Genomic DNA, 72,089 nt, shown 5'->3' with positions numbered 1-72,089 from the left:
TAGCTCATATAAATCTAGCACTCAAGAATCTCTCTACATCCACTTTGATAAGAGAGCTACATTGGATGTATCTTCCTTAATTTTATCTTTACTAATTTAACACCAAGAGCTATGGATAGATGATTCATATTTAGATTAAGGTCAGTACATGGCATGTCTACATAAGTCCAAGAAAAAATGATTTTCTTTTCTCTGAAAATCTCAATGAATTTTTGTTTTTCTTCTACTAACAGAGACTAAGCCAAATGTATGATCTTAGATGCTTCTTCTATTCCAACATTTATAGGTTGTGTTGTCTCTATCATTACAAAAGATCTCTCCTAAAATTAACTAGGTAGGCTACAAAGTACCTCATCCTCAAGTGCCTCAAAAAGGTTTTCACCCTTAGATACATATTTTATTTTGACTTGTTTTTGCTCTGACATTGCCACAAAGTGCTTTTTTATATTTTGATAAGAGTGTAATTCAAGCTATTGATTTTATTGTGGCTAATTAATGAGGTTGGGGTACATGAGAGAAAGGAAAGTGGAAGGTTCCAAAGTATTGATATAGAGGACATCATCTCTAGTGATAAGATATTTAGAGTCTATAAGGTTCCCATCAAAGGCATCTAAATCCATTTGAGTAGGATAAATCTGTTTCAATCATTGTTTTGTCACTGATATCAAACCTACTATTTTGCTAGTAAGATAACTGCTTATATGATTTAAGTAGTATCAGTTGTTTGATTGATGAAGAGGATTTGATCAAAAAGATGTAACAAAAATACTTAGAGGAAAGGTTGAGTTATGATATAAAAAGGAGTACAAGAATTAGCTAAGAAAGTGATATCATAGTGTATTAATAATCTACTTGAGGTTGCAAAGGTTGGTTACACTAAGCAAGTTTAGAAAAAAAAGTTAAACAAAGTTTTTCTACAAAGCTTGACTAAATTGATAGTAGGTGCCAAGAAAATTTAGTGCAAGCCAAGTAGAAAATTAGTTGGAGCTGAGTAAAAATCTATTTTAGTCTATGCTAAGCAAATCAGTGGATGCTGAGTAAAGTTTAGTTGATGTTGAGTACTAGTAAAGTTTAGTTCATGCTAAGTGATTTTATAGAGGATGCCAAGCAACATACTATGTGCCAAGCATAAGAAGCAAGTTAATGTTGAGTGCCAACATTTTTAGAAATATCATGAATTTGATGGATTTGAGCTAACAAGTTTTTTTTCTTGGATTGTATGAACCAAATGGAAGATAAGATTGATGAGTTGGTGGCACGCAACTTATGGTAAACCATTTTGATGTGAATTCAAAAGAGGATTGAAGGAGAAGTTTATAGAGGTGATATGGAAAAATGGCTAGATTCAATAAATCCTACCTAATCTATCCTAACCCTAAATTGGATGATGGAGAATGAATGAAAAAAGATCTTAATTCTCTATTTATAGGGATGGCTACTCAAAAGCAAGGGTTTTCATGTGCAAGAACCTAAGGAAGACAAGGAGTCAAGGCTATTTCTTCATTCAGTGACCTAATTGGGAATTTGCATCAACATGTTAAGAAAGAAGGCTTAAAGGGTATGGATGTTTGAAGGATGAACAAGCTATCAGAGCTGAAATGTGTGAAACCCAAGTAGAATGGAGGATTGAAATATAAATCTATAAGCTAAAAATGAAGTTGTAAGTTGTAATTAGATCAAGCCTTATTGTTAATCTCTAATAATTGTATCAGTCTAGGGTAAATCCTTTGGATTAACGTTGACCTAACAATCATTTGTAAATCCTTTAACCTAGTGACATTCCAAGTGAATAGTCTAAAGTCCTCTAACAAGGCTCACTCCTAACAGGGTGATTGAAATCCTTCAATAGGGTCACATTTAATAGTATATATTATAACCTTTAATAGGGTTGGCCTTTCACAGGGCATCACTTCAAAAGAGTGAAAAAGAGTAGCATGTTACTAGTGATTTCTCCCAAATTGGATTTCCATGTAAATCATTGTGTCAAATGTGTTGTTGAATTTGTTATGTTTCATGTTTATATTTCTATAAATTGATTTGATAGCAACCTACAAGTTTTAAGTGATTGCATAATATAATGGATGCATGGATAATGATAAATATTTTATGGGTTCACTAAGATGTGAAAATTTTTATTTATACATACGGACCTTGGATAATTGATTCACCTCTTGTCTCAATTATTCTAAAGAATTCCAATAATTGGTATTAGACCCATCTACTTAAGAAGACTAGTTTGAAGGTATTAGAATAACAAAGATCAAGATGTAAAAAAGGGATGTATCCAAGCTTAATAGAGACAGCTTTCCTGGATGAAATTTTTTGATGAAGCTACACCTTGGAGGACTTGAAGATCATGTACAATAAACCATTATTATTGAGTATGTTGATCCTGTTGAAACCCTAACTGCTAAGGATCTAAAAAAGAAAAAAGAGTACAACCAGGAAATGATAAAGATTGCCTTTGCCCTAAGCTATACTGAATTTGATGATATGTTTAAAGAAAATGTGGGATGCTTTAAACACCATCTATGGAGGAAGCACAAATGTTCTAAGAGCCAAAGCTGAAAGTCTCATAGGTAAGTTTGATGATAAGGATGCAAGAAGGTGAAAATGTTGCTCAATATTGCTTAAGGATAAAATTGTTTGTTAACACAATAAGAGGAGATACTAGTACAATATATGTTGATACTATACTAAGAAAAGTTTCAAGAATACTGCTACCTATATATGTTATTAGAGCTTCTACAATACAAGAACTGAGATGCATATTAGGTAATACTCTATCTCTTGAAGTTTTAGTAGGTAGACTCACTACTTTTGAGCTATCTAACTTTGATAATTACAAACCTAAAAATATTGAATCTATTTTCAAAGCTAAGCTATCATTGAAGGAACCTAATGAGAAGGAGAAGAAGAAAAATAAAAAGTATGTGTCCAGTGACAGTGACACAGATGAGGAGGATGCAGATCAACTTGAAGTGCTATTGGCTAGGAGATTTTATAGAGGTAAATGAAAGTTTAAAGGTAAATTACCTATAACTTGTTTCAATTGAAATGAGGTTGCTCCTATCATTGCTAAATGTCTAGAGAAGAAGAACTATAGAGGTTGTGACAAGTACAAAAGTAGAAGAGATGAAGACAACAAAGATTATAAAGACAAAGGCAAGAAAATGGTTGGAGATGTACAAAAGTTGTGACCATTCTTCATTCACTGTGTGCTTACTTTTAGATTTGGTAAACACTTGTTTCTAGAAGATCTTAAATGTTTGAGTCTAATATAATGATTTAAGAAAAACCTAGATGGATATGAAAATTAATTGAATTGCAATGACATTGTAACCATAAGCATGTTTGTGCCTGAAGAGAAAAAAAAAAGATGAATCTGATGAACATGATGATGAAGTGGTGTATGTTGCAATAAAGAACAAATCTAACAAAGATGAGGCAACTACACTTGTTTCTTGTGTGAACAAGAATGATAGATTGTTCATCATTGAAAGTGGGTGTTCACATCACATGGCTAGAGATAAAAGTAAGTTCATTACCTTGAATTGTTATGATGGAAATAGTGTAAGATTTGGTAATGATGCACCATGCTTGATAATTGAAAAGGTTCTATCAAACTCATAGAAAAGGTTTTATGTGAAAATTCTTATTATGTTGAAGGACTTAACTATAATCTATTGAGTGTGTCACAATTGAAAAATATAGTATGTAGGGTTGAGTTTGAAAACAAGATTGCTAAGATATATGATACTGATGGAAAATTGATTGGAAAGGGTGATCAAACTAGGAGCAATCTATTCTATCTTGATATAGAGGATGCTACTTTTCTAATTATAAAATTTGATGATGTGTGGCCATGGAATAAGAGGTTATGTCATGCTAATTTTGATAACTTGGTTAGTATCAATAACATGAGAAAAGTTAGAGGTTTTCCTAAGTTAAAGAAGCCTGATAATATAATGTGCAAAGAATGTCAATTAGGAAAAATGACAAAGTCAAGTTTTAAGAGTAAAACTCATACCTCTAAAGGAATACTAGAGATTGTTCATACTGACTTGTGTGGACCAATTGAAATGTAAATCTACAAAGGAGATAAGTACATTATGTTGCTACTTGACTATTATTCTAGAATGATCACAATTATGCTTTTGAAATAGAAATTTGATTCTTTCCAAATGTTTAAGTGGTACTTAGCAAGAGTTTCGAAGGAAATAGGTAAAAGTCTAAAATGTTTAAGATCTAATAGAGGAGGAGAATTTACATGAAATGAGTTTGAGATGTTCTGTAATGATAGAGGTATCAAAAGAAAAACATCTACTCCTAGAACCTGTCCACAAAATGGAATTGTTGAAAGGAGGAACATGTCTATAATGGACTGTGCTAGGACACTCATGATGGAGAAAAATGTTGCTTTGAAATACTAGAGAGAAGCTATAAGTAAAACTTCCTATACCTTGAACCGTGTACAAGTCAAGAAAGGTATTCATTCAACACCTTTTGAACTATGGTATGGATACTCACTCAATGTAAAATATTTTAAGGTATTTGGAAGCAAATGCTTTATTCTCAAAGATTTGAGGAATGTTAAATTAAATGCAAAAAGTGAAGAAATATATTCCTAGGTTATTCCACAAGAAGTAAAGCTTATAAGTGTTTAAATACTAACACTAACAAAGTTGTGGAAAGTGCAAATGTGAAATTTGATGAATATATAGAAGTACATGAGGTTGAACCTATGAAAGAACCTTGAGAATACAAATCATTTGTATACTTTTATGAAGGTACGCCTACTAAAGAAGATGTTGCAAATCAAGCTACAAACCAATATCAAGTCTCAATGATTGCCAAGTCACATACTATGAATGTGGAGTTGCATTTAGGAACTAAGCTACATTCAAATGCTGAGTTATAGAATGAAGTTGAGGTACATTCTAATTCTAAGATTAGTGTACATGAGAGAGATGCTAAAATAGTTGATAGAGATGTGCATAGTGACTTTGAAGTAGATAGACAGAATGAAGAAACCAGAGCTGAACCAAGATTGTTTGAATATGTCAAGAGACATCATCCTGCTACACAAATCACTGGAGATAAAGATGCTAGACCAATGACAAGGAACAAATTGAGAAATGATACATGTTTTCTAAGCATGAAAGAACTCAAATAAGTAAAAGATAACTTAGAAGATGTAGAGTAAATCCATGGAAGAAGAGGTTGAATAAATTGAGAAAAATGAGACATGGACTCTAGTTCCTAGAGCAGAAGATAAAAATGTGATTGGCACTAGTGAGTATACAAAAATAAGCTTAATGAAAATGGTGAAGTCATAAGGAAAAAGGAAAGATTATTCTACAAAGCATATGCACAAAAAGAAGGAACTGACTATGGATAAATATTTTCTCCTATTGCTACAGTTGAAAAGAGTAAGAACTCTGCTTGCTTATTCTGCATACAAAGGTTTCAAAGTTTATGAAATGGATGTTAAATTTGCATTTTTGAATGGCATATTAGAGGAAGTAGTTTACAGAGAATTGCCAAAAGAATTTATTCTTTTCATCATCGAGCCTTAGAAGATCTCTTGATTTTATCATAAATCCTTAATAAAAATATTCCTTCTAGAATGAATAGAAAACTCTGATAACCCTAGTTGTTTAACCATGTTGAAAGAACAAAAATTTGACCCAATGTTGTTAGCCCCAATTGATGATGTAATTGAGAATTCTATGAATGCATATAAAAGAGTCACATCAGTTGTTACATTGTCATTGACATCAAGTTTTAGTTGATTACACATTATGCTAATTCAGTAGAGCACCATATCAATTTGATTGATCAAGAGGATTTGGAGAAAGTATGTTGATGATAGAGTTGATAAGTATGGTATTCAATGGGAACTTGAATTATTTGGACAATGATAATGTAATTTTGGGTCAATTTCTTTACAATCATGAAATATTGTAATGTAATGAGATATAAAAGATACACTGAGTGAAAAAGTTAAAGAAGGAAGACAATGTTCACTGAGCATTTGGCTAAGCAAGAGAAAGTTTAGTGTTACCCAAGAGAGTTTAGTATTGGCTAAGTGATGTTTTAGCTAAGTGGAATGCTATGTTCACCGAGGAATGGCAAGAAGAACAAGTTTGTAAAGATGGAATTTGAAGATGACTTTTGGTAAAATAAAGAATGTTTAAAATTTTCAAAGTGTGAGTCAAAGTTTGTTACAAGATCTATGATTGGAAAAATACATTGAAGATCTGATGATTGAGAGTGAAAAAATATAAGGATGAGCACAAAGTTCTATGAAATTTCTATTTCCTAAGTGGTTACATGCAATGAATCTAAGATCAACAATTATGATTAAGTGACAATAATTGGAAGAATTTGAAAGCACAAAGACTACTATTTAAGGAGTAGTTGGACAAGTTTTTTAGTTTTTGATGTTGCTTCTTTAGTGTTGATCAAATGATAAGAAAAGAGATCAAGGTGAAAAGTTGTTGAGGAAAACAAGAGCTAGGTGAATCAAACTATGAAGGAAAAGGTCAAGTAGAGTTTAGTGAAAGAGTGAAGGTCTGAATCAACTAGTTAGAGAATAGAGGAAAGAGATCAGAAAGAGACCAAACAAACTTGAGATATGAATAAGAAAGGTAGTGCTAAACCTAATAGATCATTTTGTATTATTACTTTCTTATCATTTTTTTCCCCCAAATCTTAATTTAATCTTGAGAAAATGGTATTGTCTTCCCACCAAATTGCTTCTTCTAGAAACTTCATGATAAATTCATTAGCATTCACCTTGAATTGGTTTGCATGGTTTACATAAAATTTTGTGACATCTACTCATCATCCTTATCATCCAACTAATTCACAAAATTTGATGTAACAAACTTATCACTGTTGATCTGGAAAATCTTTGACTTAACAAATAATGCAGTAACTCAGCATCATTGGATTACTGATGCTCGACTCCTTCTGTGTTACTTAGCTTCTATTATTATTTTACTGGTGCTTGAGACTTATAGAATTTCTACTTTTCTCGGCACTTGAAGACTTACTCAACATCCATTATCTTTTTTTGCTACTCGACATCTGAAGGATTCTATGTTACTCGAAATTTGAATAATTACTCAGCTTACACTAAAGTTGAACTTGCTCGGCTTCAACTAAGAATTTTCTCGGCACTAACTAGCTTACTCAGCTCACTCTAATAAACTTAGGCTTTACAAATGACTTAGTTAAATCTTACATCTTTGATATTTCTTAGTGTTTCCATCCTCTTAGAGTATGTCATCAATACACTATTTCATTAATGGCTTAGCTGATCCTTATACTTTATTACAACATCATAAATTCAACCTTTCTCTAGGTACTCTAGTTACATCTTATTGATTGCCACCTCCTTGAAAATCAACCAATTGATAGTATTTGAATCACTTAAGCAATTTTCATTCCTACAAGTAGCAAGTTTGACATCAATGACAAAACAATGATTGAAAACATTCTTTACCAGTTCCATTATTCTTCATTCATGATCTTTTCAATCATTTCCAACAATCTCCCTCTTTGGCATTAATGGAAAACCAAACTAATCAATTGATCAACTTAGTTACCACCAAAATTACATACATTTTATATTTGGTATATAACTCCTTTTTCTGATACAAACTGAATCATTTGTTCTACTTCTCCCTCTAAATTGTTGCATCCTTACTACTGATCTCATACATCTCCATATCTTTACCTTTCATTGATCAGTTTCTCATATCTCCCTCTTTGACATAAATGCCAAAGATGTAGCATCTTCAACATGCTAAATATAAGCTTTCCATCTTCATGTTTTCTCCCCCTATCACCATGCTTGTGACTGATCTGGAATTTATGTTCCTATTATCATCCTCTGCATCACTCTTCTGATATTTCAATGTTCTACTCCCTGCTGATGCATGGAAGCTTCTTTGTTCCTTTAGACTGCTTGAGTTAGGGGAATTACCCCCAACTTCCCTCTAAGATATTCATAAGAATCCTTGGGCAATGGTTTGGTGAAGATATCTGTAGTTTGTTCCTTTGTGTGAATCTACTCCATCTTCACTTGTTTGTCTTCCACCAATTCTCTGACATAGTGATACTTGATTGCAATATGCTTGGTTTTTGCATGCATTACTGGATTCTTGGATATGGTTATAGCACTTTTATTATCACAATACAGTATCACAGGTTTGGTTACCTCTTCTTTCATTCCTTTCAATAGATGTTTAAGCCACACAATGTTTGTGCAATTGACTGTTGCTGCCACATATTCTACTTCTGCAGTGGACTGAGATGTGCATGTTTGTTTCTTGCTAGTCCAAGTAACTAGCCTTTTACCTAAGAATAATGCTCCTCCACTTGTGCTTTTCCTGTCATCAATGTTGCCTCCCCAATCTGCGTCTGTGTATGCATTGAGCTCAAACTTCTCATTCATTTTGTACTATAGGCCAAAATCATCAGTTCCTTTGAGATACCTCATTATCCTTTCTACGACCATGAGATGATTTTCTCTAGGATTAGTAGAGAGTCTAGCCACTATTCCAACTACTGATGCTATGTTTGGTCTACTATGTACAACATATTGTAGTTTTCCAATCATGGATCTGTACATTATTTGATTGACTTTAGTTGATTCGTCATTTTTAGATAGCTTATGTCCTATTGCCATTGGTGTGCTGACAGGTTTGGAGTCTTCCAATCCAAATTTGTTGAGTATCTCCTTGATGTATTTTGATTGTGTCAAAAATATGCCATGTTTTAGTTGATGTATTTGCAATCCTACAAAGAACTTGATTTCTCCAAACATAGACATCTCAAACTCATGTTTCATTTTGTCAGCAAAAATTTTGCAAAGTACTTCCTTTCCTCCAAAGACTATGTCATCCACAAATATTTTAGATACAAGAATATCCTTACCTTCTTCTAATTTGATGTACATGTTGTTGTTGTCATCAGTTCTTTCAAATCCTATTTGCACTAAATACTTGTGTAGTCTCTCATACCAAGCTCTAGGGGCTTGCTTTAATCCATATAGAGCCTTGTGTAATTTGCATACAATATTTTTTCTCTTTTCATTAACAAAACCTTCTAGTTGTTCTATATAGACTTATTCTTCAAGTATACCATTCATAAATGTGGACTTAACATCCATTTGATAGACTTTAAATCCTTTGAAGACTGCATATGAAAGTAGGGTCCTTACTCCTTCCATTCTGGCAACTAGAGAAAAAATTTCTCCATAGTCTAGTCCTTCTTGTGCACAACCTTTACAAACTAGTCTTTCCTTTTTCCTTGTGATTTCACTATTCTCATCTAACTTTTTTCTAAACACCCACTTGGTTCATATTACATTCTTGTCAGTTGGTCTTGAGACTAAGGTCCATGTCTTGTTCTTCTCATTTGTTCTATTTCTTCTTTCATAGCATTGTACCAGTCATCATCTGTTATGGTATCTCTTAGTATTTTTGGTTTCATTTTGTTGAGTAGACATGTTTCACTTCTGAGTCTATTCCTTTTCATTGTTCTTGCTTCTTTGTTTCCAATAATTTGATCTGTAGGATGATTTCTTCTTACATTGCCAATACTGGTTCTTTCCTTGTTTACATGTTGTCTCTTTCTGAATCTTCATGTATATTTTCATCAAGTATTTATTCATTTTCTTCTTGTTGGCTATTCTCAAAATCTAAATGAACATTTTTTGTATCCTATAGCTCAGCTTCTGAATGTGTCTGCTATTTGGCATTCACTGTCTGTGACTCAACAGATGCTAGATTTTGTTGCTGATTGTCATTCTGAGTTACAACTTCACCATTATTAGGTATACCTTCATAAAATTATACGAAGGTCTTGTATTCTTCTTATTTATTTGTATCCTCAACACTTTGAACTTCTGCAAGCTCATCAAACTTCACATTTTTTCTTTCCACTACTTTGTTAGTGTTAACATTCAAGCACTTATAAGCTTTGCTTATAGTAGAATAACCAATAAATATGCCTTCCTCACTTTTTCCATCAAACTTTCCATTTCTAGAATTTTTATATATATAGCATTTGCATCCAAATATTTTGAAATGTTTTACATTAGGAGAATTCCCATACCATAATTCAAAAGGTGTTGCATTTGTACCTTTCATGAATTCAACTCTCTTGAGTGTGTAGCCTATAGTACTTAGAGCTTCTCTCCAGTACTTGAGTGCAACATTTTTCTCCATCATTAAGGTCTTGGCACAGTCAATAACTGATCTATTCCTTCTCTCTGCTATACCATTTTGAGGTGGAGTCCTAGGTGCTAATGTTTGTGTTTTGATTCCTCTTTCAATGTAGAATTCTTCAAATTCTCTTGATGTGAATTCACCTCCTCTATCAGATCTGAGACATTTTAGGCTCTTTCCAATCTCTTTCTCTACTCTAGCCAAGTACCATTTGAACATTTGAAATGCATCTAATTTTAGTTTCAAGAACATGACTATCATCATCTACAAATAGAAATAATGTATCTGTCCCCTTTGTAGCTTTGTACTTCAATAGGACCACACAAGTTAGTATGAACTAGCTCTAAAAATTCATTAGAAGTATAAGTCTTGCTTTTGAAAGTTGAATTGATCATCTTCCCTAGTTGGCATTGTTTGCACATGGTGTTATCAGGCTTCTTCAACTTTGGTAGACCTTTGACTTTCTTCGTCTTGCTGATGCTTATCAGATTGTCAAAAGTTACATGACATAGCCTCTTGTGCCATAACCATACATCATTAGTTTGAACAATGAGACAAGAACTGTCTTCCATGTCTAGGTAAAACAAATTACTCCTAGTCTGGTCACCCTTTCCTATTAGACTCCCTTGAGAATCATAGATCTTAACAATTCCATTTTCAAATTCAACCTTGTATCCTGTGTTGCCTAACTATGAGACACTTAACAAGTTATAATTTAGGCCTTCAACATAGTATGCATTATCACATGATATCCTTTTAGTAGGCTTGATACTACCTTTCCCTTTGATGTGACATGGTGCATTGTTACCAAATCCAACACTATTTCCTTCATATTGAGTAAAGGTAATGAACTTACTTTTGTCTCAAGTCATGTGATGAGAGCATCCACTGTCTATGATCCATCTATCATTCCTATTCATGCAGGTTACCAGGGCAGTTGCTTCATCTTTCATAGCCACATAGACTACTTCATCATCATTCTCGTTAGAGTCTTCTTCAACAATGTAGCATCTTTTGCTTTTACCTTTGTAGTTCTTGTTGTCCTCTTTCTTGTTCTTGAAGTTGCCTCCATCCTTGTAATTTTTCTTTTGTGTGCATCTAGCTACAATGTGACCAAATTCATTACAATTAAAATAAATGATTGGTAGCTTACCTTTGAATTTGCCTCTTCCTCTATGAAATCTTCTTGCTAGTAATGCCTCTAATTGGTCTACATCATCTTCATCAGTGTTGTTGTCAATGGATACATACTTTCCTTTTCCATTCTTTTTCTTTGTTTGCACCTCATTATTGTCTTTTATTGTCATCTTGGCTTTGAATGCAGATTCAAAGTTTTCTGGCTTGTAGTTGTCAAACTTGGATAGCTCAAAGGCAGCGAGCCTTCCAATTATTCCTTCAAATGAAAATGTGTTCACTGGTACACAGCTTAACTCTTGGATGGCTAACACTCTTATAGCATAGACGAGAAGCAAAGTTCTGAAGTATTTGCTACATATTATTTCTTCTGCTAACTATCCTCCTAGGATTCTTATGTTACTTACTACTTCCTTCATCCTTGCACCATATTGAGCAACATTTTCTCCTTCTTCCATTTTCATGTCATCAAACTTTCCTCTTAGGCTCTCTCTTTTGGCTCTGTTGAAATTATCATCTCCTCCATAGATTCTTGATAATGTTTCCCACATTTGATGTGCAGTATCACATCCTTTGATGTCATCATAGTCGACATAGCTTAGAGTTGAAGAAATATCTAACATCGCTTGATTGTGCTCCTTCTTCTTGCTCATGTCATCTGCAGTGAGGGGTCCTGCAGGGTCTACATGATCAACTATGATTGAGGTCTATGCATAGTCACCTCTTGATCTAAGGTGTAGCTTCATCAGACTTTGCCATGCAACAAAGTTGTCTTTGTTTAACTTGGGAACTTTTCTCTTGGACATCTTGATCTTCTTGTTGCTAGTACCTTGAAACAAATCAATAGTGAGCTCTAATACCAATTGTTATAATTCTTTAGAATAACTGAGAGGGGAGGTGAATTAGTTATTCAAGGTCCAATGATGTCTAATTCAAACTTTCTAATTAAATAGGAGTGAATCAAAAGTGCTATCCTTCTTCTTTCTTATCATGCATGCAATTAAACATTAAGCAATCATGAAAAGTAAACATGCATCACACCATAACACAAAGAATTTTGATGACCTAGAAACCCTCCATGAATAAGAAGGTAAAACTAGTGTGGGGATGATACCCATAGAATAACTACGCAATTGATTTCAACCACTTCTGATGGTCTGCCCTATTAAAGGCTACAACACACTATTAAATGTGACCCTGTTAAAGGATTTCTATACCCTGTTAGGAGTGTGCCTTGTTAGAGGACTTAAAAACATTCAACTTGGAATGTCACCCTGTTAAAGGATTTACATAGATTTTTTAGGCTCACCCAAGTCCATGGGATTTACAGTCACCTTTTCAAAAGAATCTTTCATCCCTCTCTAAGGACCTCCTATCCTCCTCTTAAGGATCTCTTATCCTTCTCCTAAGGATCTCTTTATCCTTCTACTAAGGATCTCTTTATCCTTCTCCTGGGGATCTCTTTATACTTTTCCTGAGGCTTACCCACCTAGCTATTAAGCTAACCTAGCAATGTAGGATTTCAATATCTAATACAATGGTAAGAGAGTATTAGAAGGGTTTTGACTTGATAAAGATTGCAACCCTAGCTGTGTAGATTTTAGATCACTCTTCAGTTCTTTTCTTTGCTTGGCTTTCCTCCCTTGCAATGTTGATAGCTTGTTCACCCTTCAAGATCTGTCTCCTTGAGTTTTTCCCTCGTTATGCCCATGCATTCTATGGTTACTTGATCAACTCAGAGTCTTGATGCTCTATTCTTACTCCTCTTGGCTTCTTCGCATGACCACACTTTATGACCAACTCCTTCTCATACATGTGCATTTGATCTCTGACCTGTAACTCCTTATAAAGAAGTTCTGTTCTTCATTTGCCACTCAAATCTTAATTTGATCTTGAGAAAATGGTATTGTTTTCCCTCCTAATTTCTTCTTCTAAAAACTTCATGATAAATTCAATAGAATTTTCCTTGAATTAGTTTGCATGGTTTACATAAAATTCTATGAGATCTAATAATCATCCTTATCATCCAACTAATTCACAAAATTTGATGTAAAAAACTTATCACTACTGATCTACAAATCTTTGACTTAACAAATAATGCAACAACTCGGCATTATAGGATTACTGATGCTAGGCTCCTTCTGTGTTACTTGGCTTCTATTGTTATTTTACTGGCGCTCGTCACCTATAGCATTTCTACTTTGCTTGACACTTGAAGACTTACTCAACATCCATTATCTTTTTTTGCTACTCAACATCTGAAGGATTCTGTGTTACTTGGCATTTGAATAATTACTTGGCTTACACTAAAGTTAAACTTGCTCAGCTTCAACTAAGAATTTGTTCAGCACTAACTAGCTTTCTCGACTCACTCTAATGAACTTAGTTAGGCTTTACAAATGACTTAGTTAAATCTTACATCTTTGATATGTCTTAGTGTGTCCATCCTCTTAGAGTATGTCATCAATACACTATTTCATTAATGGCTTAGCTGATCCTTATACTTTATTACAACATCATAACTTCAACCTTCCTCTAGGTACTCTAGTTACATCTTATTGATTGCCACCTCCTTAAAAATCAACCAATTGATAGTATTTGAATCACTTAAGCAATTATCATTCCTGCAAGTAGCAAGTTTGACATCAATGACAAAACAATGATTGAAAACATTCTTTACTAGTTACATTGTTCTTCATTCATGATCTTTTCAATCATTTCCAACATCAACCATATAGGGATGACATTGGCGACTTCCAATGATATAATTCCTGCTCACTAAAACACATGATCAATTAAAATTGCATTTAGTATCATAGCCAAAGTAATAAATGCATTTGATTACTAATTTAACCATTTATTCAATTATATTGAAATAATCCATATACAACACTCACGTTCGCATAATGCATAACAAAACAAGAATGAAGTAAATATCCATCACATAACAAGATAAAAGATATATTCAAATACTAGATAACTAGATATCATTATAGACTTACTGTCATCTCAAAATGGCATCAACATGAAAATATGATAAACTAAACAACATAGTAGTAAAGCATCTATGGTACTGAAGTCAAAGTATAACATCTGACCTTTAGGTTATCTCAAAGTATTTATAGTAAGAGTATCAAGTATCTCTCAAATCAAAATAAACAAGGTACAAACTGAAAACATGAGAGGAACTACACAACATACATTGATATATAGTATACAAAAGAGTAGATACTAAAACCTCTTTACAACTATTGATATCTTCAATATTTGATATAACCTTTGTAGCTCATTGTATCAACTTTGCATACTGTAGCTTTTACTAATTTACCATCAAAGTTTTCATCACAAAACAATAACATAGATATCACAATTATATTATATCATATTCACACAATTTCACATTTCCAAAATTGTACTTTATACCATAATATTTCATAATAACATACATTGTTGACCTTCATGCCTTTGCAAATTTTCCAAAATGAAAATTTATACCTTGCCCAATTAGGGTTAAAATATAGGATGTCATCCATAATTATTCAAGTAGTTATTTTGGTAAAAAAAAACATTTCTTAACATAAAATATTTACTTCATTAATTATGTCATGTTCAGTCAACTCTTTACAACAATTGGAAAAATTGCAATATCTATGTGTGTACTATCTTTACTACCTCTTGTGCTTAGGTATGGTATTATGACATAATTTACTATCACTAGGTAAGAGCACATGTGCTAATAATACCTATGTGACATGCACTAATCAAAACTCTAACTGCATTGCTAGATAAATCACATGATACTTAGACAATTTTCTAAGTCAAATTTCCAAATCTTCATCTCTATAGTTTTCTCACTAAACATTGATTGTATGTTTCCATAAATGACAATTCCAACTTATATAACTAGCCAAATTTCCAATAATCTTCACATGGCCATTACGAAAATTCAAATTGTCAAAATGTGGATCATTTTTATTTATACCATCTTACATCCTTATATCTCCTTATTATAGTATTAATCCCCCTTACATATACATACAATTTTCCTTACCACACTCCCCCTTTGACATTAATGACAAAAGTGTGTCAAAACTCTATATACAAATCAAAATCTAAATGTCTACCTTTATGATTGCTAACTAGATATCTGTGAGATGCAATTAACAAAATTTCTCCTCAAAATAGAGAACTTTGTGTCCCGTTTATCATTTACTTAATCTTATATGCTTATTAGTGCACACAATCCATATGATGCAATCTCTATTGCATTCAAATCTATATATACAAGTGATTCATATGATGCCTTTGCTGAAAGGAATTCATACAATTGTCTCTGTACATAATCAATCTTCACAGTAAGGTGATCTTTCAAATATGAAAGCCTTTTCGATGTAATTTCTTTCTTCAACTCTAATATTCTAGTATAATCATAGACATTTCTAATTCTTCTTTCCAAATCTATAATATGTATGTTAGGACTTTGTAGCTCATTTACAAGGGTCTTCAATTCTTTTAGTTTGATCTTTAGTTCATTTGAGATGTCCTTGATGAAAGCATGTGATAAGGAACATTTTCCATATAGTGTTTTTCCTTCTGTTAAGAATCTTGTTAATTCATTAACACTTTTATAAAGAATTTTCAAGTCTTCACTAATGTTTCCAAAAAATTTATAGAAAAACTCCACATCATGAAGAGTTGTTCCTTTATAGTTGCAACTTTTGATAACTAAGTGAACTCATTATCAAATTCTTTAATCGCTTATATTTCCTTCATTTGTGGGTCTAATTCAGTGATTGTTGCTGATATAATACTTTCCAACTTTTTTGTCACTTCCACTAATGTTTCTTGTAGACTTTTCACTCTTTTTATTCTTTCCAATAATTTTCCCCAAAGATGGTATCAAGCCAACATGATCATCCTCATTATCTCTAGATAATGTTGCTAAAACTGATTCCAATGATGATCTTTAAGAACTTGGTGTTTCTACACTTCTGATAGCAGTGACCTAATAATTTTCATCCTCATATTGGAAAACAAATTTGTCAATCTCAATCTTAGTGTGTTTCAACTAGGGTACAATTAAAGATGTTTCATGCATAATCACCTTCAAATTTCCTTGAGAATTCTTATCAATTTTTAAAGTTCATCTGCTAAAGTATGCAGATTGTCATTATTTTTCTCTTCTTCCTTATTTTCTTATTCCTTTTTCTTCTCTTCATCTTCATCTTCTAAGCTCACATAACCTACCAAATCATCAATATTGGGGCCATAATCCTCAAAATTATCTTCTTCTATATCCACTGTAATGCTTGTGTTGTCAACATTCATGGTATTTGTACCAATTATAATCTAAGGGGCCTCTGACGATGCTTCTTTTTCTACTCTTCTCTCTTCTTCCTCCTTCATTTATATCTCCATTCTTACTTTTGTAGTTTTTTGGTGCTGATGTGTTTGATATTGATATTGTTACATAAGTGGGAAATGCTCCCCCTAACTTCATACTTTCCTTTGTAGCTGATGGCTTAAGTTATGTCATCACCTATACTATGCCTACCTTAGTTTCTCTATTTACTTCCTCATAGTTTTCTCCCATAATCAAAATAGCTCTAGTCTTTTTCCTCAAGTAAGGTTCAAATTTTTTTATCAAGCTTTCTAGATGTTCTTCATTGTTTAGTTCACACAACTTCCTTATCATCTTTTCTCTAATTTTCTTTTCTTCTTCTTGCACTCTCATCTTCCCATTCATGAGTCTTTCATACAAGTCTCGAGGAATAACTCATTATATGTCATTGAACTTCTTGTTGTTCAAGACCATATTCCTTATTACTACATTTTCTAAGTCAGATTTCTCAAAATTGTTTTATGAATCATAATACTTGTTTAATTGCAAAAAAAATTTCATCATCAATGATTGTGAAATTTAATTTCTCAACTTTAGGCTTCCATTTCCTTCTTCCCTTACTCAAACTCTCTATTTAATCTTTTCTTACTCCTATTGTCTAATGAACTTAGGGATATCACTATGTCCTCTAATTTTCTTTTTCCCTTCATAAGACATTAAGATAACATTTGATCATGTTTTGATTATAATTTGTAAAAGTTGCATAAAATGCAAAAATTGCTTAAAATACAAAAATTGCTAAAAAGTTGCCAAGCAAATTTTAATAAAAAGTTGCATAATCTTGTAGTTTGATCCCCAATAGCCAAATTTGGTTTGAAAATTTATTTTGGCCATTGGTGATGCCTACATAAGCCCTTTTAGGCAGGTGGTAGGTCAACAAGATGTACTTTGGCATTCTAATCAATAAAATAACTTAAATTTCCTATCATTTTGATGTTGTAGCAATGTGTACAGACATGTACAAAAATTCCAAGGAGATCAATCTACATTTCCATATAGGTTGATAAAGCAGCTTTCATATGCACTTGGTTTAAAGTCCTGATCAATCTCCTAACTCTAGATATTGCAATTTTTGCAAAAGTTGTTCTAGAAGTTGTCATACCTAGGGTATTAGTTTGAATTTTCCATAACTTGGGGTTTCACCATGGGAATCTAATGACCTCTGGTGAAATCCAAGTATTAATCATGTATATTAATATTCTTTTGGTTTCAAGTTTGTACATGTAGGTGGCAAAGAGAAATTTGATGCCCTAGGAATGCAAGACCCATGTGCATGCTTATAGCGTTGGTCAACATATCCCATAAATTTTGTGCATGCCCCTTCATGATCCAATTTTTATCTTGAAGTTTGGGCCTTTGGAAACTTTACCTCCTTTGTATTTGAAGACCTAATAGGGCTGATTGCCTAGATAAGAAATTAGGTATAACCTAATTTTTTTACACCTTCTAGTCCAGGTTCTTTGGTATGTTTAGTAAATCCCAAAATGGTATCTAAATAAATTATTTTTTCATAGGGTTATGTGTATATTTCTAAAGTTAAATCTAATTTTTAATGAAAAAGGGCTACAAACCTAAAGACTGGATTTGTGAAGCAACTAGTGTATATATGTTGTTTAGCTTGGTTTTGACCATAAATCAACCTTGTAATGGACCTAAATAGACCAAAAGTTCACCATTGAGTCTCCCCTAGTCCTATTGTGTGCTTTTGGGGTCTTGCATCAAATTTGTCATTGTGTTCCCAAGAGCAACTTGTGATAAGTTGTCTTGTGTGTAAGGGTCTTCCTTGTAATTTGGATTTCCTTGGTTGGGGATAGGTTGTGATAACCTTAAACTCCTATTGAAAACTTTTTATTGATGTTTTAACACTTTGATGGAGTTAAAGATGTTGTTATTGGGAATTCCTTCACCAAAGAAGATCTTAAGGGCTAGTTAGTCTCGAAAGGCTTACTATACCAGGCTCCCTTGCATCAAATAGCTAGTGTGACATGTGGTTGCATTGGTGAAACTACTACATATGGGATGCTAGATGCTTTAGCTATTGTATTCTCTTCGAAAAAGGATGGAGTTGATGGAAAGGGACCTCTTGTTTAGTGGTGGCACAAACATAGTGGTTTGTTGACCAATCTATTTCATACATGAAATACTTTTTTACACTACAAAAACCTCTTGTAGGGTCATCTTCACTACCTCTATAACATATCTCAAGGTTTTCTCAACTTTATTTTTAACCAACTTCTCAAGTTTTACTTGATATACCATCTACATGTTCTCTTCATATGTGCCAAATCTGTCAAATTCCTCATCTGAATTAGACTTAAGGATTTATTTCACATATCCTTCAATTTTACCTTTAGTAGTCTCATATCCAAGGGGATCAATATATAACATCCTAGGTTCAACTACACCAATATATGTGAAAAATGTGTCAGCCATAAAAAATATATCTTCCTTATACTTGCTCACTACAAATGACGAAACTCTAAATCTTCACTTCATCACACTCTGGAATGTCTTAAAAATTAAGTGTACACTTCTCCTAATCTTATCTATGGGATGTATTTTGTACAAATGGGTTATCTTCTCAATTTTTCATTTGTCACTATTGGTTAACTCAGAAATTGGCATGAATGGAATCTTCTTAACATTTGGAAAAACATATAGGTAATTAGAAATTGAAACCCAAATTGACCATTTCTTACTTTCTTGATTCTTTCTAAGTTTTCTACCAACTGTGCTCTTAATATTTAAAATAAATTGACCTTTGTTTGCTCAACACAAAATTTGTACACTACATGGACAAATCTTGCTACCATGTCGTCCTCTCTAGAACTCGAACAAATCTTTGTAGTCATAATTCTTCTCACAAACCTTACATCATTCTATTTGATCTTACTCAAAACTATTCCTCTTCCATTATATTAAGATTTTTTGTTCTCAAGTATTGTTTTCTTTACATTTTTCTCAATCAGTGGGATGGAACCTTCATTTCTTAAACTAGTGACTTAATGAATAAGGTATTATGATATCTCAACTTCATTTCACTCATTTAGAATTCTCCATCATGAATTTTTCGTAAGATGACCTTAGTCCATTCCTTCTTGTCAAATTAATGTTGAAATAGGTATTTAACTAAGTAATTCTACCCTAGGTGTTCATAACCTACCTTAAATGACATTTCCTAATTATAAACATTGTTAAATTATTTTAATATGTTTTCTTCTCTTATAGTCTCAAACTTACTCCTTATGTAACTACCAATATCTCCCATGTATAATTCATCATTTGGAATTTTCAAAAACATAGTTGAAGGGTTATCTTCCAAAGGTTGGATAGAATTAAAATTCATCTTAAGTCTAGTAATATCTTCCATATTGTGAATCATAGGCTTATCCATCTCAAACAATAAAGTAATGAACACAATAGTGCAATTGTAATCTTCACAAGATCATAAATTACCTCAAATGCAAAACTAGGGTTTTCTATTGCACATACTTTAAATTTTCTTTAAACTACTTCAATTAACTTTTCAATTTTCCTTAATTCTCCTTAAATCTTCACATGATCAAATGGTACATACAAATCCAATTTTGATCCTTAAATCCTATCGAATTGACTTATGTATTAATTGTGCAAGTACACAGTCACAAAAAGTTGTTCCTATTTACTAGAGAACTTCTTTCTCTTTGTGCACTTAACCATAGCTTCCTTTCATTAATCTATACCTTCCATTAACTTTGAAACTCCCAATTATATCTCTAAGGATCTCAACATTATTCTGATGCTAATATCCTTATGCTAATTAATGAAATGAACTCCTCAATTTGACTGGGATTGGTTGGAAATTATCACTAACTTCATTATGTTCATAGGTGGCTCACTTGACTAGTTTTCTAACACATATGTGAAATTTATTAATCCTTAGCTATAAAAAATTAGTCATCATGGTTTCTTACAAGGTATTTCACATTTGCTTCTTGACTATTTTTGTTATTTGCATTTCTTCTAATATTGTTCATATTCCATCTAAAGCTTGGGTTTCTCATATTATTTGTTATGTTTTTTGACATTCTCATATTTTTCATCCTACAAAATCTTGTTGTATGACCCAAGTTATTGCAAATGTGATATGTTACCACATTGTTTCATATCTAGGTCTTGATTGACTGATTTGTAATCTCTAGCAATATGTCAATAGTTGTTTCACTTATATGTCTAATAATTTAAGGGTTAGTACCTCCAAGAATTCTACTATTGTCATTATTAAATTTAGGTTTCTTATATTCAATATCTTTATGACCAAAACCATGAAAATTATAACAATAACAAGAAATAGGTTTAAAATAATTACATGTACAATCCTTCTTCATGTGACCAAATTCATTGCATGCATAAAATATTCCTCTAAATTGGTTCCTTACTTCTTTTTGTTGTTCATCTTAATGAAGTTTCTTAGGTACATCTTCAGACTGATTTGATTCAACCTTGTTCATATCTTCATTTTCTTACTCAGGCTCTTGGAAAATTTCTCAAGATATAGCTTAAACTATGTTACTTCTCCATTCATGATCACATTATTGTATTTTCAAGTTCTACATATTACAACTTTGATGATTCAGTTTAGAATTCAATCTTCACAAGTTTTGATTTCAAATCTACATTCTTTGATCTCATCTCTAACTCAATTTCTATGTCATCATCTTTGAGACTTAAATTTAGATTTTTAATCTTTACCTAATGTTTCTTAATACCATTTTCTTTCTTAATCCTTGAAATTTCATTGTAGTCCTTGATCTAATCTTTAGATCCTTTTTTAGATCTGATATATATTCTATCTTTTCCTTCAGCTTCTTAAAGTAGTCTTTACCATCTTCATACTTATCCTTTATGTATCTCTTTCTTCTATAAGTACATCAAGTTTTTCAAGAGCTTCTTCTAGGTTCTTTTGTGACTAATCCATATCTATAGAGATCTTACTCGAGTAGTTAGGCCTTTTATGATTAACTATGCTCTCATACCCATTGTTAGAAATAGGAAATATTGAGGAGGCGGGGGGGGGGGGGGGGGGGGGGGGGGGTGGGGAGCATGGTGGGGTGTGTTGGGTGAATAAGTATTCCACAAAATTTTTCCCATTTATAGATATCACTAACAATCTTATAACTTGCATAAATGAATAAACTAATAAAGATGAATAGTAAACACAACCATGAACCAATGCAACACATGAGACCATATTTTGTTAACTAGGGAAACTTTAGTGAAGGGAAAACCCTAGTGGGGATGATACCAACAAAATGATCCACTAATCAAAAGTATTTTTTGAAAGACATTGACCCTATTAGTGTCTCTGTCCTTGTTAGAGGAATAGGCCTTGTTATAAGCCTCAACCCTTTTAGGAGTTGTTATTATTTAATTATAGAATGTACACAAGCTAAGCCCACTACCCAAACATACAATAGACAATGATATAAAATATAAAAAAGAGTACATACAAAAACCTCTTTACAATTGTTGATATCTTCAATATCTGAAATGACCTTTGTAGCTAGCTCACTATATCAACTTTTCATACTCTTCCTTTTACTTCTTTATCATCAAATTTTGCATCGCAAAACAATAGCATAGATATTGCAATCATATTAAATCATATTCATACAATTTTGCATTTCAAAAACTATCCTTTATACCATAATATTTCATAATAACCTATGCTCCATGCATTTACACATTTGATAAAATGCAAAATTATACATTACCCACTTAGGTTTAACTACTAGGATGTCATCCATAATTATTCAAGTAGTTGTTCTAGTAAAAAAATTAATTCCTTAACATAAAATATACATTTCCTTAATTTTTTCCTATTTAGTCAGCTCATTACTACAACTAGAAAAAGTACAATAACTCTATATGTTCTATTTGTACTACCTAGTGCTCTCAATTACAATATTGTGACATATTGTACTATCACTAGGTAAGAGTGCATGTTCCAATGATACCTCTATGAACTATGCCAATCAATTTAACTCTAACTATATTGCCAAATAAATTGCATGATACTTAAGACAATTTTCTAAGTCAATGTGCCAAAATTTCATCTCCATAATTTTCTCACTTAACACTGATTATATGCTTCCATAAATGAAAACTCCAATTTATCTAACTTTCCAAATTTTGATCAAAGTCTTGTTGCATTTCCAAAGAAGAGCATACTGATTTTAGTATAGGTGAAAAGAAGGAAGGAGTTGAGATGGTATATGTTGATATGTAGGAGATATTTTTCCATAACAAATCAAATTGTGATATTTCTATTAGGATTTAGCTGTGTAGTTTTTCAGTCAAACTCATTGACTCATGTTTCATGAGTTGTGATTCACACAAGTCCATCTAAATTAAACACTTAGCACTCATTGGATCTAGGTGATTCTCATAGAGGTGAAGCTTCAGGACTTCTTGGGAGTTCAACCTCTTGAGTACTACTCCAACATGAGCACACTTAACTATGGAGTTTCCTCCATGGTTAAACTCACTCTTCTTTCAACCCCATTTGTAAAACCTTCACCAAGTGTTGTACCTTATGAACCATTAATGACTCAAAACCTTCACTAATGAATGATTCTTAAGGAAGAACACTTGGTGAAAATTTTTCAAATGCAGTTGTAAGTAGAGTAGATTCGACCATGGAGGAAACTCCATAGTTAAGTGTGCTCAAGATAGAGTAGTACAAGGAGGGATGACCACCAAGGAAGTTTTTGTGCTTCACTTCTATGAGCATCATCGAGATCCAATAAGTGCTAAGTGTTTCATTTAATTTCATATGAGATAGATTTGTATGAATCACTACTTATGAAATATGATTCAATGAGTTTGACTCAAAAACTACATGGTTAAAGTGATAGAAATATCACAATGGTATATATTTCTATCAAGGAAGATCCTAATGGAGAAAGATATGAAAGTGAAAGTACACTTATTTTACATATTATAAAGAGTGATTAATGGATTATAGAAAGTTGATTTTGACATCACATGACTGGTGATAAAGTGTTGAATAATTCATGTCACAAGTTGGAAATTTAGAATAGAAAAGTCAAGATATATGATTATAAAGGAAATCTTATTAGAATTAAGATGAAAATAAAAGGTAACTTATTTTATATTGGTCATACTATTGACAATGTTTATTTACTAAACTTGAGGATGTATGGTTGTGGTATAAAAGGTTGTGTCATGTAAACTTTGACAACATGATGAAGGTTAGTAGAAAGAAAAGAGTTAGAGACTTAACAAAACTATGAAAACATGAGAATAGAATCTCTAAGAGAAGAAATATATCAATTGTTGATTATGTAAGGACATTGATTATTGAAAAATATGTCACATAGATGTTTTAGAGAAAACATCTTAGTATTGATGTTTATATTCTTAATTAAGTTCATTTGAAGAAAGGAACAAAACACCCTATGAATTATGGTATGGTCATATAAATAATGTAAGTTATTTCAAAATATTTAGAAGTAGGTTTTATATACACAAGGATGAAATGAATGGTAGATTCAATCCAAAAGGAGATAAAGGAATATTCCTTTTCTATTCATCTAAGAATAAAGATTACAAATGTTTAAACAAAGCTACTACCAAAAAGATTAAAAGTGCAAATGTAAGAATTGATGAGTTTGTAGATAAGAATAAACTAGAAAGCAATAAGGAACTTGAAGATTACAACAAATTTTTGTATGTTTATATATAGGCACTAGATGTTAATATCATGCAAGATATAATGTCAATTAGTGTCAAAACACTTAGTCATAATAAAAAGATGGTTGCAACCAAGTCACTATTATGCAACATTAACCAAGCTCACAAAGGATTCATGAGAAAAAGTTAACCTTGCAAAAAAAATAGAGTGCCAACTGAGTTGATAGTTCACATTGAGCTCTAGTGTCAACCAATTTGATCGTGTCTATCGAGATCCAATTTGAAATGAGTCAGCAAAGCAATCTTGTTCCAAGATAATAATCAAGATGGAAAAACAATGCAAGCCAATTTGGAAGTGTCTACTAAGATATCATTGTAGACCATGTACTCAACATCTACTAAGTGCCAGATCTAGTCAAGAAGAAAGAGGTTACTGAGTGTTTCTAGTATCATGTAAGTATGACATTGACCTGAGTAATTACACTGAGCTAGCTTGGTAATTTTTTTTGGAAATATTCATATTGTAGCCAACCTATTTAATAAATATTTACATAGATATAAGTATGAGATATTTTATTTATCCAAAGTATAGTAATTATTCATTGTATCATTCAAGCATTAACAAATATGTGAGGGAAGATTGTCTAGAAGGATACAAGTATCACAAGGAAAGGAAGAGACTCATTTATCATAGTCATCTGATTAGTATATTTCAAAGGATCTTCATCAACAATAAAGTTTCATTTCTAAGATCAATCCATTGATTCATCCTAATAGGTGCATAATTCCCAAATACTTCAATTGGGTGGCCTTAATAGTCCTAACAGAAAAGGCTAACAAAGTACATACCTAACTATATTGTATAAATCCTTTCACAAGGTGGATGTAACAATTTTTATTACTCCTAATAGAGTAAGATGAAAAAAGTGATCATTTTGTAATCTTTAACTAGGCAAATTTATTAATGTAGTAGTGTAGCATTGTAGGTGTCATCCCCACACTACTTTTACCTTCTACTTGGAGGGCTTATGGGTTACCAAATATTGTATTATGGTGTTGTTACTTCAATTTTTTAATTTTTCATGCATGCAAGTAGATTAGTCAAATATAACAAATTGGTTCAAGTGAAGAAGTTTAAGTGGTTCCTAATTCACCCCCCTCTCTCAATCACCTAGTTTGTATTAAATTTCCAATAATTGGTATCAAACAAAGGTTCTCTTATCAAAAAATTTAGTAGCTTGAGAGAAAAAATCATACACAATGGAGGTGTACAAGCTAGAGAAGACCATTGAGAATGAAAAGTTGGACCTAGAAACTAAAGGATCAACTCTTTCAATCCCTAAGAAGAAGAAAAGAATTGGTAGCACGGATGAATGACAATATCTACACAGAAGAGAAAATTGAAGATATTTGCAATGAAATAAATTTAGATGAAGTAGATGCAGCTATAGAAGATCTACTTAGAAGGAACCTAATTCTTCAAGAAGAAGTCAAAAAATTGAAAAGGGAAAAAGAGATCCACTCAGTCAGAATATGTGCAGTCATGGAACAAAAGAATCAAGTTGAAAATGAAAAAAATATGGTAGATGATGACATAAGACTACTCAACACTAGGATAGGAGAAAAAGACAATGAAATCCACCAACTTTCACTACATCAAGTAGAATTGGTAAATTACTTGAACAATTCAAATGAAGGAGTCATCCATCTGAGGACATAAAATGAAAGACTTATGATTGATCTTACAGAAAAAAAAGAAACCAATGAAACAATGATGAATTCACAAGAAAGCATGGATCAATTAGCTAAGATATCCCAGAAGAGATAGAAATGTAAAGAAATATTGGGCTATACCGAACAAGGAGATTCATCATAGAAAGGAGCTCAAAATAATAAAAGACCTACATGTAATCATTGTGGAAATATAGGACATACTTCAAACAAGTGTTGGAGCAATGGAAAGTTAAGGTGTAATGGCAAATGTTACAGTTATAAAAAGCATGGACATCGAGTGAGTGAATGTATAGGGAAGACAAAATTTGAAGGAAAATGTTTCTCATGCAACAAAAAGGGACATAAATCCTCAAAGTGTAGAACCTAGAATTGGAATCCTACTGAACAAATTGCTAAAGATATCTTTAGTTGGGATAACAACACTCAATGTAGATATTATTTACGTGGAGAGTTTAGGAACATTAGATCAAACTGCATGAAGACTCACCCCAAAAAAAGAGATCCTACTAGAAGGTGCTATGAATGCAAAGAATTGGTCATGTAGCAAAGAATTGCATGAATAGAGGAAAAGTTGGACATTCTAGTGAAACCAGTGAGGTCATTGACACCCAAGACAATGGATTGGATGATTTGATCATCTTTGCATCAATATGCAAGGAGATCATTGGAGTTGTATCAAAATTTAGATTCCACATCAACTCTAGTCATCCAAGAAAAATATTCTAGATCAACATATCACATGCACTTAGATAGATGATAGACTAAGACTAGACCGAGCCATTAGTTCTAACTGAGCTATTAGCAAGCACGGGTAGACTTGACTGAGTCACTAACTCAACTAAGCATGGAAAGATTGTACTAACTAAGCCTCAAGAACAAACTAAGTATCTTTTACCTACCCAAGTATGGAGCATTAAATGAAGCCCTAAGTTTGGAAATTTGATAAAAGGTAAAGATTTTCTTTGTTTTCACTATATTTTCAAAATTCTCTTTGAGGTCAACATTTCTTCAGGCCCCCTAGAGCAATTTTAGTGAAAACCATTGAAGGAGATTCTTGGGCAAAGTCGTCATCATGAAATTATTCCTTCAATAAGAATTATGGAAGGTTATTCTAGTTTAAAGGTCAAGAAAGGTTTGCATATGTTTGTAAAGAGTTTGGATTGCATTTCTCCAAAATTCTAGCTATATCTAACAATTGCAGAGGAAAAGGATCCTCAAGGTGCTTACTCTTCTATTCCTCCAAAGGTATCACTCATCCTTGATATCAAATAATTTTATCATTATTCTATCTAAGAGCTAGGAAATCTTGAGTTAGATCAGGCTCTCTTCATCTCGACCAAGCAGTAGCAACATCAACAATAGAAGGATTCAGTTGACAAGGGAAAATCTATCATTCCTTCTTCAACAACCAAAAGCAATGGCAAAAAGAACATAGTTGATGGGATTGATCTTAATGAGGATATTTTAATCCTAAATTGAGACCAATCAAATCTATTAGCTAAGGAAATGGACATTTTGGGAGAGCTATGGAAGACAAGGGAAAAGCAAAGAATGCTAAGAACTAAGAGAGATAGGAGCCAAGTCTTGGAAGACATCAAAGAAATATTCATAGATTCTCTATCTATAAAGGTAAATGAAAAAGTTCCCATCATTGATCAATTAATTGATATTATACACAATTTCAATGAGGATAATAATGGGTAGGATAAACTTCTCATGAAAGTTGAGATAAAGTTTAAGAATTAAATTCTAGAAAATGTAGCACAAAAGATAGCAATTGATCAAGTAGATCTATCTACTTTAATATCTTCATTAAAAAAGGTTGTAAATAATGTTGTATCTTTATTTGTAAAGTTAAGTGATTCCAACAACTTTACCAAGGGAATAAAAGAAAAACCAGCCAAGATTGACAAGGAATTGTAGGATAGTGCAAATCATTTGGCACTTAATCCAAGCCTCAGTTCCAATCATTTTGCAAAATTCAGATTCTTGATAGATCTACATGCAGAATTGCTAAGGGAAGTGGCTAGAATAAGGGAAACATTGACTGATATTTAATGTATGATACTTCCCCATATGGACATTATGTAAAAAATGATGGATCATGCAAGAACATTAGCCAAAGACACAAGTTTTTCAGTTGCAAATCACATGTATGAGTTGTCAATAGAGATTAACATTGATCTACATATTTTGAAAGTTTTCCAAGATAACTGGGATATAACTCTGTCCATAATTTTAAAGGTAGACCATGATTTTCTTTCTTATTTTAATATAACCTTGTAAATATTTTGGCATTTGTAACAAAACAAGGGTGAAAGAAAGTGTACAAAGGGGGAAAGCATATAAAGGAAGTATATGTACATATTTTTATACATGTAAGGAGAAAATATGTACAATAACATGAAAGATATGTATAAAGTAGGCAAAACAAAAATAGTTTTGAAAAACCAAAAATAGAGTTTTTAGTTCTAACCAAGTTACAAAGTCTTTATTGCAAACTGAGCTACCAGATCAAGCATATTCCAAGGGGGATTTTGATTGATAATTATTTTTAGATCTTGTATATGATAAGTGTTTTTGTCACTAATGCCAAAGGGAGAGATTATTAATCTCATGCAAGATATATTGTTAATTAGTGCCAAAATACTTAGTCATAATGAAAAGATAGTTGGAACTAAATTACTAGTATGTAGTGTTAACTAAGCTCACAAAGGATTCAAGGAAACAAGTTAACCTTACAAAAAGTTGTAGTATTAACTGAGTTGCAGTAGCAAGCAAATTGACAATTCATAGCAAGCTTTGGTGTCAATCGAGTTGACTATGTCTACTGAGCTCCAATGTGAAATGAGTTAGTAGAGCAATCTTGTTCTGAGGTAATAATCAAGATGATAGAATAGTGCAATATTAGTTAGAAACATCTATCGAGTGATTAGTCTGAACTATGCACCTAGTATATACCAAGTGCCAAAGCTAGCTAAGGAGAGAATGGTGATTGATTGTTTCCAGTATCACCCAAGTCTGGCATTGACTTGAGTTATTTCATTGAGCTAACTTGGTGATTATTTATGGAACTATTTGTATTGTAGCTGACCTATGTAACAACTATTTTGATGGATACAAGTATGAGATATTTTTTTTATCCAAAGTGTAGTAATTATTCTTTGTACCATTGAAGCATTAGTGAATATGAGAGGGCACATTGTCTAGAAGGCCACAAGCATCACAAGGAAAGGAAGAGACTCCTCTATCACAGTTAGGTTATCCGTTTACTTCAAAGGATCTTCACCAACAATCAAGTTTCATTTGAGAGATAAAATCCACTAATTCATCCTAACAGATGCATCAGTCCCAAATCCTTTAACCAAGAAGACATAACACTCCTTAAAAAAACTCTTGACAGAGTACATACTTAACTCTATTGTATAAATTCTTTCACAAGGTGGACCTAACAATCTTTATTACTCTGAATAGGGTAAGATCATCATAAGTGATCATTTGTAAGCTTTAATTGGCCAAATTTATTATTGTAGTAGTGAAGCATTGTGGGTGTCATCCCCACCCCAATTTTACCTTCCACTTGGAGAGTTTCTAGGTTACCAAATATTGTGTTATGGTGTTGTTACTTTAATTTTTTAATGTTTCATGCTTGCAAGTAGATTAGTTAGATATAACAAAGTGGTTCAAGTGAAGAAGTTTAAGTGGTTCTTGATTACCCTACCCTCTCTCTCAGTCACCTAGTTTATATTAAATTTCCAACACTAGATAGACTAACCAGGTTGCAACCAAGAGAAGCCAAACATAAGAATGCCTTACCCAAGCACCAAACAATGTAATTTGATCAAGAAGTTGGAACCCCTACTGAGTCAAGAAAAAGATGAAAATAAGAGAAGTAAATCTCTTGGAAAAATATGTGAGAAAGAATTATTCCCTTAAACAAAGTATTGGTCATAGAAGCACTAGAGTTTAGACAAGAAGTAATTTAAGAGACAATATCTATTTGTTTATTGATCTTGCACCAAAAATAGTTAAGGCTGCATTGGAGAATGAGAATTGGATAAATGGTATGAGTAAAGAGATTGATCAAATTAAGAAGAAGAGCACGTGGACATTAGTACCAAGACCTATAGCCAAGAATGTGATAGGAACACAATGGATTTTTAGAAACAAACTAAATGAAAATGGAGAACGTGTCAAAAACAAAGCAAGATTAGTTTGCAAAGGATATACTCAAGAAGAAGGAATAGATTACGGTGAGACTTTTGTCAAATCTACATTTTTGAATGGAATACTTGAAGAAGAAGTCTATATCTAAGAACTTGAAGGATTCATTGAATGTGATTAGAGGAACATGGATTGCAATTTGAACAAGATATTGTATGGACTAAAACAAGCACCAAGAGCATGGTATGAAAGGTTATGTTCATATTTGATTAAGATAGGATTTGCTAGAATAAGTAAGAACAACAATCAATATTTGAAATGTAAATATGATGATATGGTATTGATTTTTGAGATATTTGTGGATGAAATTAGATGTGGAGGAAATGACATGTTATGTAAGACATTTTTTGATCAAATGAGTATAGAATTTGAGATGTCAATGTTTGGTGAGATCAAAATTTTCCTTGGATTTAAAGTTCATCAAATAAAGAATGATAGATATGTTACTCAATATAAGAATGTAAATGAAATATTGAAGACATTTGGAATGGACGAGTCTAAGCCAGTGATTACACACATGGTGATTGGAGTAAAATTATGAAAGGAAGATAGATCTCTACTAGCTTGTGTTGTGTATAGTAGACCAGATACTACACATGATGTTGGTATAGTTTCAAGACTTTCATCTAATCTTGAGGAGATACACGTGGCTTCTATGAAGAGGATATTCAAATATCTAAAAGGAATTGAATTTTTTTTCCTATGGTACGAGCAAGATGATGACTTTAATCTTAAAGTCTACATAGATGCTAATTGGTTGGTAATGTTGATGACAGAAAAGTAAAAGTGGTGGAGCTTTCATTTTAGGAGAAAGATTCATTGCATGTATAAGAACGAAAGAAATTTGTATTTCACAATCTACTATTGAAGCTCAGTATGTTGCTGCTACAAGAAATTGTTCAAATATTGTATGGATTAAGAAATTGTTGGAAGGTATGCAATAAGAGACAAACAAGCTTGTTACTATTTATTATGATAAGACTAGTGCAATAAATATTTCACAAAATCTGGTGATGCAAGAAAAAGAAAAGCATATATCAATCAAGTATCATTACTTGAGGGAGAAAGTGCAAGAGGAATAAATGAGGCTTTAATATGTGAAGTCTAAAGAAAAAATTGCAAACATATTTACTAAGCCATTTCCTAAGGATGTTTTTTAGTATCTAAGAGGTAAACTAGGGATCCTACCCCTATCAAAAATTAATTGGGTGAAGATGCATGTTCCATGAATTCATGGATGAATAGAAATATCTTTGTGGAGTTGATGTAAGAGTTCACACTTTAAGAACATTTCTGAAGTTGTAAAGATGACTATGATGAAATTGATGTAAAATGTACATGCAAGGTACAAGGATAACTACAAGGTTTTGTAAATTTTACATTGGAACTTATATTGACCTTTGACATGACTTTCAAAGGGGGAGAATATCATAAGAACACTGAAGGGGAAAATATTAGTAAAGGGAGAGATGACCCAAATGGAGAGATGAGAATTAGTTCTATAGAATATTAGTAAGGAAAAGACTTGCTCTAGAGAATATTCAAAGGAAAAGTAATTCTAAAATAATAAAAGTTAAGATAAACAAAAGAAGATCATATTCTAAGGGGGACAAATGTTGAAGATTGTTGATGCTGATGATACAGATTGAGATACAGAGCACTTGATGATGAAGACAAAGAATTGAATAGTTGTATTGTTGTCAATGCATACATTTGATTATCTTATGTAATATTTTATAATGTAAAATTATATGGTATGTGTTTCAAAAAATGCCAAAGGAGGAGATTTTTAGCCCTAATTGATGATGTAAGTGAGAATGCTATAAATGTATGTAAAATAGTCATATTTTTTGGAATTAATAATGGGAAAGTAAACTTTGAGAGGAAGGGAGTTGAATGAATCATTCCTTCTAAACTTCAACCATAAAAAAAAATTGCCACACATCCATCTCACAATTTGCATGTAATTGAAATAGCTAGCTAAAAATATTCATCCATAGCATGAAATAAAATAAACATATATGATACAAGATATTTGATTACCTAGAAACCCTCCAATGAGAAGGTAAAACTGGCGTGGGGATGACACCCGCAACTCTTCACTACTGCAGTTATAAAGTGTAGCTAATTAAGGTTACAATAAGTTAGATCATAAACAATGATCTACCCTATAAAAAGTGTGCCCTATTAAAGGATTACAAAGAAGGTTAAGTCTCATCCTGATAAAGGATTTCAACACCCTACTAAAAGTGTATCTAGTTAATGGAATTTAACTTACAATAAAGTAAGCACTCAGTTAAGAGATTTATACAAGAGTTTTCTAGAACTTGAAACCTATTAGGGCTACTCTATTAAGAGATTCTAATGTTTCACCTATTAGAATGTCTCAGCCTGGATCCTTTAGTTAGCATTGCTATGATAGATATCATATCTTCTCTTTATTGGTGTATACTTGAACCTACTGATAAGATGTATCACTTCCATCCTCTCTCTGGTTTCCTCTATTCTCTCTAACTAATTCTGCAATTCATAACATGTTCACAACTCCTTAGCCACCATAAATGTTCTATTTGCACATGCAAGCCTCTTTCTTCACACTTACAATCTTTTAGGGTTTTCCCTACCTAAGAAGACTTAGGTGACATAGGATTAGGTAGGAAACAACAATTGTGATTCACCCATTTTGCCACTTATAATATCTCTCAATTTCATTGGTTTCATGTACTAGATTGAGATTCATAATATACATTTGTATATATCTTCTAGAATCATAAAACAATCCTTAAGCTGGCCCAAAAATAGTTTACATAGGATTTTGTGCCACTACAAACAACTGTGTACAAAATTGTTTACTCAGTACTTGAAGCCTCTAATGGTCAACATCCACTATATCTTCAATAATGTAGCTTGGCCTCTAAATGACTCAGCATCCACTATTCACTCAACATCTAAATCACTTGGTATGAATTAGCTTTCTCATCACTGGAGTGACTCGGTACTAATTATCTTCTTGGCACATGTGTGAAAGTCCAAAGTTGTGTCACCTTTTAGGCTGACTAATTAGAAAGACTAAATTTGTGTATTTCTATCTAAAAATCATTTTTTTTCAAACATGTGATCTTGTTAAATTTATTCTAGCTAAGTTATATGTGGTCTCACACTTTTCCAATTGAAATGTCTATTAAATGCATGTTTTATAGTAGTTAGTATCAAATTACCAAAGAAATTAAATCATTTCAGAAAACTGACATTTGAATAAATCTTACTATTTTTTATGATATTTTTTAATAACATATAAACACCATTTTATAGAGCTCAAAGTCAAGAATGTTCTCATATAGAGTTCATAACATTTTAATTAGATATAATATATTGTAATCAAAAAATTCCACAAGTACACATTTTAACACTCAAGAAGATGTCAATTTTTTGAAAGGAAAAATAGTAAATCATATCAAAAGAATTGAAAAATTATACAACATTCTAGAGGAGAGAGTCCTCTTCAAGAATCTATAAATTTTCTTTTGATTGGAATAGATTTATTTTCAAAAATGTGGTGGGAGATGAAAAACTATTGATTTGAATAAGTCAAAATTTGAATCATTATAAAAGAGAAAATATAGGTCTAAAGTTAATTTTTGTTTTTGATTGTTCTATATATATATATATATATATATATATATATATATATATATATATATATATATATATATATATATATATATATATATATATATATATATATATATATATATATATATATATATATATATAACATAATCTAAGATCAAAAGGAAATTATAATCTTAAACTTCGTCCATTTCTACACATTTCATTAGTTCACTTCATTTTCAAATTCTAAATAATAATACAAGATTTAAGTCATTGATGAATAGTTATACTTTTGTTAGCCTTTTCCTTTGTAAAAGAGTGACACGGGTTTTTACTTTTACTTGCTCGGCATGCATTATCTAACAACTTATTCTCGACATTCACTACTTGCTCGAAATGCACTAAGTATTATTAAGAAATGACTTAAGTGTATTGTCACTCAAATGTTAAAACAAATATAAAACTTTAACTTATGAGCATAACTCAGATAAACTATATAATTTACTCAGCTCGAATACAAAATTTCAAAAAAAAAAAAAATTTGCAAAACTTATGGCTTGTCATACTTCAAAAACTTCATAACTCCCCCTAAGTTGATTGTTCAATGCTATATCAGAATATGATATTCTTGATGAGTAAATATGTTGAAGTATTGCCATCCTATGCTTTTTCATTTACTCCCCCTTTGTGTATGCTCTCTATTTTCTAAATCAATTCTCATTTTCTTCAATAGCCCTCTTTTTTGACGCTTATGTCATGGGTGGTACATGAATAGTGTGCTTGTCCAAAAATTTTTTATCGACTTCCATTATAATCTTGAGTTCTACATCCCAATTATTGCATGCAACCTGTAGAGATTGAAATTGAACATCTAGCTTAACCGCAAGGTCTACTAATCCTTCATGAGTAGAAATATGACAATATTTCTTCATCAAATTTTCTACAAAGGCTAGTTCCTTGTGTAACACTTCCACATGTGGGGTCAACATGGATTGCATGCTGATCAAGGTAGCCTATATGTTAGCATCTTGTGCTTGTAATATGGCTAGCTAACCTTGAGTAAACAATAGTCTTTGAAAATGAGTTTAGATTTGAATTAGTTATAGCTTAAGAATGTTACCTATAGGCTTTAGATCTCTTTACATTTGTACAATAGCCCTCTATGCTTCTTGTGTAAACAAAGTCACATCATAAAGCTTTGTGTATAGAGAGAATATGTTCTCTAACACCTTCTTCACATCTTCCATTTTGGTTGCTAACTCAACCTATCTTAGTGCAATGGCACTAGAAATATTTTCATTGACCTTTGATTGGAACTTCTTTTTAGACCATTCTAGTAATTTGGTATTTGTATCTAGGTATGCATTGCTTATCTTGTCAACAATAGTCACCAGTTGGTCAACAATAGGTTTTTCCTTATTAGGTTCTGGGAGACTAAATACATCAAGAAATGTGTCTTTGATGTCATCTAGAAATTTTCTTTGCTTATGCTCCCTCCTAAGTAACTCTTGGTACTTCTTCCTCACTAGAGAATCCTGAAATGTGCTCATTTCCTCTATGATAATTATTGTAAGATCAAATTTTGGAAATTCAATCACCTCATCTAGGTTGACATCTCCATAATATGTTTGTTCCCCAACCTTGGATGTAGAAGGACTAGGCCTTGACGATTATAATGGTGTGGCATCTATACTTGGCCTATGATGAGTTTGAAAAGGAACAAGGTTTGTAGAGACTAGTAGGGTAACCAATGTTTGAATTGCTATTTGTTTCTCCAGTTTTGTAATCAAAACTTGTTCTTTTGTCCTATTAGCTTCCTTATCTTTTTCTTCACCTTGTGCCTATGAGATAGGTACAAGACTAACTTCCCAACCTATATGGACTTTTCCCCATCCTTCTCAACTATTAATATTACTTGAATTAAAGAATTTGGCACTAATATGTTGATATTTGATGTCACTAAGTCCTTTCTTTGATATACCAAAATTGGAATTGAAACATGTGTATCAGTGATGACACTTTGTATTCAATTTGTACCTTTTATCTTTGCAGATGTAGGGGGCACACTAGATGAGTCACTTTTCTATTTCTACCCTACTAATTCTTTGTCAATCTTAGTTGTGCTAACTAATAGAGTATTAGTCCATAGTTGTGTAGCTAAAGTAGAATCTTGTAGTATCTTGTGTAAATCATCCTTTGTAAAAGGATTGATGTTGTACACTATGTTATCAGAAATATCCTTGATCTTCATTGTTTCTTGTTGACTTGCTTGGTCCACATGAGGGGGACTAGAATGTACCCTAGGTACATTTTGATCTTGTTGTCGCTCTTCTTCTTCAGTTGTAGCCATTTTATTTGTTTCCTTTTTTGTGTCTCCCTCATGTCCATCCTTGATAGATACAATTGTAATATCAACTACCTCTTGATCATCTTTGTCCTCACCAACCTCCTTAGGTTCTTGTTCAATTTCCTTTTCTATTGTTAACCCATAGATAACTTTCCATATTTGGGTGCTCTATTTGACAACCTCCTCAATATTATTCTACAAAATGTTGAAAGCTCTATATTTGGGAGAAAATCTCCCCTTTTACTTTTTTATGGCCTTATTCATTGATGACTTATTAAAATCTAGCATTACTTTGGCTAGAGTAGTCTCCCTTATATTTCTTTCAATTGTTAAACTATATTGCCACCTCTACTCAACATTGTCATATAGACTTTTGGGTAATGAATTGGAAAGCTCAATAGGAGTGTTCTTAAATGTGACCATCATCTTATATAAATACTCTTCCACCTTATTCATGTCTAACTTTCCAAGTTTATCAAACTCAACATGTGTGAACTCTAATAAATATACATTATTCTTAATATTGTTACACAAGTTGTCTAAGTATTGCATCTTACCACTTGGAATTAACTATTGTCATCTGATATAGTCTTCTCCTCATCTAACTTAATTAGAGAAACATACTTTCTTCTCTTTGGTTTCTCTTGATAACTTTTCTCTACAATAACAATAGTTCTTTTGACTTTGGGTTTTTTAGCCTCTTGTGTCTTCTTTGTAGTTTCCCTTGTGCTAACCCTAGTGATAGGTATTGTTGGCTTCTATTGTGTCGGCTTCACAACCTTATTTGGTTTACTAACAATTGCCTCCTTGGATTTCCTCTTCTTCTTTTCTATAGGTTTAGGTGCTTCATTGGCTTCTTCTTCCTCAACACCTTCATCATGTTCTACTTCTTCTTGGTCCTCTCCTTGATCTTGCATTAGTGCAAGTGGGGCTTGAACTAGTTGATTATCTTCATCATCCTAATCATCTTCTTTTTCTTCCTCTTCTTGTCCTTCCCCAAATATTTCCTTTAGCTTCTTCACAGGTTTGTTTTTTCTTTCTAACCATAGAAGTTATCTTCAAGTCAATAGTAATTCTTGACTTGGCTTCTTCATAATCTCCAAAAGATGTTGCACTCTTATCAATGCCCTCTGATAATAAAGTTCTGATGGCTATAGATGCATCATCAACATTAATTTCATAGGGAAATGGCTATAGCCATCTAACCCTTGGAATGGTTTCTTGTGCATATGTGTGATCAAAATCAACTAGAAAGCAAACATCATTATAATACTTCTCCACTAGTGACAGTAGAATCTTTAGTCTTTATTTCATAGACTTCTTAAAGTCTTCAAAGTAACTTGTCATTACTGACTAATAGGTGTCCCCAAGTTTCTCTATGAATTCTCCAATTTGAACTATAATAGAACTATTGGTATTCCAAGCAACTTTTCCAAATGAAAAAAATGTGTTCTATACATAGAAAAATATGCAAACAAGTAATGAACCAAATTTGCATTTTGCACTCTTTGTCTTTGTTATGGCTACAAAGTTTTCTAACAGTTGCTAAAGTTGTAACTTGGCAAGGTCATAAGAGTGGTCCTTCTTCACTATCTTGTAGCATATATCCATACCCATACAAGACACACTATTCAATCTACTAGATTAAAAGAACTTGTGGGCAATTATTCTCACTGCAAATGCAATTACGAGATCAACAATTTTATCTATGGCCATTCCTCTTTTATTCCATACAACCCCTATATTCTTCTTAATTGCCTCCTTAGCATTACTTTGCATGGTATTATGTCTATTTAGGGTAGGATACCCTGATACTCATTGAATAATCCTTTTTGTGACTTGGTAAAGCCATTTTCCAACCATACAAAGTGATCATGTATTATATTAAGCACTATCTTAATCCATTCTATTTTGAATACATCTAGGGCATAGGTTAACCCTTTTCTCTAGATAATTTTTTTCTCCTCCTTCAATACTCCATCAACGAATAGTTGGCTATAAAAATCTTTGATTTCTATGTCTCCAATACTTCCAACCTTACAAGTGTAACAACATCTAACATCCTGTATCATCAAAACTTGTGGTGGTATCATAGATAACACCAGACAGATCTCCCTTATATGCTATCTCAGGAATAGCTCAGAAGGATGGTGATTTAATCTCATTATTTATTAATTGAATATTTAAAAATTCTTTTTCTTCCTTCCTAATAGTAGTTCAAGAACTATACGCCATTTAAATAACTAAGGTTTGCAATAATTCAGACAATGTAGCTCAATGCACGATAAATAACTTATGAATCTAATGATTGGTGACAAGTAGCAGCTGGGTCTAGTTCACAAATGCTTGAATCTTCTTCATCAATTTTCCTTATGCTCTTCATTATCTCTTTTATCTCAAATGAATGTAAATGAGTTGAAAATTGACCATATAATCCTTAAAACTCGGCAATAAATGTTTAGTGCTTACATAGTTGTAAGCTTGCTATCATAGAAATTTTAACTCACTCGGCTTACTACATGATTTTTACTATGCTCAAAAACCACAATGAGCTTGGCCAATACTACCAGCTTTAATAGCTCGGCATCAACTAAAATTTCATTTACACTTGGAAACAACTATGTAACTTTCCATGCTCGGCAGCAACATGAAAACTAACAAAACTTATAGATTTCTTCCAAGTTATAACCAATACATTGCATCTTAATTCATTCATATATAATATTTTTAGAACTTAGATTCTTGGATCTGATGTAGAATATATTAATGAAAATATTAGTCCCACATACATTTTGATCATCTAGCTAGAGGTGATGTGATGACCTAATCCATTAGATGAAGTGGCTTCATTTGAACTTGATGTGTTGCAATATTCCTTTTTCTTCCATGTATTGTTCATCTATATTTTGACTTTATCAACATCAACCTTCTCTTTTCCTTTGTTAAATTTATTTCTTGGTGCTTTTGACCTTGTTGGACATTTTCTACTAATGTGTCTAGTCTTCAAACAAAAAAAGCATGTAGTTTAAATCAACTATCTACTATAATCACTTATGAAATGTGTTATAATGCAATTTTCAGCAACATTTCCATACTCTTGACAATAGTGACAACTATACCTTGTATTATAATCCCACTTGTAGGATTTTTCATTAGGTTTTACCTTTGTCTACTTGTTTGATGTCCACTTGGCATTAGATCTACATTCATATGCTCTATGTCCATACTTCTTACATTTGTATTAGTAACCTTCAAATCTTTGTGTTTTTGAAGTATTTTTCTTGAATTCATGTGCCTAAGGTCCTTGCTTGTTGCACTTATGATAGATACCCATGAATTTCTTCTTAGGGTTCTAATTTGCATTGTTTCTCTTGTAAATATTTGTTGTATGACCTAGCTTTCCACAATTATGACAAGTGAGTTTGTAGTTGTTACCTTTTTTGTTTCTTTTTTCACCACTCTTACATGATTTTCCTTCTTCAATACTGGTGTATCCCAATATAGAAGTATTATCATTAGAGCTAGGAGATCTCATCAATTTCTCAAAGTACTTGATGGCTTCACTAGGTTTGTTGAAACTTTTAGAAAATTATTTTTCTCTTCTTAGATCATTCCTTAGTCATTAATTTGTAACTTTAGGATTGTGATCTCAATATATTTTCCATTCAATTCATGATTGTAAATCATCACTTGATTCATTGTTTCTAGTTGCATGCCAACAATCCTTTATACCTTTGATGTCTTCTCATCCATTTTGTTGCTTAGTACCATTTTGTCATCTTCAATCATGACTTTATCTTCCTTAGCTCTCTTTTTCTACTCAGTCACCTCACATAGAAATACTGATTGGACTTCTTGTTCTATCTTAAGATTTCTAACCACTTCAGTTAGGGAACCATTCTTTTCCATCATATCTGCAATTGCTACATCAAACTCACTTGAGTTTCCATCTGCAAAAAAATTAGTAGTGTCTTCTTCTTGGTAATGTGTGTCATTTTCCCTAATAGATATCTCTTTCCTTATTTTTAATGTGCACTTTATCTCATCTCTTTCTTCATTCAACTGATGTAGAGCAATCTAAATTTCAATCTTTTAGATACCAATAACCTTTCCCAATTTCCAAGCTTCCATCTTGAAGATCTTTCCTCAAAGTTGCAAAGCTTTCCTTTCATGCTTTGATGACAATTGTAGGAATTAACAATGGGAAAGTAAACTTTGAGAGGAGGGGGTAAATCATACCTTCTATACTTTAATCATCAAAAAATTCACCACACATCCATCTCACAATTTGCATGTAATTGAAATAGCTAGCTAAACATATTCATCCATATCATGAAAGAAAATAAACATATAGGACACAAGATATTTGGTTACCTAGAAACTCTCCAAGGAGAAGGTAAAAATGGGGTGGGGATGACACCCATAAATCTTCACTACTGTAGTTGTAAAGTGTAGCCAATTAAGGTTACAATAAGTTTGACCATAAACTATGATCTACACTATGAAAGGCTTTCCCTATTAAAGGCTTTCAAAAACTATTACATCTCACCCTATTAAAGGATTTCAACACCCCACTAAAATTGTGCCTGGTTAAAGGACTTTAACTTACAATAAGGTAAGTACTCGGTTAAGAGATTTATACAAAAAATTGCTATAACTTGAAACCTATTAGGGATACTCTGTTAAGATATTTTACTGGTTCACCTATTAGAATGTCTCATCATTGATCCTTTGTTTAGTACTAGTATGCTAGATATTAGAAATTCTCTTTGCTGGTGTATACTTGATCCTCTTGGTCAGATGTATCACTTCTATCTTCTCTTTTCTTTCCTCTATTCTCTCTAACTAATATTGCAATTCATAACATGTTCAAAACTCCTTAGCCACCTTAAATGTTGTGTTTTCACATGCAAACCTATTTCTTCACACTTACCATCTTTTAGGGTTTTCCTTCCTTAAGAAGACTTAGGTGAGTTAGGGTTAGGTAGGAATCAACAATTGTGATTCACCCATTTTGCCACTTAGAACATCCCTCAATTTTATTGGTTGCATTTTCTCCATAGGCATTCATAATATACCTTCATATATATCTTCTATAATCATAAAATAATCCTCAAGTTGACCCAAAAATAGTTTACATACGAGTTTGTGCCAATACAAACAACTATGTACAAAACTAATTACTTAACACTTGAAGCCTCTGATGCTCGACATCCACTATATCTTCAATGTTGTAGCTTGGCCTTTGAATGACTTGACATCCACTATTCAATCGGCATTTGAATCACTTGGCATGCATTAGATTTCTTGTCACTAGAGTTATTCTGTACTAATTTTTTGCTTGACACATACTATATATTACACTTGACTTGCATTATCTGATAACTTATGCTCAATATACATTACTTTCTTGGCATGCACTAAGTAATATTAAGAAATGACTTAAGTGTATTGTCACTCATATCTCAAAACTAGTATGAGCTTAACAATATCAAATATTATTTTTTTATTAATATCAAGTCTTAGTTGATTAGACATTATGCTAATTTAGCAGGGTTCCATAAAGATGATTTGAAGAAAGTATATTGATGATAGTGTTGATAAGTATGTATTCAATGGGCACTTGAATGATTTGGACAGTAATAATATAATGTTTGTTTTATTTCTTTACAATCATGTAATATTGTAATGTAATGATCTATACAAGCTATATCAAGTGACAAGGTTAGACAAGGAAGACAATGTTCACTAAGTGACTATAGTGTTCATCAAGTGTTTAGCTAAACAAGGGAATGTTCAGTGTTATCTATGTGAGTTTAGCATTGACTAAGTGATGTTTTACCTAGGTGAAATGTTATGTTCACTAAGTAACAAAAAGAATAAAAAAATTTAAAGATGGAATGTGAAGCCAAATTTTGGTAAAATAAAGAATGTTTGAAATGTTTAAAGGTGCGAGTCAAAGTTTTTTATGAGATCTACAACTAGCAAAATAGAATGAAGATATGATGATGGAGATTGAAGAAGGACAAGGATGAACACAAAGTTTTATGAAATATCTATTTTCTATGTGGGTACATGTAATGAATTTAAGATTAATGATTATGAGTAAGTGGTAATAATTGGAAGAATGTAAAAGTATAGAGACTACTACTTAAGGAGTAGTTGGACAAGTTGTTTAGATGTTGATATTGCTACTTAAGTTTTCATCAAATGATAAGCAAATAGATTAAAGAGAAAAGTTGTTGAAGAAAATAATATCCATGTGAAATGAAAAGTGAAGGAGAATGTCAAGTAGATTTTAGTAAAGGAATGAAGGTGTGAATCAACTAGTAAGAGAATAGAGGAAATAGATCAGAAATAGACCAAATAAAAAGGACATCTACATAAGAGAGGTATTGCTAAACTTAATAGACAAATTTTCACTATTACTTTCTTACCATTGTAGTAGAGAAATATCATTAACCAAGTGGACCTAACAAGTCTGTGAAATCCTATATGGTAACATCAATTAGTGATGTTTGTAAGTACTTTAGAGTAGGCCACTCTTTAGACAGGATGAAGGAGTAATAAGTAATAGATAAAATTTTGGTGTAAATTCTCTAACTAAACATAACTAATTCACCCCCCACCCCCCACTCTTAGTTAGCTAAAAAAATCCATTATCTATCATCATGTGTTTGACTTCATTTTTATAGATTTGGACTTCACTATGTATAGTAAGGTTACGTGGATCACTTAAAGGCTTGTTGTCTTCCTGAGAAAATAAAAATTACTGTAGAGCTATAGTGTGATTGACCATGTTTTGAAATTTATCAGTATCAATATCTATAGGGACACTAGCTACTTGTAAAACCTTTTCTAAGATCTCTTTGTGCATAGGTGGTAACTCTAGAATCTGAAAGATTGAAATCTGAGTTGGTGTAGGCTAAAGTTGATCTACTAGAGTATAGCTTGACTTAATAGAGGTAGAGAATTATTTGCAAGAGGATCTTTCTTGCTTAGGATTAGCTTTTTTGAATGAATTTGGACCCTTAAGGATGATCTTTGGCTGACTCCTAATGATAATATTTAGACTTTTAACGTGTGAAGGAGATTCAATACATCTAAGCATGATTATGGGTTTATGCTTATAGTAAGATTGGGGTTTCGTGGAAGAGTGAATACCTCTCAACATAACTCTAGGTGTCTCATCAATATCTAAATCATAGATGGGTCCATGGTGTTTAGGTCTCACCATGTTAATACCTTCCCTCCTAGGTTAAAGCATAAGAATAATATTATCATTTTCCATGAAGGTATAGTTGATTTTAGCATCCCCATTTTTCTTTGATATTGAGGTTTCTTCTTTTTGATATTCAGAGAATGGTTCCTTAAAGTCTTATGATTGAAATTCTTGACAAGACTATCAACTCCATGCCTCTCCCCATCAATAACATCTTTAATAGTCTTTTTTTAATTATATGCAATTGTCAATTTTGTGACCATAGTTTCTATGATAATCAAATTAATCATTATCATTCCACCACTTGGGCTTCACTTATAGGTCATAAGGTCTCAATTTTTCTATGCAATTAATTATCTTGTTTGAAACCAAAGTCTTGAGTATCACATCATAAGAATCCCTCAAAGGTGTAAAGTCATATTTAGATTTAGGTGGCTATAATTTGGTCTTTTTAGAATCATTAGATTTTGAAGCCTCTTTTTGTATGGTTTCTTGGATAGCACTAGTCAAATTTAAAATAGGCTCTTTAGACTTAGGCCCATCAATAATCCCATCATTGACAATGTTCTTATTTTTGTTACAAGGTTTATTCTTTTGTTTTTAATATCCATTACCATTGTTGGATTTGTCCTTGTTTATTGTAATATCTCTCCCTTTTTACCTCAACATTCTCTATGCAAAAATAAATTTCAATCATGTCATTAAAGGTGGGAATTTTTTTTTTCCTAAGATCATAATGCAACTCACATATAAGGTTGTCAACAAAGATGTCAATTTTCTAACTTTCAAGAAGTTGTCAAGGATACCTTGAGTGTAACTTCCTCCATATTTTCAAGAATGTAACAAAAGCTTCACCTAGTTTCTATTTGAAGTTTCATAGGTCAAGCACTGTAACATGATGTTGAATGTTGTAGGAGTATTTTTGGACAAATATTTGAACAAGCTCATCAAATGACTTAAGTGGAGGTATGATTTTCTTAAATCACTCAATAGTGTGACCACTTAAATCACTAAGAAAAATCCTTGTAAAATATGTGCCATCATGCATAAAGTCCATGCCCAAAGCATAAATTTTTCTAACATGATCGTATGCATTCCCATATTCATCATACTTTCCATACTTAGGAATGTCACCGTCTCTTGGAAAAGGCGTCATGTATAGACTCTTGTCAAATAGTAGAGCACATATGGACTTGATAGAAAGTGATGTTCTAGGCTTCTCTTTTTCATTCTTTAAGAACAACACTTCATTTTTCAGCTTTTGTATTTCCTTCATGCATACTTCCAAAGGTGAGGGCTCCCTTTTTTTATTCAATCTATCAACATCTAAGTTATGGAGGAGTTTCAATATTTATCTATCTATCCATATATCTAGAGTCTAAGTGCATGAAATATTGATCAACATTTTCCTCTAAGGTTTTTTAGATTATTTTTTGGTAATGGTCATTTTGTTGAAAGTTTAAGAGCTCTTCATCAATAATATTTTGATCTAAGTTATTGTCATGTTGAGTGACATGTGAGGCATACCTAAAATGTGATGATCATGGTGAGTCAAATCCATTGTGTTGTGACCTTTGGGGAGATCTTGGAGGTCTATTTCTGTCATTTCCAAAGATGTTGGCATTGAATTGTTGAACCATATGGGTTTCTTGTTCCTCCATGTAGTCCTTTTTCCCTAACTCAATTTGTCTTAATCGCTCATTATTCAAAAAAATGTCATTTCATTGCATGTTATATTCTTCCCTAGACATGGTGAAATATATACTATTTTCATATTATGGTGAAGCAAGAGGTGTTTCAAAGGTACTACCAAAGGTACTTCCAAGGTTACTAAAAGAATCAATCCAAGTCTCAATATTATCCTCTTCCATATCAAAGATAGTTTGAGGTTCTTTGTTTTGATGACATTGACACCTAGCTAGAACGGGTAATCTTTCAAAGCCAACAAGCAGTGGCTTTCCTTGACTAATTTGATACCTATTTGTCATTGGCATTAAACATAATGTAAAGATAAAATGAATATGACACAAGAAAAATTGATGTAAATGCTAGAGAAGCAAAGTGTTCACTTTTCAAAAAGAAAAAGAGTGCAAAAATGATATCAAGATGACTTGTCACAAAATTCCCAAGATATGGGTAAATACCCTATGTACAACACATGTGACTCAAGTCAAGAGATAAATCCACAGAAAATAGAAAGATAGAAAAAAGAGATAGATAAGTGATAAGTCTACCAATCGAGAATGTAACCAATGTATCTAGGTGGTCCTTTTTAGCTTAAAATAGTCCCTAACTTGCTAGTTTCAAACAAAGATACTAGAAAAACTCAAGCATAAGCATCCTAAACCAACTAAGAGAAAGATTGAGGCAAAACCAACTTGGATCAATAGGCGGACAAATTTGGTAATCCAAATGAAAATGTGATAATAGGATAAGCCATATGATACTTCATAGTAAACTCATAAAATACTTCAAAACAAGACAATACTTTGACAACTAGGTAGGCGATATTTCATAGTAACAAGCAAATGATGTGTCTCTCAAAGAATGATGATATTTTGAATAGTCGTACAATATTTCTCACTAAAATAGATTAAAATGGACTAGCAAGCATAAAAAGACTAATTTTCAAATTAAAAACCCTATTTTTAATTATTATTTTGAATATTTTGGAAATGTAGATATTCTAACAATGTTTGATCTCAGTTTTGATAGAAAGTTTGAGGTTTCAATGCAAAAATTTCAATGAAAATGTGATATATAGAGTAGTCTTCAAAAAATCAAGCTATGGAAAAATAAACCTTGCATTATACAAGCACTTGGGAGGTCTTAAAGAATAACCCTATGAACACTACTATCATATATATGTTTCAATGATTTCTATGGGTCTTATCAGAGATGGAGACACATCAAGTAAATTCTATAGAACTTGACTCATTACTCAATACCTTGGCTCATAACTTGAAACTCCCTTACCTCACACAAAATGGTTTCCCACAATAGATATTGGCATTTTAATATAGTTCTTTTAACACATATGGTGATTCAAATATTGAGGTGATCTAGGTAGTCCATTAGGATCAATCATTTCACCAAGATATTGAGTGGGTAAATAAGGTTGCCTTCAAACCTAGGTTTCTTGTCAAGGTCTTTGTTCATAGAAACCCCCTTGGGTTTGATACAGAACTAGGGCCTCAGGACCATAAGATTATTCAAACTAGAAATTTCCCCATGGTTAGAATCCCATGAATATCCTCACTAGAGTGAATAATAGTACAATGTCCCCCAAGGCTTTTTTGTTTGTCTAGGGATTTTTTATTACAGTGGTTTGGAGAATCCAAGTTTATTTTTTACCACTTGGGTCATTCCTATTGAGATTCCCCCCCTAATAGAAGGTCCTCTAAAGGTAAGAGTTCACAAGGAGATTGAACACAAAGTAGATCCACACAAGGAAGTCAAGATTTTTGATGTATTTTAAGAGGCATAGAGCATACTCTTCTACTCCATATGATTGTAGCAAACATGTGAGACAAAGTTAATTAAAGCCACTAAGAGTGACCCCTCCATTAATTTTCTTAATTCACACTAATTGATCAAGATTTTTGATGGCCTCAAGGAGATAAGATAATACTTTCCTACCATCAATGAGAACCCTTGGTCATGAGTTATTAAGTTCCTAATGAAAATAAATCTAATGCAAGAAAGCATAATGATATAAGAAATAAGAAAATAAAATAAGCACTATGAAATCTTTTGTTTTTCCTTTTCTTTTAAGGTAGCCCTACAAAACTACATGTTAGTATGCCTTATCAATCTAATCAAAAGTTAAGGCACAAAATATACAAATGAAATAGAGAACCCTTCAAAATAACTTGATAGGAAATGTTAGGAAACCAAAAAATACAAAATGCAAAGAAAATTCAAGTGAATTAGGCTAAAGGACTCAAAATATCCAAGCAATCAAATTTGGGTGACAATTCACAATCTATAAGAATATTATGTGATATAGCTCCATAAGCTAGACATATTCCAGGTTTGGATAATAGTGCGTACTGAACCAAGACAATATTATGTCAAAAGGAAAATGATATTTCACAAAGAAAAAGGATGATAGTCCAAAAACCAGTCAAGATTGTCTGGCATTTGTATGAAGTATATGTTAAAAACAATTATTCAATTGTAGGTTGTCTTTGATGTTACACAAAATGTCAAGCCTTTACTAAGCAATCAGTGATAGTTGATGGTGTAGAGCACCTAATCAAATGTTTATTTTTTTTGATGTAATAAGGTCTAGGGATGGATCAAATGATCTCCCTAAGACCATCCACTTTTGTAATGGATATAAGACCCCATGGTGCAATTATAAGCTTGGGTATCATTTCATCTAGTAAGGTGGATTTTGATTTATTTCATGTTTTGTAAGGTATTTTAAGTGTTTAGAGCATTAGGAGAACCTATAGGAGTGGTTAGAATTCAATTTGTAGGAAAACATGGTCACAAAGCAAAAATTGCAAAAATTACAAAAAGTTGCTTAGCAACTTTTGCAATTTGTTGACAACTTTTCAAATAAACCATTCCCAATGGCTACAACCACCTTTAGGTGGTTCTACCTATTCCAAATGGTCTATAAAGGCTCTAAACATCCGAATGAGGAGAATGTATGTAGAAAAGCATCGTAACTTACTCTTTTGATCAATAAAATCTATCATTCCAGTATAGTTTCTCTGATTTCTTCCGTACAGTATGACATTTCATGATTGGAGGGTGAAAATTTTGCATTGATCAGTTACCCCTATTTATTTGTGAGATTTTGGTTTTGGTTTCAAGTTTTTATCAATCATAGTATCCAAGTTATTCAATTTTCTTGGTCACTTCCTTGTGAAACCCTTAAAACCAAGGTTTGGTCAAAGGAATGACCCTAACTTGAATCTCCACCATTTGAATTTGTTCCAATTTGGCATGGAGCAATTTGGGGGTATGCTCTTTCATATTTTTCAAGTTTTGGAATAGCATGTTGTAGTAGTGAATTTTAAGAGCAAGCCCTAGGTCAAATATCCCTATGTATTTGACCTTATTTTGATGCAATTTTATTGGATAATGAGAAGAAAGGAGGTTGAGGACTTGGTGTAAGAACAAGATACCCTTGCTTGAGTTAGGAGAACATTCTGGTGATGGAGTTTTGATTTCATTAACCCATCCTTTATCATTTGCCATGAAAACCACCACTAAAGTAGCTAATTAGGCATGTGTCCTTGGTATTGGTTAAGGCATGCTGGAGTGGAGTGGAACCTTGAAAATTTGGAGTTTATGAGCACATAAAAGGGTATTCAAAAATACATTTGGTTTACTAGGTCCTTTGGTAAGTTTTGAAGTTATTGGTGGAAAACTGAATTAGGAGACCTAATAAGTTACTAGGTCATATTCAACATCTTGCATTATGGGTTGTAGGGAGTGGATCCATTGGATGGTTTACCTTGATTGGGTTGATTTTGAATTATTTCAAGCCTTTTTTGGTGTTAGAAAGGCCAAGAAAATCAAAACCCCATTTTTTCCATTTTGGGGTAAGAAGCCTTGTTTGCACCAAGTTGGGTGTAGTTGGGTTTTGTGTCTTACTTGTGGAGTTGGGACTAGAAAGCTATTGGAGAGTCTATTTAATCAGAGTATTCTCTAAGGGAAGTGAACCAAGCCATTGAAAAATTCTTTGTGAAGTTGGCATTTTTCTAGAAGTTTGGATTGATTCTTGCTTCCTTGTGCTTACTCTACATTGGTAGAGCTCATTTGGGCATCGAAGGCATTTTATGGTATATGTCAAGTGTTCATTTGTAACCAAGTTCAAAGATAGTATTGACCAAGCTTAGTTGGTTAATGAAGCAAAGTCTATATTGACCAAGTTCAATCGGTTATCAAAGGAAAGTATGTATGAAGTTAGTATTGATCAAGTTGGGCCGGTTAACATTAGAACTCCTATTCTAAGTGAGTTGGGTTGGTTAACAAAGGGATACTAAATGTTGACAAAGTACTCAATTCTATATTATCTGATTGTTAGCATACTTAGTTTGATAAATTTATTGGTTAATAAAAGTTGACTTAAGGGATGAAAATTGTTTAATTAAAAGAGTATTCAAACCAACTTGAAAATTTGAATCATATATATGAAAGTTCAAGTTGAGGATTGAAATGTAGAATTGAAGAAGATGAATTAAGGAAGCAGATTTGAAGGATATCTATCAAGGGCAGAGCATCCAAGTTGACTAAGCTCAAAAGAATGTTCTAATCAAGGAGGATCATGTAATCAACCTAGAATTGAGATTTGAATCAATAAAGTTAGTTGCATTAGCAATTAGATCAATTCATTGTTACTCTCTAATAATTGTAGCACTGAGTCAAATCTCATAATGGAGTTAGCCTAATAGCTATTCAGTAAATTTTCTAACAAGGTGGCATTTCTAGATTGAAGTGTCTAAAGACCTCTAACAATGCCACTCCTAACAAGGTGAATTTAATCATCTAATAGGGTCATACCTAAAAAAAAAATTTGTAAGCTTCAACAAGGTTCACTCCAAATAGGGTTCACTTTAGAAGAGTGAAAAATAGTAACTAGTTGCAATTGGTGATTTTCACAAATTGGGTTTCCATAATAAATCTTGGTGTCTCATGTGTTCATGTTGTTTCCTTTATTTTCCAACTAATCACATTAATATCTTAATATCTAATTATCTATTTTAACCATGTGATAGTAATTTAATTAGTGTTAATTGAGTTACAACATGATTTCATTTTATGTTCTGTTGACATCTTAAAATGGACTTGGATTTTTTTTTGTAGTAACTGATTCACCCCTCTCCTTTCAGTTACTCCTTTCCATTACCAACAATTATTATTAGAGCTATTGGTGCTTTTAGTTAAGGTTTCAAGGACCTGAGCTAAAGATCAACATGTGTTACAGAAGGGAAATTCCTAAGTTGAACCGAGATAACTTCCAAGCATTGTAGGAACTCATGAAGTTGGATTTGGAAACCATTAGAGATAAAGCCCTCAAAAGCCTAGAGAAAATGTATGTGTAACCTACTAGACCTCTATTTGTGGACCAAATTGTGGAAAAGAAGAATCACAACATAATGATGATTGATATTTCCTCTACTCTCAATTATACTAAATTTGATGAAGTCAAATATTTTCCTACTACTTATCAAATGTGGATCAAGCTGAAAGATATCTATGGAGGAGATGAAAATGTGAGAAGAGCTAAGGTAGAAAGTCTAAGAGCTTAGTTTGATCATATGAAGATGAGAGAAGATGAAGCCATTACACAATACAATGAAACAATAAAGCAAGTGTGAATGCAATCAGAGCCTCAGGAAGGAAAATAGATGATGTGACAATGGTTAGCAAGGTACTCAGAACTCTTCTTCCTATTTATGTAATTAGAGTTTTAGTTATTTGAGAAATGAGATGTGGTCCCAAAAATGATATAACTTTGGATGCACTAGTGAGAAGGTTGAAAACCTTTGAGTTAGATAATTTTGATAACTATGTTACTAACTTGAGTAGCATTAAGTTTGCATTACAAGAAAAACTATCACTCAAGAAGGAAGGTGAAAAATATAAAAGAAAAAATTGTGACAGTGAAGATGAAGATAATTCTGATGGTGATAATGACATTGAAGTCATTGAAGCCCCTCTTGTAAGAAGACCCCCTAAAGGAAAAGGAAAGTACAAAGGTAAAATTCCCCTAATATGTTTTACTTATGTAAAAGTTGGTTAGATTGCTCCAAGATGTCCAAAAAAGAAGGAAAAGAAGAAAATAAGCATGACAAGTACAAAGACAAGAAAGATTTCAAAAGATAAAAAGGCTACAATGATAAAAGTAAGAAATATTGTTACACGTCTAAAGACTCTAATAGCTATAATGAAGATGAAATGGTTTACATTGCTATTATAGATGAATCAAATGATGAAAATGATAAGATGACCCTCATTTCTCATATTAGCATGAATGACACATGGATTATTGATAGTGGTTGTTCCCACCACATGACTGGTGATAAATCAAAATTTGAGCAATTTGAATACTATGATAGTGGGAGTGTCAAATTTGGAAATGATGATCCTTGTTATGTAAAAGGAAAATGTTGCATTAAATTGATTGATGAACTCATATGAGACAATGCTTACTAGGTTGAAGGACTGAAACACAATCTACTTAGTGTGGCATATTTGAACAATATTGGATTCAAGGTAGAATTCTTGAATAGAAAGGCCAAGATGTTGGATGGGAAAGGAAATCTAGTTGAGTCTAGTAATAAAAAAAAAGGTAATCTATTCTATCTACATCTAACTGAAACTTCATGTTTCCTAGCTCAAGTAGAGGAAAGTTGGTTATGGAATAAAAGGTTGTGTCATGTGAGTTTTGATAACCTGGTCAACATAAGAAACAATAAAAGAGTGAGAGGCATTCCAAGCCTAAAGAAACCTTATATGGGCATGTGCAAAAATTGTCAAATTGTAAAGATGGGAAAGACAAGTTTCAAAAGAAATAATTATCATTATGGAGAAGTTCTAGAACTGGTTCATATAGATCTTTGTGGACCTATTGGCAATAGAAAGCTACTATGGAGATAAGTATTTTATTTTATTTGTTGATGATTATTCTAGGATGATGACAATGATGTACCTAAAAGAAAAATCTGAAGCCTTTGAAAAAATCAAGTGGTATCTAGCTAGAGTGGAGAAAGAAATAGGAAAGAAACTAAAATTTCTAAGGTCAGATAGAGGAGGAGAATTCATATCAATCAAACTCAATGAATTTTGCAATGAAAGAGGAAATAAATTCTACACTTGTTACTCATCAATGGAATGGCATAGTAGAAAGAAGAAATAAATCCATTATGGATTGTATAAGAACACTAATGATAGAGAAAAATCTTTCAATCAAATAGTTGAAGGAAGCAATCAGTACAAAAGTTCATATCTTAAATCGAGTTCAGCTGAAAAAAGGATATAGATCAAACACCTTATGAATTATGTTATGTCTATAAACCTAATGTATGTTATTTCAAAGTATTTGGAAGAAAATTTTATAGCTTGAAAGAAACAAGGAAAGGAAAATTTGATGTAAAAAGTGATGAAGGCATATTCTTAAGATACCCCAACAAAAGAAAAGCTTATAAATGTTTGAATCTTACTACTCACAATGTCATAAAAAATACACATGTAAAAATTGATGAGTTTTCTACTTTGAACCTATTACTTTACCTAAAATTTACGCAAATGCAATTGGAAATCAATAGTCTTCACCACTGGAGTCTCCTAAGTCTCCAATTTAATGCAAGTTGTAGCCAGTCCAACCTAAGTCATAGTCAGAAGGAACCAAGTTTCAACCAATGCAAACCAAGTCATAGTCTAAAAGACCCAAGTTATAGATAGTGCGACTCAAGCATGATTCAAAAGATCATCTTGAGCATGGTGACTAGAGTGAAACAAGTTATAAATCCAAATAAAAGGTACTTGTAATTGCTAGATATGTTAGAAGGCATCATACACCTCAAAAAATCATTAGATATTAGTCAAAAAGTACAATGACATGGAACAAACTAAAAGGTACATGTTTTCTTACGAAATTTGAACCTATAACTATTAAAGGTGCATTAGACAATGAAAGTTGGATTGAGGCAATGAATGAAGAGATTAATCAAATTGAAAGTAACAGAACTTGGACTCTTGTTCCTAGACCCAAGGAAAAAAATTTAGCTGTCACAAAATGGGTATTCAGTAATAAAGTGAATGAAAATGGAGAAGTTTCAAGGAACAAGGCAAGGTTAGTATGCAAAGGTTATGCTCAAGAAAAAGTTATTAATTATGGAGAAACTTTTTCACCTATTGCAATACTAGAAGGTTTTAGAACACTACTTGCTTATGCTGGACATAAAGGATTCAAAGTATATAAGATGGATGTAGAGTTATTTTTCTTTAATGGAATCCTAAAAAAAGAAGTCTACATTGAGCAACCTGAATGTTTCTTTTGAAAATCTGATTGAAAAAGATCATTGATGAAGAAGATTGATCAAAGAGGGATATTTTTGAATATTTTCAATCATTTTTTTGTCTTGATGTCAAACCTACTATTTGTAGGAATAACAATTGCTTATAAGATCCAAGTACTATCACTTAGTTGATTGATGAGGAGGATTTGATCAACAAGATGTAACAAGAGCACCTAAGAGAAAGGTTGAGTTATGATATTGTAATGAAGTGCAAGGATCAGCTAAGACAATGGTTAAATATTGTATTGATAACATACTTGAAGATATAGAGGTTGGCCACAGTAAGAAACCTAGAAGTGTAAGTTAGAACAAGGTTGACTGCAAAGCTTAAGCTAAGTTCATCAGTGAGTGTTGAGCAAGCTAGTTGAAGCCAAGAAATTTTTTAGTAGGAGCTAAGCAGATAGAAAATCTAGTGTGTGATGAGTGATCTTTAGGTGTCAAGTGAAGTTCAAGTGCCGAGAAAAGTAATAGGTACAAAACATTAGAAAATCTTAGTAGGTGCTGAGTGAACTTCAGAAGCCAAGCATCGATAAAAATGTAGTTGGTGCTGAGTAACATAGTATGTGCCAAGCATCCGAATTTCAATAGTGTCAAACTATTGCACAATTTGAAAAGTCAAAGATTCACCAAATCTGAGCTAACAAAGTTGTTACCTTGAATTTTTTGAACTAGTTGGAGGATAAGGATGATGATTTGGTGGCACAGAATTCTATGTAAACCATTTTTGAGTAAATTCAAGAGGATTCTTCATGATATTTCTAGAAGAAACAAAATATGGGTTAGATTCAATGAATCCTACCTAATCTATACGAATTGAAATTTAAGGATGGACGAATGGAGTAGGAAAAGAAACTCCAATACTTCTATTTAAGGAGTCATAGACCAAGAAGTAAGAGCTATTGGAGTGCCAAATTGTAAAATGGTTAGAAGGGTGTCAAGGAGAAGACATCTAGGAGAAGGAAGAATAGAGCACAGAGACTCTGCTTTGACAAGTGGTCAGTGAGAGATGATTGCACTAGTACAGTGAGTAGGGAGACTTAAGGAGACTAAGCTTGAATGGAGGGCAAGAAGTCAGAGTTGAAAAGATTGAAAGCCAGTCAAAGATATGAGCTAAGAAGTGATCTGAGATTTGCAAGTTGAGTTGTATTCTATAATCGAGTCAAAACCCCTTATTGTTACTCTCTAGAAATTGTATCAATTAGGGTAGAAGAAAATCCTATGAACTTAGGTTGGTTTAATGGAAATTTGTAAATCCTTTAACAAGGTGGCATTCTAAGAAAATGTTATAAAGTCCTCTAACCAAGCCTACTTCTAATAGGGTGGTTAAATCCTTTAACTAGGTCACATTTAATAGTGTGTTGTAAGCCTTTAACAAGGTAGGCCTTTCACAAGGCATCTCTTTAGAAGAGTGACAATTGAGTAGCATGTTACTGGTGGTTTTTCCCAAATTGGGTTACCACATAAATCATTGTGTTATGTGTTGATCTTTTTATGTGTTATTCTTGCATGTTGATTTACAGTAACTTGTTGAATAAGAAAGTTAAATCTTGGATAAATGATAGTTAAATTGGCACACTTTACTTGCTAGAAAGTTTATATTGGACATGTTGGACCCACCTCTTAGTTATTCAAAATCATTTCTAACAATTGGTATCAGAGAAATCTATTGATTTAGTTTCATGGTACTAGAAGCAAGAAGATCAAGATGTCCAAGAGAGAAGTTCCCAAGCTTAATAAAGATAACTTTATTGCATGGCAGAGTTTGATGGAATTGCACCTTGGATCAATAGGTTATTATGCACAAACCTCAATTGGAACAAAACAAGTAGACCCAGGTGGACCTCTTATTATAGATGATTTGAGCAAAAGGAAGGAGTACAATCAAGCAATATTCGAGATTGTCTCTACACTCAGTTATGCTGAATTTGAAGACATCAAAGGATGTGATACTGCATTAAAAATATGGAAAGCCCTAACAAATATATATGGAGGAGATCAAAATGTTCAAAGAGCAAAGAAAGAAAGCCTTAGAGGAAAGTTTGATGACATGAAAATGGAGGAAGGTGAAAATGCTGATCAATATGTTACTAGAATGAAAGAAGTGGTAACTGCAATAAGAAGTCTAGGTGGTCAATTGGAAGAAGAAAATATCAAAAGAAAATACCTAATAACTTCACTCCCCATCTATGTTATTAGAGTTTTAGTCATTCAAGAGCTAAGGTTTGTACAAGGAAACACACTAACCTTTGAAGGAATTGTAGAAAGACTTACTTCATTTGTATTGTCCAACTATTACAACTACGGACCTGAGAACCTTGAATTTGCTTACAAGGCCAAGCTAACATTGAAAGACACTGAGGAGATGACATCAAAAAAGAAGAGAAGAAAAGGAAAACATGCATCCAGTGATAGTATAACAGATGAAGAAGATGTGGAACAGTTGGAAGCACTACTAGCTAGAAGATTCCATAGAGGCAAAGGTAAATTCAAAGGTAAGCTCCCTATCATATGTTTCAATTGTAATGAAGTAGGTCATATTGCTGCAAGGTGTACACAAAAGAAGAACTACAAAGAAGGAAACAAGTACAAGAATAAGAGAGAAGATGATAGCAGAGATTACGAGGACAAAGGCAAGAGATGCTACATTGTTGAAGAAGATTCTGATGAAAATGATGATGAAGTAGTCTATGTGGCCATGAAGGATGAATCAGATGAAGATGAAACAATAGCATTGGTAATCTGTGTGAACAAGAATGACAAGTGGATCATAGATAGTGGTAGCTCACATCACATGGCAGGAGATAAAACTAAGTTTATCATCATTAATCAATATGGTGGAAATAGTGTTAGATTTGGTAATGATGCTCCATGTCAAATCAAAGGAAAAGGCTCAATTAAACTTACATAGAAAATTGTATGTGATAATGCATACTATGTTGAAAGATTAACTACAACTTGTTGAATGTATCACAATTAGGAAATGTAGGTTGCAAAGTAGAATTTGTAAACAAAACTACAAATATCTATGACACTAATGAAAATTTGATAGGAAAAGGTAAACAAACTAGGAGTATCTTGTTCTAACTAAATATGGAAGATGCAACTTGTCTTGTTGTTAGACTTGATGATGTGTGGTTATGGCATAAAATATTGTGACATGTTAACTTTGACAATCTGATTAGCATCAGAAAAAGGAAGTAAGTAAGAGGTTTGCCTAAACTAAAGAAACCTAAGAACACAATGTGCAAACAATGTCAACTAGGGAAGATGACTAAGTCTAGTTTCAAAAAATAAATATATACTTCCAAAGAAGTACTAGAGCTAGTCCATATAGACTTATGTGGTCCAATAGAAGTGCAAAGCTACCTATGAGACAAATACATAATGCTATTTGTAGATGACTATTCCAAGATCATGACTACTATGTTGTTGAGGCAAAAATATGATGCATTTCAAATGTTCAGGTTGTATTTGGCCAAATCTAAGAAGGAAACAAGTAAGAGTTTGAAATGCTTAAGATCAAAAAAAGGAGTAGAGTTTACATCAAATGAATTTGAAATATTCTACAATGACAAAGGTATCAAAAGGAAAACATCAACACCAAGAACTCCACCACAGAATGGCATTGCTAAAAGAAGGAATAGATTAGTGATAGACTATGCAAGGACCTTGATGATGGAGAAAAATATTTCTCTAAAGTACTAGAGAGGATCTATAAGTACTGATGTTTACACCGTAAATAGAGTCCAAGTCAAGTAAGGTACAAATGCAACACCTTTTGAACTATGGTATGGTCACCAAATGTAAAAAATTTCAAAGTATTTGGTTGTAAATGCTATATTCTTAAAGATACTAGAAATGGAAAGTTTGATGCAAAGAGTGATGAAGGCATATTTCTTGGATACTCCACTAGAATCAAAGTATATAAGTGTTTGAACACTAACACTAACAAAATTGTGGAAAGTGAAAATATAAATTTTGATGAGCATGTAGAAGTCCAAGTTGATGATTCCAAGAAATCAAAAGATTATAGATCCTTTTATACTTCTATGAAGGAATGATTGTTGAAGACAATGTTGCCAATCAAGTTGGAAATGAACAATAAATCTCAATATCAGTTGAGTCACAACCAGTAAGTGTCAAAGAAAATACACATTCTGACTCTAAAAACAATATACATGAAAGAGATGATAAAGTGTTAGGTGAAGAAGAATAAAATGAATCTAAAGCTAAAGAATCAAACATGGAAAGAAGAACAAAACCAAGATTAGCCAAGTATGTGAGAAGACATCACCCTGAAAATCAAATCATTGGTGATAAGGATGCAAGACCAATGACAAGGAATAGACTAAGGAATGAATCATGCCTGCTAAGCAAGGTTGAGCCTAAAATAATAAAAGATGCACTACAAGATGATGACTGGTATAAAGCTATGGAAGAAGAGATAGATCAAATTGAGAAAAAAAAAACTTGGACCCTAGTTCCTAGACCAACTGATAAGAATGTAATTGGTACCAAATGGGTGTTTAGGAACAAATTTGATGATAATGGTGAGATAACTAGAAACAAAGTCAGACTAGTTTGTAAAGGCTATGCATAAGAAGGAGTGGATTATGGGGAAACATTTTCCCCTATTGCAAGAATGGAAGGAGTAAGAACAATACTTGCATATGCTTCTTACAAAGGTTTCAAAGTCTACCAAATGGATGTGAAGTCAACTTTTCTAAATGGTATACTAGAAGAGGAAGTCTACATAGAACAACCTGAGGGATTTGTTGATGACAACAACAAGGATATGGTCTGCAAATTGCATAGAGCACTTTATGGTTTGAAGCAAGCGCCTAGAGCATGGCATGAAAGACTGTACAAATATCTTGTGAAGATAGTATTTGAGAGAATAGATGAAAACAAAAACTTGTACATCAATGCTGAAAAAGGTAAAGATATAAATTTGGAGGAAAAGATGTTATATGCAAAGATTTTGCTAATCAAATGAAGCATGAGTTTTAAATGTCAATGTTTGGAGAAATCAAGTTCTTTGTTGGATTACAAGTACATCTATCAAAATATATCAAGGAGATACTCAAGACTTTTGGGTTAGAAGATTCAAAACAAGTTAGCACACTAATGGCAATAGGACACAAGTTATCCAAGAATGATGAGTCAGCTGAAGTGAATCAAACAATTTATAGATCAATGATTAGAAAGTTACAATATGTTGTACATAGTGGAACAGACATTACATTAGCTATTGGAATAGTGGTAAGGTTTTCTACAAATCCAAGAGAAAATCACCTAATGGCAGTAAAGAGAATACTGAGGTACCTAAAAGGAAATAATGACTTTGGTTTGTACTACAAGAGGAGTGAAAAGTTTGAACTAAGAGCATACATTGATGTAGATTGGGGAGGTAATATTGATGATAGAAAAAGCACTAGTGGAGGAGCACTTTTATTGGGAAAAATATTGATTACATGAACTAGCAAAAAGAAAAATTGTACCTCATAGTTCATTGCAGAAGTTGAATATGTTGCAGCTACTATCAATTGCACCAATATTGTATGGATCAAAAATTTGATACAAGGTATGAAGGAAGAAGTGAATAAGCCTATGATACTTTATTTTGATAATACAAGTGTTATCAACATATCAAAGAACCCCATAATGCATGCCAAAACCAAGCACATTGCAATTAAGTATCACTATGTAAGAGAATTGGTGGAAGAGAAACAAGTGAAGATGGAATATGTTAGCTCAAAGGAACAAATTGCTGACATCTTCACAAAAGCTCTACCTAAAGATGCTTTTGAGTATCTTAGAGCTAAATTAGGGGTGATACCCCTATCCAAGGCTACTTGAAGCAAAAGCAATTCTACCCTACATCAAATGAGTTCAGTGTTAAGATATTACACATTGATGCAGAGGATACCTACTTTAGGATTCATGCCTAAAGTAATTAAAGTGTTGAAGTTCCAAATCAATCACAAGCAAGGTGAAAAAAGGAGAAAGTTAAATAACTTGTAAAAGCTACACTTGCATATTAAGATGCTGAAATAGTATGTCTTTGCCATTGTTGTCAAAGAGGGAGTAGTAAGAAACTGATCAATAGCATTTGATCAATAGTATGAGGGAGAAAGTGCAAAAAATGATCAAATCTAGAGGAAGAAAAAGAGAAGATGAAGAAGCTGATCAAATTCATGTATGGAGAAAGAAACAAAAGATGAGAAACACATAAAAAGAGAGAGGGTGTGTGTAAGAAAGGATACAACAACTAAGAGGGAGAAGTAGAAATGAAACAATCAGGATAGTAGATCATACGAGGGAGATGTGAAAATTGATTGTAACACAATTTCTCTTTGACATTTGACTTACTATTCTAACCTAGTTAGCATGTTGATAACATGGTTGAATAGTTTGGTCTGATAGTTAATCAATTTGGTTTGCCATCAATGCCAAAGAGGGAGATTGCTAGAAATCTAATTGAAAAAGATCATTGATGAAGAAGATTGATCACAGAGGGAGATTGTTGAATGTTTTCAATCATTTATTTTTTATTGATGTCAAACCTGCTATTTGTAGGAATGACAATTGCTTATAAGATCCAAGTAGTATTACTTAGTTGATTGATGAAGAGGATTTGATCAACAAGATGTAACAAGAGCACCTAAGAAAAAGGTTGAGTTATGATATTGTAATGAAGTGCAAGGATCAACTAACACAATGGTTAAATATTGTATTGATAACATACTTGAACATATAGAGCTTGGCCACACAGAGAAACACTAAAAGTGTAAGTTAGAACAAAGTTGACTACAAAGCTTAAACTAAGTTCATCAGTGGGTGTCAAGCATCAAAATTTCAATAGTGCCAAGCTACTACATAACTTGAAAAGTCAAAGATTTGCCAAATCTGAGCTGAAAAAGTTGTTACCTTGAATTTTGTGAACTAGTTGGAGGATAAGGATGATGATTTCATGGCACAGAATTCTATGTAAACCATTTTTGAGTGAATTCAAGAGGATTCTTCATGATGTTTCTAGAAGAAACAAAATATAGGTTAGATTCAATGAATCCTACCTAATCCATAAGAATTAAAATTAAAGGAGGGAAGAATGGAGTGGGAAAAGAAACTCTAAGACTTCTATTTAAGGAGTCATAGAACAAGAAGTAAGAGCTACTAGAGTGTCAAATTGAAAAGTGGTTAGAAGGGTGTCAAGGAGAAGACATCTAAGAGAAGGAAGAATAGAGCATAATGACTCTGCTTCAACAAGTGGTCAGTGAGAGATAATTGCATTGTTACATTGAGCATGGAGACTCAAGGAGACTAAGCTTGGAAGGAGGGAAAGAAGTAAGAGTTGCAAAGACTGAAAGCCAAGAAAAGATATGAGCTAAGAAGTGATCTGAGATCTGCAAGTTGAGTTGTATTCTATAATTAGGTCAAAACCCCTTATTGTTACTCTCTAGCAATTGTATCAGTTAGGGTAGAAGAAAATCCTAAGACTTGGGCTGGTTTAATAGTCATTTGTAAATCCTTTAACGGGGTGGTATTCCAAGTAAATGTTCTAAAGTCCTCTAACTAGGCCCACTTCTAACAGGGTGGTTAAATCCTTTAACCAGGTCACATTTAATAGTATGTTATAAGCCTATAATAGGGCAATCCTTTTATGGGGCATCTCTTCAGAAGAGTGAGAATTGAGTAGCATGTTACTATTGGTTTTTTTCAAATTGGGTTTCCACATATATCACTATGTTATGTGTTCATATTTTTATGTGTTATGCTTGCATGTTGATTTACAATAACTTGCTGAATAGGAAAGTTAAAGCTTGGATGAATGAATAGTTAAATGGGCACACTTTACTTGCTAAGAAGTTTGAATTGGACATGTTGGACCTTGAATAACTAATTCACACCCCCCCCTCCACCCTCTCAGTTACTCTAAAGCATTTCTAATATTTTCATAGATCCTTACAAAAGGAATATTGTTTGCATATTATACAAAGCTTTATATGGTCTCAAAATATCCCCTAGAGCCTGGTACAAAATATTGCACAGTCATATGGTAAGAATTTCTTTTCAAAGGAAAAACTATATCAATAATATATACATCAAGGAAGGACCAAAAAAGAAGAAAGGGCTCTCAAAAATCTTTGTAAATGATACATTATTCACTGGACATGATGACTTATGCAAATATTTTTCTAAGGAAATGAGTAAAGAATTTGAAATGCCAATGTTTGGAGAGATTAAATTCTTTAATGGCTTGTAAATCCAACAAAAGAAAGATGGTATCTAAATTTCTCAATCAATGTACATCAAGTAGATATTTAAGAAATTTGGAATGGAGGATTCTAGACCAGTTGGAACACCTATATCTACTAGACATAAGCTTTCCAAAAATGATGATTCCAAAGAGATAGATTAGACTACATATAGATCAATGATTGGAAAAATTTAGTATGTGGTACACATAGCACCTAATATTGCATTAACAATTGGTATGGTGGCAAGATTTTCTACTAATCTAAAGAAAAATCATATGATGGAAATAAAAATAATTATGAGGTATCCAAAATTTATTGAATATTATGGTTTTTGGTATAAAAAAGGAGGTAAATTTGAATTGAAAGCCTTCACTAATGTTGATTGGGTAGGAAGTATAGATAATAGGAAAAACACTAGTGGTAGAGTATTCTTTCTTGGAAAGAGGCTAGTATCTTGGACGAGCAAGAAACAAAATTGCATCTCTTAGTCTACATCAAAAGTAGAATATGTTGTAGAAATAGTTAATTGTTCCAACATCATTTGGTTCAAATAGTTGTTGTCAAGTATGAAGGAAGAAATTAAGGACCCAATAATTATCTTCTGTAATAACATTAGTGTAATTAACATATCCAAGAATCTAGTGATGCATACCAAGACCAAGAATATTGCAATAAAGTTTCATTTTATGAGAGAATTACTACAAGACAAAGAGGTTAGATTGGAATATGTGAATACAAAGGAACAAATTATAAACATATCCACCAAGTCATTACCTAAGGATGCATTTTTGTATCTAAGAAATAAGCTAGGGAATATTCCCCTATCTGAACTTCACTAAATAATGTTTAGTAATGCATCAACCAAGCATTTTAAAGATTGGTCAAGTTGATTTCATATTATTGGAGTAGATTGCATATCAATTAGTACATAAAGTACATGGAAAAATACATTGATTATTTTCTTTGGCATGAGATGTCAAAGAGGGAGAACTTACTACTATATTAGAGAAATTTTGTATCAACCAATTTAGTTTTGCATAAGAAGAGATCGGTAAGTTAGAGGGAGAGATTTCAACTAGAGAAAATTATTCTAGAGGAAGAGATTAATGTTAGAGGGAGTTCTCATGGATAAGAATTAGAATGAAACTAATGATATTATCCTTAATTCTATTTTGCTCTAAAATTTCTTTATGTTATGGCATGTTTTGTTGTCATCAATGCTAAAGAGGGAGAATGTTGTAAGCAATTATTCAATTGTATGTTTTTTTAATGTTACAAAAAATGTCAAGCCTTCATAGAGCAGTCAGTGATAGTTGAGCTCACTCAAGCATTGAAGATAGTTTCCTATATATGTCGAGTGTTTAGTTATACCCAAGTCCAAAGATAGTATTGACCAATCATAGTAGGTTAATGAAGTGAAATCTATATTGACTGAGTTTAGTCAGTTATTAAAGGAAAGTTGGCATGAAGTAAATATTGACCTAGTTGGGTTGGTTACCATTAGAACTCTTGTTCTAACCAAGCTAGGTCGGTTATTGAAGGGATCCCCTATGTTGACCTAGTACTCAATTCTGTATTAGTTGATTGTCAACATATTTAGTTTGATAAATGTATTGGTTAATACAACCCAACTTAAGGAATGTAATTTTTTTGATTTAAAGAGTATTCAAGAAAACTTGACAAGGTGAATCATATATATGAAAGGTCAAGTTGAGAGTTGAAATGTGGAATTGAAGAAGATGAATTATGGAAGCAAATTTGAAGGATATCTATAAAGGGAAGAGCATCTGAGTTGACCAAGCTATAAAGAATATTCTAATCAAGGAAGATCAAATAATCAAGCCAAAACTGAGATTTGAATTAGAAAAGTTAGTCGTGTCAAAAATTAGGTCAAGTTACTGTTACTCTCTAATAATTGTAGCAGTGAATGAAATCTCCTAACAGAGTTAGCCTAACATCTATTTAACAAATCCTCTAACAAGGTGGCATTTCTAGATTGAAGTGTATTAAGACCTCCAACAAGGCCACTCCTAACAAGGTTAATTAAATTCTCTAATAGGGTCACACCTAAAAATGTGTTTTGTAACCTTTAACAAGGTTGGCTCCTAATAGGGCTCACTTCAGAAGAGTGAAAATAGTAACTAGTTGCAATTGGTGGTTTTCCCAAATTGGATTGCCACGTTAAATCTTGGTGTCTCTTGTGTTCATGTAATTTCCTTTATGTTTCTACAACTAAGTTAATAAAGGATAATGACATTAATATCTTAAGATTTAATTTTTTCTGCTAATTGAGTGACACTAATATATTCAGTGTTAACCAGGTCATAACAAGATTTGGTTTTATATTGTGTTGACATCTTAAAAGAGACTTGGATTTTTTTTTCACTAACTAATTCACCCCTCCCCTCTCACTTACTTCTTTCCATTTCCAATAGTATAATCTCACTATATTGTAAATTTTGTATGATAATATTGGTTTGCAAAACAAAAAGATGAACCTACGATAGAAAAAAATGATAAAAGTACAAAGAATGGAGATAAACCCTTGAGTCTAGCCCAATGGTGGGCATAAAAATTGTATGCCAAAAATGTGATGCACTTCTATAAACCATTATACTTGAGAGAATCCATGGAGATGGAGTTGCAAGAGGCAATTTGTAGCTTCTTATCTATTGCATGCAAGGGAAAATAAGCAAATTGATAATGAAGGTGACTCTCAACTGAACCACAAAAGGAGACCCTTATAAGGTAAACCATAGAATGGAAGATTCAAATATAAGAGAAAGAGTGTTACTATTTGAGTTATTCAAATAAGTATGCAAGTGCAAGCCATAATGAGAATGTAAAACTAAGCTAAGATGCAATGCAAGAACAAGGAAAGTCAAGATAATCTAACAAGATCAAGATTACAATACCTCTTAATTAACCTATGTGATTTAAGATAATTGCAATAAACAAAATACTAATCTAAGATTCAAGAAAATTTAACATGTATGTAAGTAAAAAAAGGGCAAATGAGTGCTCAAATTCTCAAGAGTTCAAGTATTTAAAATGGTAGCATAATAATAGCATGAACATAAGGTATGAGAGAGTGAGGAGAGAGCCTCCTTTTAAAGGGAAGTGGACGGTTAGAGATTAAGAGAAAAAATCTATGGTGGAGAATAATTCTCAAAAGAAAAAATCAATAGATGTGGTTAAGAGAAAAAATATGTATGGAGAAGAATAAAAGGAAAAAAGAGATTCCACTCACCTTGGAAAGTGTGCATTCAATGTGTAGACAAAAAGCCTTTTTATTTTATTTTTAAATTAGGAAATCCCCTTTTATGTGAAAACATGGTGATAGAGTAAAGGATTAGCTTAATTCCATTACTTAAACTACCTTTACTCCAACTAGTACATTTGGGCCCAAATTGTGATGGTAGGTTTTCCCAATAGTGATAGTCACCCATTGCTGAAGTGACACCATCACGATTTGGCTCATGATAGATGGGCATCAAACTTTGCTATTGAAAATTGTGACAAAAAGGGAGTCTATTATAGTTCTCAAGGATAAATTTTTCATGCCTTGGAATGAGGCCATAGAAAGAGTTCATATTTAGATTGTCCCAATTGCAACAACTATCCATTGTGGCCACCATCACACATGTGATAGAAAGAGACAATAATGTTGTGGGAGTGATGACTAGCCATCAACACATGTCATCACAATAGCGATGTGTAAGTGACAATAATTCAATGGGAATGATGGTTAGCCATCTAAAGAAGTCATTGAAATTATGATGGCTTATTGTATTAATAAAAAAAATGGCTCAAAGTTAGCTATGATGCTCTCATATCTCATAGTATATTCACATAGTTCGTTGTAGTTCAATCATAGACTCACACAGTTAGTTTTCATGCAATCATAGGTTAATATTGAGCTTCACTTGGTTTTGAGAATAGTTTAATATTATCTACTCATTAGGGCCAACCACATGAAGGTAGAATCTCATTCCCCCACCCCTAAAATCTAATTTCTCAATTAACATCTAAAATCTTTAAGAAAGCATCTATCTTTAAAGTACAAAAAAAGGTTCTAGACCTACAAAAGTAACATCATTTTCCCATCTTTTGGTGCATTTCATTTGTTTTTTGCACCTAAAATGAGATTTTTCCACTCTACCTTCAACAAGCACCATGAAGATTTCAAACTAAGGTCCTTGGGGCCTTTAGTCATGCTTAGTAATAATAGATTTAACATTGGATCTCATTGTAAGGCCATAGCTACAAGATTGGCATTTTATAAGCCCTTGTCTAACTATTGGTCATTAATGATCCTAGGCATAGGAATTTATATTTTTTTCATGTTTAAATCCTTTAAGCATTATAAAAATAAGGTTAGGACCAATTTTTGTCACTAGATATGCAAAATTGCAAAATATGCAAAAATTGCTCTAAAAGTTGTCAAAACAACTTTGAACAACTTTTTAAAAAGTTGCTAAAACTTGTAAAATCCTCTCCTGAATGTCTAGTTGGTTAGAACCACTAATATAACCATTGGGATCATCCTATATAAGCCCTTATAGGTGGGTGATAAGACATATATGTAATTTTGACATTCAAAGCATAAACACATGTTGCAAACTCTGGTACAGACATGTACAAATGACTGGAGATGTCTCAATGGATCTAAAAGTTGGGTAATTTTATCTATTTAATTTTTCAACAAGTCTCATGTTCTAGCTCTTCATAGTTTGAAAGTTATTCAATTTTTATTCGTAGCTACCCAGAAATCAGCCTACAAATCAGTAACTTGCTAGGGCTAGGTTATTTTGGCATAATCCACCATGGCAAATTGGTGGCATTTGGTGGAATACAAATTGTAACAAGGTACTTTCATATTCTACAATTTTTTTTCCAGAAGATGCAAGGAGGTGAGTTTGCCACCATACCCTAGGTGTGCTCCATGAAGAGTACATCAAATCAGCATTTACAATAGTCCTTCTAGATTGAGTTCTTGGGTTCACTAGAGGCTAAGATCCTAGAAATTTGTCTCATTTACATGACTTCACATTCCTAATTGTTTTATTTTATTTTACCTTGGTGGAAAGTGTACCTGTAGTGCAAACAGAGCCCTAATTAGGCCTTCAAATTCGGTCTAATGTTGCAACATCAACAATCTCTTTCTTCTCCATGCTTGGGCAATTTGGAATTTTTCATAAGACCTAAAAGGGTATCCAAATCACTATTCAAGTCACCATGTCCTTTGGAAGAATCCAAATTTACACCTCTTTCTCATTTTAGGAGGGCAACAAGCCAATTTAGTGGTGTTTCAAAGCAACTTCATACTATAAGTTGTCTTTGATGAAATGAATCATGGATTTATTTTTTTTAGGACCTAAATAGGCCATATCAATGATTGTAGGCCACCCCTAGTCTTTGTATTTATTTTTTGGGGTTTGATCCCTCTTTTGGCTAAGGGAATCCAATAGTGCATATTGAGTTTTTGGTGCTTGGTACTCAGGTAGACCTGGTGATTAGGTTACCTTATCTTGTGGAGTTGTGATAACCTTCCATTAAGCCCATCTCCATACCTATGATAGGTATTTTACACTAGGACCCTTCACCTTGGGTGTTGAGGGAATTTGAGCATTTCCAACATTCCTTGTTATTTGAAGACTTCTGCTACCTACTACTGCATCACACTCTGAATCAACAATGCACATGCAACTATGTTCTATATGCATGGAAAATAGAAGAAGCTGAAAAAAAACACCATTTTTGCATTTATTTAATAGGTCTATGCAAACCTCTAACAAAAATGGAAACTTGAAGGGTTTTTTTAGCTCCACCTGATGTCATATGCAAATGAATTGAGATTGCATATTTAACTATGGTGTACTTCTACATTGCCTAAAATAAATAGATTCACATAGTTAGTTGTCATACAATCATAGGTTAATATTGAGCTTCACTTGGCTTCAAGAATAGTTTAAGATTCTCTACTAAGTAGGGCCAACCACATGAAGGTGGAAGCTCATTTGGCCCCACCCCCCCATCCCCCACAAGATCTAAATTCCCCATTAACATCTAAAATCTTTAAGAAAAGATCAATCTTTAAAGTACAAAAAAGGTTCTAGACCTACAAAAGTGACATCATTTTCACATCTTCTGGTGCATGTCATTTTTTTGTCTCATCCAAAATAAGAACCTACTACTTTGAATTAAGAATGCATGTGTAGTTGCATTCTATATGCATGGAAAACATGTGCAACTAAAGAAACACAACATGATTACATTTATTTAATAGGTATATTAAGTTTTTAAATTTATAAAACATCATGAACATCAAAAATCTAGTTTCTATAGCTAGGAGAATTTTTGTGATAGTCTATAACTTAAAATACCTAATTAAAGGCCTCTCAAAAAAAATGCAAACCTATTGCATTTTTTAGCTGCACCTGATAATGTATGCATATGAATTGAGATTGCATATTGAACTATGGCCTCCTTCTACATTTCCTAAAATTAAGAGATTCACAAAGTTACTCTTAATGGAATTATGTAAGGTTAACGTTTAGCTTCACTTGGTTTCGAGAATAGTTTAATATTCCCTACTAAGCAAGGCCAACCACTTAAAGGTAAAAGATCATTCCCCCCCTCCCAAACATCTAAATTCCCCATTAACATCTAAAATCTTTAAAAAAGGATTAATCTTTAAAGTACCTAGAATGTCCTCATTGCCTCCTACTACTCTCAGGGGAAGTCCATTTTCATTGCTCATAAGAAATTCATTACAATTCTTGACTTATTGTCGTACATCTAACACGAGTACATCTAGGAATGTCATCATTGCCTCTTGCATAAAATGAATCCAATGATACAAAATGGTCCCTAGGAAATAATAGTTCAAGTGAAATAAACACATGAAAAATGGGAGATAAAAAGAGAAATATACTTACCAATAGTTGTTGCCATCACATTTGTGGCTGCGCTACATGTTGACTGAGCTTTTTTTTTTTTTTTTGTGCCAAGATCTCTCTATTTATGTGTGTGTATACATACATACATACATACATATATATACAGTGATCATAAAGGCATGACAATGAGGTGCAAAGATCACAAAAGCACAACAATGAAATGCAATGATCACAAGGGCACACAAATACATACATAGATATACACGTACATACATAAATACATACATCCATATACACATACGTACATACATGTAAGTATGTATGCATGTATATGGAGAGATCTTTTTTAAGGTGCTAAGTGACTTACCTCAAGATCCTCCACAAAAATAATGCAGACTATGAAAAATGAGCAGAGTTCGCAAGAAATTTTACAAAAACATATCATACTAGATATTTTTAGAAAGAAACAAGCCATAACCAAGATAAATGGGTCTAGTTTTTGATTAGCTAGGTTGTTTACAAATTTCTATAGAAATGTCATCAGATTAGGTACAATAAAACAAATGAGATGTAAAGATCACTAGGGCACAACAACAAGATGTAGAGATCACAAGGGCACAACAATGAAATGTAGTAATCACCAGGGCATGACAATGAAATCCTAGATCCCCACTGATACAAACATACATACATACATAAATACATACATACATACATATATATGTATGTATGTATATATGTGTGTGTGTATGTAGAGAGATATTTTTGGAGGTGCTTATTACATCTTAGCACAATAGAAAAATTGATCTAGCTACATATATATTCTAGAATCCAAATAATAAAACAATAAAACTCACTCAACCCATGCTAAGTGACTTACCTCAAAATCTTGCACACAAATAATGCAGAGTTAATTTGTAGTGCCTCTCATGTTTATAATCTGTACCTTGTTTATTCTAATTCAAGAGATACTTAATGTTCTCTTATTATTTGTGCTTTGAGATAACCTGAGGGTCAGATGTTACACTTTGATTTTAGTATCTTAGATGTTATTCTGCTATGTTGTTCAGTTTATCATATTGCATGTTGATGCCATTTTTAGATGTGTAGACACTTAAAATTGTCCTAAAACACTATATTAATTTATTTAATATTTTCCTTGACATTATAATTAATTATTTATTTATTAGTTATATGTGTCATATTCTTCTACTTATTTAATTAAATAGGTTCACTTTCCTAATGTATTTAAATTTAATTTAAATACTTCCATCCCTAATGTGTTAAATTTATTTAATACATGATCCTTCATAAATATCCCTTTTAAATAAATCTTTTTTATTTAATCCCCTCCATCTCATTGATTTCTCAAAACCTATGATTAAATTAAATCTTATTTGATTTAGTCTTCAACCTAACCTAAAACTTAGTCTACAACCATCACTTTCATCTTTCTAAGCCTACCCACTTTTTAATCCCACTTAATTACCTTAATCATATTGCTAAATCCCTTCTTAAGCCTAAGTGTGTGCTCACACATGTGTGAGGACCACTCCCACTTCTCACACCTCTTGCAAGCTTTGTCCCCCACTCCTCTCTCCAAGTTTACTCACACATGTGTGAGAAAACTTTGAATGTTGACCACTTGCATGACTTGCCTACATGTTGCTCTTGTCGCACCTATGTGGATGCCACATAGATTCCACCTCACCTGGGCCTCTCTCAAGCCTATAAATAGAGCCCTTTTCTCAAGCATTTTCATCTCTCTCATTTGCATTGTTATCATGATAGTTTTAGTTTAGATCTTTCATAGTGATTTTCATATTGCATACTAACCTTTGATAGTTGATAGTTCATTGCATTTACATTGATAGATTATCTTGTTCTTGCATTCACATCTTCATTTCACTTTCATACTAGCTTAGTTTTTACATTAGCTTAGTTTCTTTATTGCATTCCATCTCCACATCTTTGAATGCTTTTAGACATGGCTTCCTCCATAGCCATTTCTTGAGGTGTTCTTCATCTCATATAGCATAGTTTCATAGTTTCATCAATCACACTTGCACCTTTACATCAAGAGATTCAAACATATTTGTGTGTGGGAGAGCACACCAAACATCCCTCCAATCCAACACATCAACAAGGGCTCTTAGCGGTGCCTTTGTTGAGTTGTTTGAGGTTGCTTAAGGACTTGAGTTGTTGGTTGCTTTGAGTTGCAAAACTCAAGCAAATGTTAGTTAGTTTTATTTCATTATTGAATATTTAATGCATGTACATCAACCAATGTTTGTTTGTTAACTCTTGCTTCCAGCAAGTCAAATTCTCTAGTATACATTTTGGTACACCCAATGGGACTCATGTCCTTGTTTTTTATCAAAAATTTCATAATATGTCACCAAAAACTCGCTTTGTCATCTGCAATGAATGTAGTGTCACCTACATTCTATTGTCTAGCAAGATCGACATCTACACAGATTAGTGTCTATGCATATTGGCATCTCTGCATATTTATTTTTATTTTTTAACTTTTATTATGTCGTCTCCATAGTTTTGTTGTCTATGACTTATCATCTATCATCTTCATGAACATTACTTTGTCATTTGCATTGTGGGTGGCCCAAAAAAACTAGTCATTTTTATAAACTATCATTTGCACCTAGAATGTTGTTGTCTCTACCTCTGAACTAGCATCTTTGATGTAGATTGTCATCTGCACTTTTTCGGTGACCTATTTTGTTGTATGCACTTTTTTGACCACCTTCTATTGTGTCATCTACACTTTTCTAACCACCTTCTATTCTGTCATCTATGATGTTCTATTCTAGGCTTATTTACATATAGAGAAAATAACAAAAAAAAGTTAAAATAAATTTTTCCATAGTAAAAGATTCATTTTGGAGGATTTTTTTATGAGGCTGATCATGTTTGTTTTTTTCTTGCAAATTGGAGCATTTTAGAAACACTTAACCATGTTTTCTAGTGGGTTTTTCTTAATGTCTTATTGCTTTTGGGAATGAACTTGAATGCTTAAACACTTGTCTTTGAATGAATGTTGCACTTAATGGGATAAATTAAACACTATCTTGAATTCCTTAAGGAAATTCACAAATATTTTTTTGGAATGAATGCTTAGATGTCAAATACACTCTTGAATGCATAAAGGTAAAAGAACAATTCTATGATACACATTTCAATTTGGGTTTAAAATGGATCTCATCAAATCTTGAATGCTTAAGTATCAAAGAACATGGCAATGAAGATTTGGAT

This window comes from Cupressus sempervirens, chromosome 1 (genome assembly GCF_028749045.1).
Source record: "Cupressus sempervirens isolate cs-2001-9-10 chromosome 1, ASM2874904v1, whole genome shotgun sequence".
Lineage (NCBI taxonomy): Eukaryota > Viridiplantae > Streptophyta > Pinopsida > Cupressales > Cupressaceae > Cupressus > Cupressus sempervirens.
Note: the sequence above shows the minus strand (reverse complement) of the source record.